General features: G+C 45.6%; 1 protein-coding gene and 1 long non-coding RNA gene across 2 annotated transcripts; one reads left to right on the forward strand and one right to left on the reverse strand.

Annotated features, from left to right (window-relative positions):
* Window positions 1-30,920: 30,920 nt before the first annotated feature.
* RHOU (ras homolog family member U) lies at window positions 30,921-41,914 on the reverse strand. The gene is made up of 3 exons (XM_045536983.1): window positions 41,407-41,914; window positions 39,689-39,747; window positions 30,921-34,352 (listed from the first exon to the last, which is right to left on the reverse strand). The coding sequence occupies exons 1-3, from the start codon at window positions 41,666-41,668 to the stop codon at window positions 33,897-33,899; spliced, it is 777 nt and encodes a 258-aa protein (XP_045392939.1). The 5' UTR covers window positions 41,669-41,914; the 3' UTR covers window positions 30,921-33,896.
* Window positions 41,054-54,860, forward strand: LOC123627434. Its single transcript, XR_006731287.1, has 4 exons — window positions 41,054-41,165; window positions 42,834-43,111; window positions 44,408-44,531; window positions 54,781-54,860. It is a non-coding gene; the product is annotated as an uncharacterized LOC123627434 (long non-coding RNA).
* Window positions 54,861-72,089: the final 17,229 nt, after the last annotated feature.

Raw genomic sequence — 72,089 nt, forward strand, 5'->3', positions numbered from 1 at the left:
GGCCTCGCCCCATGCCCACTCGCCGGTACAGAGCGCGACCTCCCGGCCACCCACCCGCCAGGGGTTGATCTGACTGTGTCAGAATGGGGATAACTTTAAAAAAGATTTATTTCCCCAGTACTGATTGCCTTTCCTTCCACTGCCATCCCCTGTCCCTCACCCCTGGAGGAAGGGGGGAATGTCTTCGTGTGGTGCCCTGAGAGGACAAGCAGTGCGGCGTGGTGTCTGCGCGCCTGTGTGCGGGAGCGGGAACCGCCCATTGCACCCTCCAAGGGGGGGGGGCGCAGGCAAAGACCTGAAGCCCCCGTGCCCTCCCCGGGGACCGCTGACGCCGTTACATGGGACACTGTCTGGGTTAGGGCTCGGAGGAAGTGCCGTGTCTGTACTGGTCTGTCATCCTCTGGATGTCATTCAGTCCCTGCCTGCCCTTCCAACCTACACCTGGTTAAAGGAGAAATCAGATAGCAATTTTCAACTCTGCTTTGATTTCCTAGTACAGACATTGTTCTAGAACTGAGATGCTGGTGGGTGAAATATAACCAGACTCCTCCACAATTAGGCTCAATTATTATTTGTTCTTATGGTTTTTACTGACAGCAGTTAAAAATTATCTTTGGACTTATTGAGAAAATTCTTGGGAGTTTCATCATAGGAATAAAATTAATTCCCAAGACTAACTGAAATTAATTCCTTATTTCAATACTTTACATGTTTTTATGCTGGGGGATATGAAATTATTGTTATTTGACCATTTCTGGCCTACAAAATGAATATTTCATGTGGTTCGAACTAGTATTTCGAAGCACTCATGGAACTCCTATTTATGCGGGCAGGGTAGAGGAAGTGAGTTATTTGCTGTCTAAGGTGACAATAGAATTCCTCTTGCGGAGGGAACTATTTTTTTCTTTAGGGAAACATCTTAATGGGCATTTGGATTTTGCAGAAGATTAAGATGAGAGAAAACTAAAGAAAGGGAGCTGAAATTTCTCTGCTCGATCAATAATAAAGCACTCATGGGTTTTTGTTTTGTTTTTTGGTGAGGAGAGGCCGAACAGTGACACGGGCGTGGCGTGACGAAGGCACGGAGGTGGCACCAGGCCGGGAAACCCCAGAACGGCAGCGGCCCCCACACACTTGATTTGGAGCTGAGTTGTGCCCTCCGCCGTTTCCACACACACCCAGCTTTGCTTGCTGAACTTGTATTCGTTGTGTCTGGCAGGTGTTAGTGCCAGAGCACTGTCCACGCTGGAGCCAGGAGAAAGGGCCCCTCCCTGGACAGGGGACCAGAGGGGAGGCTGGAGAAGCAGAGGTTCACACTCAAATGCACCTGGTACTTGGGCCCTCTCAGAAATATTGGCTGACTAGGCGATCATTGGCCGTCCTGTAGCTCCAAGGATGGTTCTAGGAGTCTCGAGGATCTAGGGGCACCTGGAATGGATCATTCTGCAAACTCAAATCATCTGCACCCTCAATGCCTACTACAATATCTACATTAATATGACTTTGCTCCTACGGGAAACTTGTCCAGGAAAATTAAAGCTGCAAATAACTTTGTTTCACTAATTTTCCAGAAAAATCCATTCAAATGAAAGTTAAACTATTAGACTTTTCAATAAATAGCATCAACGACTATTCATATCCCTAGGCCCTTTTAACCCCTTGCCTAAAACCCCCACATTGCTCTGTCTGCCAATCCTAATGATACCATGAGCCGCACCCAGTCCTAACTAAATCCCCCACCCCTGCAGCATTGAATGACCTCCAAATCCCAACCCCAAAGCCTCGTAAGTACCCCAACTTGGACGACCCCTCTGAGATGCTGCCATTCGGACTGTCAGGGCAGGGCTCTCCCGACCACATGGTAATCAATAAACGGCTTTGGCTTATCGACAGCTTGTGGGGGGTATTTTCAGGGAGCTAGATTCTGCTCTCAGTAGGTATTGCCAGTGCCTGGGACACACAGGTGAACAGAACCAAGTCCCTGACTTTGTGGAGCTGATCTTACGATGCAACAGGCATGCATGAAATCACTCATCACCAGGAAGGTTTTCAATAACTGATTTAATTATTTCAACACGATTGTGTATGTGCTACACAAAACAAAAAGGACAGAGCCCCAGGGCAGTGCAGCCCTGCCTGGTGCAGCGGGAGGCAGGGGCTTAGGGAGGCGCACCAGGGCCTGGAGCTGGACTCGAGGCTCGGCCCCGTGGGGCGGCAGGGGGGCCTTAGGCTTACCACAGGGGCTCCTGAGTTTCTAACGTGGGAAGGGCACTGCCCCAGCACACAGGGAGGGGACTGCAAAATCTGGACTGTGCACCGGAGTGCCTCGAACGGGAGTGTGGTGTGCAGACGCGGAATGGCTGGGGGACGAGGCTGACGCGGCCGCCACTGAAGGACTCAGCAGAGGTGAGCCGTTAAGTGCTTACCTGGTCAGGGGGGCTAGATGGCTGGGGGGGTGGTTCTGGGGCCAAGTGAGTGGGGGGAAGACTCTTGGAGGGAATGTAGAACAATCACCACATGGTGCCCTGGGAGGTGGCGGGAGGGAGGGTGTGGTTTTAAGTAGCCTGAAGTCACGTCTGGATTCTAGACTTGAGGAGATCATAAAGGCAGCGCCTGGTGCCCTGGGATACGAGAGAATATGGCCAGTTCCTGCCGAGCGTGCAAGATTGGTCTCAGAAATGCAGGGACAGCCCATGAGTGGCACTGGACTGTCCGGGCTCAGCTAACTTGGATACAGCAAGGGCGAAAACCCTGTGCCGAAGGTGGGTTCATTTATGGGGTAGTTAGAGTTGAGGGGGGAAATGTGCTGGGGCTGGAGAAATTTCCTACACTAGCAACAGGAAACTGATACAGGAGGCATCGGTGGCCGTCACGTAATACTGACTGGTTTCGGACTCCCACAGGGAGCCATCTGTAGGGACCTACCTTCCTGCTTAGCCTTTGGTTCATCTGCAGCCCGACTTGCGCTTGAGAAGCGCTTTGCATGTGAGCAGCCGTGCCGGGTACTGGCTTGGAAACTGCACCGCAGGCCTGGCTTTTCCTCAGTAACGGGAGCGTGGGGGGCGCTGCGGGCCCCTCGCTTCTTGGCTGCGTCACACTCAGTGCCAGGACTCTGGCTTCATCCAGCTCCCCTGGCTTCGCTGGCACGGGACGATGGGTGACCCCACTGGCTGGTGGTGGGGTGCAGGGGGGGTGCACACAGAAGACAGGTGGGCCAGAGGCTCTTAGTTCTCCAAGACCCCCAGCGCCTGGGGGGGCAGGGTCCTCCCATCCCACATGCCTCCGTCACAGGTTGTTGTGAGGAAATGAAAATAAATAAGTTATGTGAACAGTCTCTCTCTCTGTCTCTCTCTCTCCCTCTCTCTCTCTCTCTCTCTCTCTCTCTCTCTCTCTCTCTCTCTCGTGTGTGTGTGTGTGTGTGTGTGTGTGTGTGGTTATTCCCTTTTTATTCATTTGTTTAACTTTTTTATTGAAGTGTGAACTATTTACAAAAAAAATACACAACTTGTAATGACCTAATTCAAAGTGAACAGACCCAGGATAAGAAAGAGAACAGTGCCAGCACCTCAAGTGTCCCCTTTGTGCCCCCTTATCGTAGCCCCAAATATAACCACTCTCTGGTCTTCTAACACCATAGATTAATTTTGCCTATTTTTAATTTAAGTAATAATTATATAAATAGAAAAATATAGTATATAATCTGTTGGGTCTAGATTCTTTTGCTCAACATTGTATTTGTGAGATTCATCCATGTTGTCTATAGCTGTCATTCTGAATGTTTTAAAACTATAAAACAGTAAATAAAATTAAGTTTTAGCTGTACAGTTCAAATGCCATTTACAGCTATCATTTCTTCTACTTAAAAGCTACCAGCAGGAGCAAGGAATTATTTGTATGTTAAACATATTCATGTAATGGGTCTAAAATCTCTCCTTTATGCAAAAGAAATGGCAAGGGAACCATGATTTGTCTATATCATCCCAGCCTGTCAAATGCTCCAGGTGCCTAATGGGTTTTGTTGGAATGTCTCTTGCCTGCTGCACCCCCTCAAATCCTGGGAGCCCTCGGTGGAGGCAGCCCCTCCCCACAAAGGAACATCCTCTAACTGCCCTAAGAACAGACAAGAGACAGGACAAGATCCAATCTTAGATGCTGTTTTTTGCCTATATTTATGTGTCTGCGTGAATTAGCAGGGCCATGCTGTCCATCTCCAGGGGAAACAAAGATTAAACTGAATGAGATCAGTGGTAACTACCCGCTCACACCAGAGTCTACCACCCAGTATAATTATGAGGTCACTAAAATTAATGAAACTTTTATTGAGCTAATGAAATAGCCTGCGGCAGATCAAATACCAACAAAATTCATTAACTTCTAATCTCGGGAGCAGGAGAAACAGATCGAATTTTATGTGCTAATGTTTTCGGAAAGAAAGCAAAATGAAACCACAGCAAAAGGAAGGAGAGATATTTGGAAATTCATCAGCAGGTGGCCGATATTTCCTTTGTCTTTACCCTCGCATCGTGTGCTGTTTCTGGCTCTGTACACAGTCATGTTCTCTGTTGGCAAAGGGCCCCCACAGACGTGACAGAAATCTCTGTTTGGAGTGAGTGCCTGGAGCAGTGATATGGTTATTACCTAGACGGCAATTGATGGAAATGGCAGACAGTTTTCAGCAGAGCAGATTGATGACAGCTTGGATGAGCACAGTGCACGGGTTCTGTGTTGGGGTACCCAGGAGGGGAACAGAGGCAGCCACCACTGCCCCTAAGCACTGGTTACTTTATTACCCAATTTCTACTTGCCCTTAAACACATTTGCTCTAGAAGTCAATGTGCTCTTATGGCAATGAAGCCAACTCAATGGCTTTCTTTCACAAAACAAAACTTCCCGTCAGGGGCAGTATGTGAGGAAATGAGAACGTAACAACACGGATTGCAGACCCGGTGCAGAGAGCACAGGACTCCCTCCCGGGGGCAGAGCGAGTGCCTGCTGGGGCGCCGGCCCCACAACCGGTAATTCAGCCCGGCAGAGGCAACAAGGCCATTGTCAACACCAAATTGCATGATCTTGGCTCCCAGCCCAGTCACTGATTTGTCAAAGGCAGAAGTGACCCCGTGAGCCATTCAAAGGTGCAGGTTACTTTGAGAGGAGAAGAAGTGGAAATAAAACCTATAAAGTGCTCCAGAAAAAAATCAGCTGAGAAAGAAAGAAAATCAATATCCTGTAGCGGTTTATTTATAAACAAAACATCTCCCCCAATGCCTCTGGGGACTCGCTTTCTCACTCGTCTCCACAGCAGACAGTGGACAGCAGATGAGTGCAGTTTAGAGTTGAAACTGACAACTTCCATCTTACGCCTTTGAACTTCTTTTTATTGTTTTCCATTCCAGAATGTTCAAGGTAATTTGAATGAATGTGAGTTACATTATTCAGATTACAATTTCTAACCAGTCTACCATGATCCTTCCTGAGCTCTGTTATCAGATTCCACTACCAAGAACGAAGAGCCCTGTGCCCAACACTTCCTCATGGACTCACTCCACACAGCAAAGTGCAAGCTCCTCTGCTGAGCACACGGGGCCCTTCGCGATCCGACACCCCATCTCCCGCTCCTGTACCGGCCCAGTGCTTTCCAAAGCGAGCCCTCCAGTCCAGCCAGCCAGGCCCTTCCGTGTCCCCTACAGGCCATGCTTGGTCCCAGGTTTATTCAGCTCTGCTCCCCCCACCTGCCTCAATTCTGTTGAATTCTGATGACCTTCCTGTTGCATCTCAGAAGTTATTATCTCCGTCCAGTGCACTCCTGGAGCCAGGAAGATGTGGCAGAAACACAATACATGAAAAGGGACTTTGTGTTCTGGGGTGTCCCAGGGACCAGACTGGACCAAGGGAAAAGTTCACCCAGGGGCAGAAAAGGAAATCCAAATGCAGCCAACGAGGAGCACAAGATCGTAGGAGCCTGGGGAGTGTCTCTAAGCTTCTGGTCCAGAGGGTGGATGAGGGCACCGTGACAAATAGCCTGGACCCATGTTGGAACGTGCTGGTTAGGTGTGGCCACAAGCCAATGAGATGAGAGTGGAAGTGATCATCCTGAATAAGTATTATTTCTCTCTACTGTTTTGCTTTGTTTGACAGAACATTGGCATAAACTATTTCACTTGATTTCCTTTCTCTCTCTAATTGCAGTTGGTCAATTTATTTTGTATTTGGTCACCGTGGCCACAAGCTATCACAAGTGAAATACAGACTTATTTTTGTAATCTTGTAATGAGATTGAGTGACAGTACATGGGAGGCAGAGTCTGGCGGGGGCCAGCAGCTCTGGGTTCTTGGGTCACTCATTTGGTGAGTGAAGTGGCACGCGCCTCTTTTTTTTTTTTTTTTTTTGAGACAGAGTCTCACTCTGTTGCCCAGGCTAGAGTACCGTGGTGTCAGCCTCGCTCACAGCAACCTCAAACCCATGGGTTCAAGCGATCCTTCTGCCTCCACCTCCCGAGTAGCTGGGACTACAGGCATGCGCCACCATGCCTGGCTAATTTTTTTCTCTATATATTTTTAGCTGTCCAGATCATTTCTTTCTATTTTTAGTAGAGATGGGGTCTCGCTCTGGCTCAGGCTGGTCTCAAACTCCTGACCTCGAGCGATCCTCCCGCCTCGGCCTCCCAGAGTGCTAGGATTACAGGCATGAGCCACCACACCCGGCCATCTCTTTTTTTTTTTCTTAAGAATATTTTCGACTTACGGAGAAGTTTCAAGGACAGTACATAGAGTTCCCACACACCCCTTTCCCAGTCCCTCTGCGGTCACATCTTACATTACCAGGCTACCTTTGTCATACTTAAGGGACCAACCTAACTTAACATCACTATTAACTAAATTCCACACGGTATCTGAATGATTTCACTAGTTTTCACTTTATGTCCTTTTTCTGTCCAGGATTCCACAGAGTCCCTTGCGTATCACATTTGGCTGTCATCTCTTCTTAGCCTCCTCTGTTCTGTGACAGTTTCTCAGGCTTTCCTTGTTTTGGTGACCTACGCAGCTTTGAGGCGTCCCGGGCGAGCACGTTGTAGAACGTGCTCAGTCTGATGTCCCCGTGAGTAGACGAAGGCTGCGGGTCTGTGGGGGAGACCACAGAGGTCAGACGCCCTTCTCGTCATGGCCTCTCGGGTCACACTCCCAACATAGCTGATCACTGACGCCTTCGCCTTGATCACCGGGTCAGTGTAGCATGTGCCAGGGTTCTCTGCTGCAGAGGGCTTCCATGCTCCTGGGAAGGAACACGGGAAGGGCATAGCAACTGTGAGGGCTGGGAGGTCAAGGCCGCCTCCTCACATGCACCGTCTGGACTGCGTCCACACAGGCAGGTGCCTCTTTCCCCTTGGGCCTCTCTGGGACGGAAGTTTGAAGTGCCCCGGAGGCTTTGCCAAGCTTTCTCTTCCCTGTGCCGTGATGACTGTGAACAGTGGCTCTGTGGCCAGGACCCAGAGGAAGGACAATGATGACATGGACATGTCATGTGAACAAGAAATGAAGCGTCGTTGTTTTGAGCCACTGAGATTTGGGGGTGTTTGTTACTGCACCATTACAGAGCCTATTCTTTCTCAGGGAAAGGATCGTTGTAAGAAGAGATGACAGCCAAATGTGGTATGTGGGAACTCAAGGGCAGGAGTCAGCAGGGTTGGGGCCACGGAAGGCCCAGCGTGTCCATTAGTGGTTTACAACTCAGCCTGGGACACAGCCAGACATGGGAGGTCTGCTCTGATGTGATGTGGTCTCCGTGGCTTGGCGGGGGAGGGGGGGCAGATACCATTAAGTCCCCCTGTCACAGGGTGAAGCTCTCCCTTCTAGATCTCTCCTAATCACTGCAACACACGCTGATTTTGTCATACATCTCATCTCAAATCAAATCATCACCTCCCCTCAACCATAGCCAAGACCTGCTCCTGACTTTGTATTTCTGATCCTGGTATAGTCCTCTTCTCTTTACCAACTCGGAATCTTAGTATTATTTTTGGACACAGCTTCTGCTGTGGTCAATCCCTTGTAGAGGTTCTACCCACAATGTTACACTGACTTTCAACTTTTCAATCCTATGGCTCCCTGTCCACTTCAGAGCCTCCTCCCCTTCTGTCTGCACCATTGTGACAGATGCGAGTTAACTTCCTGCTCTCGCTTCACCCTTCCCTTCCTCCCTTCCTGGTGTCTGTCTCTAATCTAAAGACCTGATCAATTCTTTCTACTATGTGAACTCCCTTCGTGGTCGACCATTGGTCTTCCACAGTCCGGTTTCAATCTACCTGCCCAACTCATCTCCCGTTAGCCCTGCACCTCAAACTCACAGCCCAGACAGCCTGCTGGGCCCGTTTTCCAAGTGCGTGTGGTTCTTTGTGAAAAGGTCACTCTTCCTCTTATGCTTTAACCTCTTTTCTCCTTCTCCAAGTGACAGATTCTGGTAACCCCTCAAGACTTGCCTCAAACGTCATCTCTTCTGTGAAATCTTGATTCTTTTCCTATTCTGGACAGAATTAATCATTCTCTCTTCCTTTTCCAGTTTGGAAAAATCATATTTGCTCTCTGGTATTTGACTCAAGAATTGCCTCTTATTTTCCTTCTTTCTGTATTAGTTTACTAGAGCTGCCATAACCAATATCATGGACCAAATGGATTAAACAACAGAAATTTATTGTATCACAGTACTGGAGGCTAGAAGTTTGAGATCAAGGTGTTAGCAGGCTTGGTTTCTTCTGAGGTCTGTCTGTTGCCTTGGCTTGTAGGTGTCCATCTTCCCTGTGTCTTCACATGGTCATCCCTCTGTGTGTGTCTGTGTCCGTCTGTGTTCTGATTGCCTTTTCCTCTTAGGACATCAGTCATATTGGATTAGGGCCCACCTTTGTGACCTCTTTCATCTTAATCACCTCTTTAAGGATTCTGTTCCCAAATAGAGTCACATTCTGAGATACCTGGGGTTAGGACTTCAACATATGAATTTTGGGAAGACACAATTTAGCAAATAATGTCCTTCCTTCCTTCCTTCTTTTCTACTTCTCTCTCTCTTTCTCCCTCTGTCTCTTTCTTTCTTTTCTATTAAAAAGATAAGTTGAGCCCTGCACTTTCAGTAGGAATAAAAAGCAATGAATACAGGGTCCTTGTCCTCAAGCAGTATCTAGTCTCTTAAAGGGGACAGACATGTAACCAAATAAGACCAAGCTCCCTTCAAAAGGAATCATCAGCCTCCTCTGGGGCTCTGTCAGAACTCTGTATACCAGGCTTCAGCTACAGAACTCCCCACTTTGTTCTAGAATGCCTTGTCTAGCTTCCCATCTCAGGAAGAAATAGTGAACTTCTTAAGGACAGGGACACTTCAGTCATCTCTGAATTTACAGAGCCCAGAATTGTGCCTAATACATAATAAATGATCAACAAGTACTGGGTGAATTGAACCTAAATAAATTGATGTTATATTTTTATTCTTGAAGGGTTTCTTGCTATGGATGAACTTTTTCAAGACTTAAAAAAGGGACAAGCTTCCTGGTTAAAGTCATGTCAAAGGTGGGCAATTGCATCATATTTTGCTTTCAAACTGATAAAAATATGGATTCATATCTAAAAGAAGCAATGTTTCTACAACATGGGAGGGACGACCTCAGAGTTTTCTTCCATTTAGAAATCTCTCAGGTCTTTTCCATTGCAATGAGTTATGTATCTAAAAATGACAAGGGCAATGACAAATTAATATTAGCTACCTTTCGACATGAACCAAAAATAAAAATAAGCCTCATGCCCTGTGAAAATGACCAAGAAGTTAATCAGAATCTTACAACAACTTAAAAGCATTTTGAGGAAATAAAAAAGTACAAAATTAGAAATGTCTGATTTAATTATTAAATAACTAAGCTTAAACAACTAATTTATTGCTTGAACAGTCGGTTCTGGTTTAAAGTTACTGGTGACAGTGTTTGTAACCGGCGGTTGCGATGGATCGAGGGCACACCATGATTGCCCGACACAGAGTCGCACTCTCTGTTTTCATTTAGAGACTGATGGTGATTTCCCCTCAGTCTCATCTCCGTCATCTGCCCAGGAGGCAGCTTCTGTGGGAGAATCCCGTGTGGCCGTCTGGGGCTATTTGCACCCCGTCGCACCCTGGCAGTGGAGCTGCCGAGGGCCCCACTGCGCGGGCAGCCGGGCCTGGCAGAGGGGCAGAAACTCGAGAGCCGGGCAGGCCACGCCTCTGAAGCTCCTGCTTGGTCACAGCCTTTTCAGCAGTGTCCTGCTCTTACTTTTCCATCTTTTCGGGGTCTCTGGAAAAGTAGACCAGATGTGACTTCCCACAGGGATGGGGGTAGTCACAGCCAATACATACCACCCCTGCGAAGGGAAAGGCTGGGGGTGGCCGTGCTGTTGGCAAGTGCAGCTCAGCCACTGCTGGAGGAGTGACGCTTGACCCGCTGGAACTAGAATTGTGATGTGACAAGATGTCATCGAAGTAGAACAATGGCAACAACAATAATACCAGCAGGCACTTACATAGCAGTTGCTATAAGCCAGGCAGTGTTCCGCCACTTTTATATATGTGAACACACTGCACGTTATTTTTTGTTTAATATCACAAACACATAATATGCAAAAGACTATTAACTCCTATGCATTTCTGGCAAGATGCCATTTCCCATTAAGTCTCTTAACAGATGACCAAAAAAAATAAAAACAGCAAGGCTTACATTATGAGAGGCTATCAGGGACTGCCCAGCAAACCTTTTTAAAAAGCTACTTATGCCATGTAATTGAGCTCATAGAATTTTCTTTTAAGTATCGAATAGATTGTGTGACCAAAATCCAAAGTGATTCTTATGAACAAACAGCACATAGCTAAACTGGAAAATTATTCTGGGACCTCACACTGTTACAAAGTTTTCCCTTCCACAGAAGCAGAATCTTCTTCCCCAGAACATCCTTCTTTATTCCTTATGAGATCTCTTAGTGCAGCTCAAAGCATGCTTGGTCCTCGGAGAAATCTCTGAGTAAACACAGCAGTCATTTGTCTTGGGTAGTAGCTTTCTTCCTTGCTAAACCTAATCAATCCTTTTAGCTCTTCTTTATGTGAGATGTAGATAATGCATATGTGCGTATAAAAGATACATTTACAAAAATGTGTGCACCGTGTGGTTTAGCAGTGGATGCTGTTTGCATGGCTACGCGAGTACATGATGCGTTGATAAATCATGCACACGAGTCCTTGTGGGGCGGGCCCTGGTCAGTGCAACGGGAACACACTGCGTAGCTGACCAGTGCAACACAAGCAGCCTGAACAGTACAAGTTTGAACCGTGTGGCTTCACTTCTACACAGATTCTTCTCAACAAAAGTTACCCTGACTCCTGCCTCTTCTTCCACCTCCACCTCTTCCACAGTAAATATATTTTCTCTTCCTTACGATTTTCTTAGTAACATTTTTTTTTTTGTAGAAATGGGTTCTTGCTCTTGTTGCCCAGGCTGGAGTGCAGTGGCACAGTCGTAGCTCACTGTAACCTCCGAACCCCTCCGCTCAAGCGATCCTCCCGCCTCAGTCTCCTGAGTAGCTGGGACCACAGGTGCACAACACTGCACCAGGCTCTGACTTTCTTAATAATATTTTCTTTTCTCTAGCTTACTTTATTGTAAGAATACAGTATATAATGCATATAGCATACAAAATATGTGTTAATTGACTGTTTATGTCATTGGTAAGGCTTCCAGGCAACAGTAGGCTACTAGTAGTTAAATTCTGGGAGAGTCAAAAGTTATACGTGGACTTTCAACTGTGTGGTGTCAGAACCCCTAACCCCCATGTTGTTAAAGGGTCCACTGTACTGACACTGCCGGCCTCTCTTTTCCTTGGTGCGCAGTCAGCATGCATGTCAATTGCAGTTTTACTTTCTTTCTTTCTTTCTTTCTTTTTTGTTGCAGACAGAGTCTCACTCTCTCACTCTGGGTAAAGTGCAGTGGCATCATCACAGCTCACTGCAACCTCAAACTCTTGGGCTCAAGCCATCCTCCTCTCTGAGCCTCCCGAGTAGCTGGGGACTACAGGCACATGCCACCATGCCTGTCTAATGTTTTCTATTTTGGGTAAAGATGGGGTCTCGAACTCCTGACCTCAAGTGATCCTCCCATCTGGGCCTCCCAGAGTGCTAGGATTACAGGTATGAGCTACCACTCCTGGCCTGTAGTTTTACTTTCTCCTAAGCGTATTTCGTTGCTTCAGTGTTTTTGTCTTTGGATCGAATTTATTTATTCTTTTGGTCAGAATTTATGGACAATCTGTAAAGCAGTAGCCATCGGAGGGATTGTCATGCTCACATTAGTCAGGGTCCCAGCTGGAAAGAGATGATGCAATCAAAGGGGTCACTGAAAAGACTTAAGTTGACACACTATCTAGAGAACCCAGAATAGGATTAAGGAGACCAACAAGCCATAGCAAAACCTTGGGGATCAGCAACAAGCAGAGGCCCTTGTCACCCCTAAGCCTGTTGGGGACCGAGAGACGGGGACACTTACTGGAACTCAGGGCTCTGGCTGTGGAGAAGGGCTGCCAACAGAACCTGAGGCTCTAGAGGGGGAGCGAATGTCTCTGAGAGAGTGCACAGGCAGGAAAGCCCAGCCTCTCTCCACCCTGCTATGGACCAAACCCAGTGAAAAGCAGAGATCCCAGAAGATGACAGGGGAAGAGGTTGGTCTTCCGGGCCACATAACAGGGTTGGTGAGCTCTAGAGGGACAAAGGAAAACTCCAGCCCTACACAGAAGGCAGGAAGAGAATGACAGGTGCCTGGAAGGCGGGGACTATGCACACGGCATCTTTCCATGATCACGTCCAGTGTCTCGTGCAGGGCTTGACACACACGTGCTCAACCAGGGTCTTAATGAACCCGTGAATAGCTTAGAAGTCAGGTGCTCCTGAAATACAAGACATTGTAACTAATAGGAGAGTACTCATGAATTCTGGCTTTTTTAGACAACCAACATGCCACATATTACTATTATTTAAAACGTCCTCTTCTAAAACAATGTTTTTCTTTTATTAATCAGCAAATATTAAAGGAGAATCCAATAAGTCTGGTTTTTCGACTTGTCCCTAACCTGTGCACGGAGGAATTGTCTTCAGAAGGGAGTTTCTGATATTAAGCACCTAAAATTTTTATAAGTAAATAAAAGCGCAAAGCCATCCTAAAGAGAGAACCAAGACTGCAAGGCGCGGCAGCAGGAGGCAGACTACGGTTCAAACCCTCACTCCGCGGCTGGTGTTTCCAGGGGGTGAGTCACCTGCACTCCGAGTGCCTCAGTTTCTTCACTCATTCCATAGGAGTATTGACTGGCTTAAAAAATATACAAAATAAAATAAAAGTAGGAGTAATAATAGTACTTACCTCTTAGACACTCCTTTCTGGCAACTGTCCTACCTTCATCAAATGCCATCATATTGCACAGTGTATGATCCGATCAGTCAATATCTTCTATTGCTTCCGACAACTCAAAATCTCTTCCTTTAATCTGTCATTGTTTGTTCTCTCCAGCTGACCCCATGGCTTGGTTACTGGACTCTGCCTTACTGTCTAGCTCATACATTAATAAATGGGCACCTTAGCTCTGCTCCGCAGCTCTGGAGACTGTGCTTAGAGTAGGGCTGCCAGAGAAGATACAGACTTTTAAAATGTAAGTGAATACAGATGATGTATAGATAAAATGCAAAGTAAAAAATGAATTTCGGACAGACAACCAATATTTTTTTAGTATAAGTATGTCACAAAAATATTTGTATGACAACCCCAGATTGGAAGCCACCTTTCAAATCAACCTTGAGTCCCGAGGCGCTGAGAAGCACTGCTCAGCTCGTCCATTGTCACGTTGTCCCTCTTTCCCTGGGGGCTGAGCACTGTCAGGGGAGACCCTATCTCGCTCTGGGGAGGAGCGTGCAGTGCAGCGGGAGGAGCTCAGGGAGCAGACAGCTGCCGGGCAGCCACGCAAGCCCAGGCCACGCTCTTCCAGGCAGCCCCAGCCAGTCCAGCAACCCAGCTCTTCTGGGAAGGATGTTTAAACAAATACCCTCCACTGGGAAGAAAGAGATCGTGGTGTCTGTGGGTTCTCAGTACTGGGTGCGTAGGAAAAGCTGTATGAAATCGTGTGAAGAGATTAAAATTTTAATGACCACCCTTTGCACTCTAAGGATCTATCAAAATTCCGCCTTGAACTTCCCGAGAAACTTCCTTTCCCATCTCTTGTCAATAAACTTAAATGGGTTCTGTTTGCTTTGTAAATGTATGCAAAAAGGGCTGGTCTTTCAGTTCCTGGTTTGATAAGGACTGTTGAGAATCTGGAAGTCCTTGGCCAGGTTAATGAAATGGAATTCTGAAGACACTACCTGGAATCTTATCAAATTCAAAGTGAACTATAAATTTTTATCACTTTTTGAAACCCAAGTGCAAGCCCAACTAACCTGGAGGTAGAATTGGGCCTGTCCACCTGGATCGGGAATGGAGGCAGAGGCTGCAATGTGTCCCACGAGTCCGGTGGGGCAGATCCTGGCTGACATATGGAAACTCATTGTTTTCATCTTCATTATCCATAGAAATACGCCCCAACTGACTGCAGAAAGGTAACAGAACTGATCAGCAAATTTGTATTAAATAAGGCATCTGGAGACGATATTTTCTGACACTCAAAGTTGTTTTTAAAGTTTTAGGCTCTAATTCTTGTCATCTTATTTATTACTGTTAACTCTCAGGATGAGGGACTCCACCCCCACCTGTAGGCAGAGCAACTCCACCTCCAGGCATTATGACTCCTCCACCTGGTATTAGACCACCCATGGGCCCACCAACTGGGCTTCCCCCTGCTCGAGGGACGCCAACAGGTATGCCCCCTCCAGGAATGGGACCCCCCCACCAGGAATTAGAGGTCCACCTCCCCCAGGAGTGCGTCCGCCTAGACCCTAGGATAGTATTCATCTCAGTCACTTTTCTCCCTGCGATGTGTCTTGTGAAATTGTGTAGCGTGTTTGTGAGCTTTCTGTCCCCTTTCTGCATTAATAATAGCTAATAATAAATGCATAGAGCAATTAAAAAATTTTTACCAGTTTTATTTCAAAATGTAGTCCATCTTTTTTCTTTTAGAGCAATCGCTCTCACTCCCTCTCAATCATATACTTTTCCTCTGTGCTTACTTTCTGAATGTTAATACGAGTTGGACTGTTCAGGTCAACATTCTGGCGGCAGCGGCTATGAACTGTCCTTCTACAGCCAGACGTCGTCCTGACCTGTGTCACATATTCACGTGATTAGTCCAAAAGCCTGTCTCCCCCTTCTCCTCCTACCTGCTCCCCCACACTGTGACCAGGGCAAAATCCCTACATTCTCTAGGTAAGCTGAATGCGTGCCCTCTATTTTTGTAAGAATATAAGACAAGTTTCTACTCTACATGGACGATTGTTTCATTGCATACCTTCAAATCCCCTGGCTCTGCTATTTCTAGCCTTTGGTTGAACTTGGAAAAAGTAACTTAACCTCTTAAGTTTTCTCACCTTTCAAATGTAGAAAATAAAAATTATCTCTGAACTTGTCTTGAGGCTTAAAGAGAATCATTTTAAACACTGCCGAGCACGTGCTAGAGGCTGTGACACAGTCATGGTCTTCACTAAGGAGCTGTGAGCACGTGGAGCTCTCAGGTCTAAGACTTACTCAGCCAGGGGAGGAGCGTGCAGTGCGGCGGGACGAGCTCAGGGAGCGGACAGCTGCCGGGCAGCCACGCGAGCCGACGCCACGCTCGTCCAGGCAGCCCCAGCCAGTCACCGAGCAGGGCAGGGTACTCAGGCCTGGCTACTCCTGCCCACTGTAGGGCTGCCTTGAAGGGCAGCTGGGCTCTGGAGCTTCCCCTTGGATTGATAAAGAGTGTCCCGTATGTGTCACCACCTGCGGTCACCTTATCCAGACTACTGTCTCCCCTTTATCTTCCCCACACGTTACTCCCACCATAAACCTTCCATTCTCTTTACCCCATCTCGCTGTGTACTTCCTGGAGAACTGACGCAGCGAGGACAAGTCTCCCATACACACCATGCTCAAATACAAGTTCACACAGTGATGGCGCCTGGTACAGCTGGAAGGGAATAAAGATGGTAGGATTGGATCGGATTAATAGTTGACCCTTAAACAACACAGGTCTGAATTGCAAGGAACCACTCACATGCAGATTTCCTTCCACCTCTGCCACTGCTGAGACAGCAAGATTCACCTTCCTCTTCTTCCTCCTCAGCCTGCTCAGTGTGAAGCCATGAGGATGCAGACCTTAGGATGATCCACTCCCACTGAATGAATACTAAACATATTTTCTCCTCCTTATGATTTTGTTAATAATATTTTCTTTTCTCTAGCTTACTTAATTGTAAGAATACAGTATATAATACATATAACATACAAAATAGTTAATCACCTATCTTATCAGTAAGGCTTCTAGTTAACAGTAGGCTATCAGTCATTTTGGGGGCATCAAAAGTTACACATGAATTTCTGACTGTGGGGGGGGCGGGTGTTGGTGCCTCTAACCCTAGCATTGTTCAAGGGTCAACTGTACTATTAACAAGCAAAGGAAAGACCTCTATGTATGTGGGGAGAGAGAGAGAGAGGGAAGGAGACAGAGAGAAAGAGAGAGAGTGACCCCAGAAGGAAGCAATGCGGAGAAAAGGAGGTACCCCTGCTCCAGAATTCACCCCTTGAGCTCCTTACCAAAGAGCTCAGAGAGTCTCAGCCAAAGCAGTAGAACTTCACCTGTTGACTATATCCCATGCCTGGCTAGAACTCTAAAACTATGTTGAGCTGAACTCCTGATCCCATATCTTAGCCAGCCCTGGGCCTCTGAATTCCCAGTATCTGGCGGGTTTTCAGAAGTCTGGTAACCATAGCAACTATTAGCATGAGAGATTTTCTTATCTAGAACTCCTGCCTGGTTCCTTACTTTGTCTTATTCTCACAGTTGTCCTTTAAGGAAGGATTTTTTTTTTTTTCATTGAGGAAACTATAGCCTAGAGGAGTTGAGTAACCTGTCCTAGTTCTACGGCAATTAAGTAGCAGAGCCATGAGTTTGAGATTTTTCTGTCTGACCTCTGACAATTCTTACACTCTGTCCCTTTAGGGAGACTGTACTAGCAAAGGTATTTAGATCCTAACTAAATCTCTGATGCACAAAACAGTAGGAACAAGGTTTATCCTTTATAGTTAAACCCAAACCAGTCTGAAAGTGAGCAATTTCAATGCAAAACTTTCATAGTTTTAATCTTGTTGAGAAAGTCACAGGCTGTAGGTGGGCTATCATTTGGTGACTCTGCACCTGCTCCCCCCTTTGTCAGCTCTGCCCATCGTTGGCTGCGTCCTACGTGCCCCATCTATGGATTACACGGGCACAGAGTCTTCTGCTCTTGCAAACTTTTGGAGTCACAGATCTCCCAGCTCCCAAATCCCTCTCGAAAGTATCTGCAGATACAAGTCTAGACAGAATCATCTCATGATTAACAGGCCATTGGAGACTCTCTTTGCTGTTGCTCATGTAGCCTGTTCAGCAGATTGTGCTAAAGGGTCACGACCCACCTCCTGCTAGCTGCCCACTCTGCTGCCAACCCCCAACCGTCACAAAATGTTCTGCTTCTGACAGTCCATTTCTCCACGACCACAGGAAGCTCGAACTGAGCTGCGCCACAGTTGCATAATTAGTTCAGCTCTTGGAAAACTGTGCTTCCTGAATGTTTTGCCAGCTCTATATGGAACTGAAGCTGTGTTTTATTCTCAGCACAACCACAGCCTAATAGGTTACAGACCTTCAGGGTTTGCAAACGTATGGTCCCTCCATCCCAGTAAATGCATTCTCCCCTGCTCAGGGCCTCTGTGAAGCAGGGTCCAGAGAAAGCTTAGCCCCGTGAGATGGAGCCTCACAAAATCCACCTGCTTAAAGTTCATCCTGTCTATGCGGAAACTAGCCTTGACTTCAATTTTCTTATACTACTGGAAATAAGGAAATAGGGTCTGATAAAATGTCCTATGTTTGTCAATTGTCTGTACAATGCGATTGACACTTACCAGGGATAGACAGGCCATGGGGGACCTTGGTCCTGTGAGCCCTGGGGGCATTGGAGATGCGGAGGAGGGCTGGAAGGAGTTGCTTGTGACAAAGTCACTTCACGGAACGTGGAAAGGAAGTCACTTCTCCTCCAGGGATCCTGGCAAAATGTGGAGTGAAGAGGAGAGGCCAGAAAGCTGAGTAAAGGTCTTCCAGGAACAACCTCCAAGACCCAAGTGCAGATGCTGGAGCCTCCCCTTGGCCTGATGGCGTCTCCCGTGGCCACGGCCCACCTGCGCTAGGGCTCAGCGGGGTCTGGCTGTCTAGGGCCTCACCAACCCTGACTCTTCCCGGCTCCCCAAGACCTTGCACCAGACTGCAAGCCCAGGACATAGCCTTTTTGCTATAAAAGAAGGTTCTTAATTTCCAAAGAAAGCACTTGAGGAACAGAAGAGCAGGTTTCTCCCCTATATAAGCAGAATAACTTTAGAACGGCACAAAGAGGAAGAATTTGAGAGAGAACATGGCAGACAGTCAGCAGGTTTTGCCTCTAGAATAAATTCAAATGCCCTCATCTGTTTACCCGAGTACCTGGGACCGGCCGGTGGTGGGTGGGGCTGACTGGCTGGGTACATCCTTCCGGAGGGTCTTTCCATACAGGAGAGTCTGGAAGACTAAAAACTGCACTGCCTGGAGTCCCCTGCAGCTAGCACTCTCTAAGTTCCTGGGATTTGAGAGGCAGTTGAAGCGGAAGCAGCTTTAAGACTGTGTGTTCCAGTGTTAATTCTCCCACTTTGAGGAGTTGAGAGGCAGTTTGGGAGGTGGCAGGAAACTCCTGATTTGGGGATTAAAGTTCTGGCTCCAATGGCTGCCTAAGAATGAGTCCATTCTGTGAAGTGCTGAGAGTCATTCCTGGAACCCTGGGCTGACACTCACCCCTCCAAACCTCCTAACGATTGTGTGAGCGTGTAATTCCCTGTATTCAATCCCTTTCCGAGTAACAGACATAAAGTGGCTTCTGTTCCCTACTGATACAAATCTTTAGAGACCCAGCTGGTCCAAGCTTCATCTTTCCTTACTTATTCTATTCTTACTTCTCAAATTGCTTTTGAGGTTCTCTTCTTATCCAGCTTCACATTTTATTTACCCCTCTTTACCATATAACTGGGCAGCAGTAGGAATCTATTGGAAAAGGCATACATCTGAGAGTTCAATAGATCTTGTTTTAGAATCTCACTCTCCCACTGATAATCTGTGTCACCGTGGGTCAAGTTTTTAGTCTCCAGCTTCTGTTTTCTGGTCTCTAAAACATGCCCAGGAGCACCTTTCCTATCAGTCGGGGTGCAGCTCAGGAGAGAAGTCCTGGAGGCCCCTAGCAGGACAGAGGGTAGCACTAAACCGGTCCTTCCCACAGTGAGCTCCACGGTCATCAATTATCGTTTCCAGTGTTGGAGACGGTCACTCCCCAGACCAGGGATACACAGCCCAAGCCCCTCTTCAGTAGTTGGGGTGAAAGAGAAGCTCAGTGTAGGGTCCTTCCTGTCCCTGTGTCCACGGGCTGGATGGCACACATCTCAGCGCCTGAGTGATGTCCCCAGAGCTTCACGGTGAAACAGCGTCTGCTCAGTGCCCTGCAAAGATGTGAACTCCTCACCCCTGGGGATCTGGTCTCTCAGGCCTTATCTGAATCTTGCTGGAGTCCACATGTACATTGTCCAGTTCGTTTCTTTTTCTTTTTCTCTCCTTATATGTCTCTCTCTCCTTTGCTCCCTCTTTTTCCATTTCTGCATTTTTCCACTCCCCATGTCTGCTCATCGTTCTCTTTCTCCTACAGGGTGTCCGGCCCTCGCTCTGTTGCAGTGTCTGTCCCACTTCCTGTCATTTCTTCTTCCCAAGTTTGAATTGTCCGCTAACTCCGTGTGTTTCTGCCTCTCTCTCTTCCCTGTCTCTGTCCCCCTGTGCTTTCCCTGTCCCGGTCCCTCTTCCCCTGCTCTGCCATCCCCTGAACTCGGCCTCCCTCAGCCTGCTGAGCTCCTTGCCTGCTCTGGGTCCCCCTCTGCTCCTGTCACTCTTTAAGCCCCCACTCTCAGTCTGCAGCATCTCCCCTGCGCTGGACGACTTCTGCTTCTGGCCTCCGCCTCCATACCCCTCTCCCTATTCCCGCCCTTCCTCTCTGGACAGCTCCCTTTTCTCCGTTTTCTTTTCTCCTGCTTCTGGCACTGCACTGGGTCTCTCCTTCACTCCATTGTTTCTCCAAGTCCACCAGCTCTGTCCCCTGCTGTGTGTCGCATTCTTCTCCCTCACAGGCGTTCTAGTTATCCCTCCTTTACTCTGTTTCTGTCCCCCACCCAGCCCCAGCGCACATTCATGAGTGCAGATAAAAAAGATATTCATTGCCTGGAAGAATAGCTCAAGCACATAAACACACCACAGCGAGCACAGCCAGTGGGATATGATTTGTGCAAAAGAAACACAGAGGGTCGCCAGACAGGCGCAGGTCACTTCCGCCAGCACGAGAGCCGAGGGCCTGCCGCGGTGGCGAGTGCCCTGGGGAGAGCCAGGGAGGGCAGGGGTTGGCCCTAGAGGTCACAGGAGGGGGAAGCGGAGAGAGGGGTGGGGTCTGCAGAATTCCAGGGTCAGGGAGGAGCCACACACAACACTTGAACCCACCGACCTACCCACGTGGTTGTGGGGGGTGAGGGGGAGGAAGGGCGTCACCGAAGGGCGTTAAGCAGGAAAGTGACAACACAGCGGATGTCTACCTGGACCTACTGCAGACAAGCAGGGGTGGGGCGTCGGGGGTGGCTCTGACTCATCTCAGAATGATTTTAACCCAGGAGAAACGTGGATCTTAAGCAGAGCAAACAGGACTCAGAAAAATGCCACGTGACACCAGGGCCGAAGGGGTTTTAACACACGGGGCGGCTGCTGACCCCTGGTTGTGACTGACCGGGGGCCTGGGTGACCCGGAGATCACACAGCTGACGGCTCAGCTCCGCCCTTGCTCTGCCAGGTGCCTGCCACTCACCTCAGCCATGAACCTCTCCAGAGCAGGGACGATCGGAAACCTGCAATACTGTGTCCCCAAGCTTCCCAGGGTATCTGGGATATAGTAAGGCCGCAACATGAAATAAAGCCATCTCCCCCAGCTCCTTTCCCTGTGGACAGACACAGCCACTCGGAGCTTGTGGACCCTGGGGACTCCGAGCCACAGGCGCCTGCAGGCTCACTGCTCCCTCTGCGTCTTGTCTCCAGGACTGTGGCCCGACAGGGCTTTTCCATAGGCAGCTTCTCCATGTCCGGATCCTGCCCTGCAACACCCCCAGCATCTCCTCTCCACGCTGTCATCAGCGGGCGCTTTGAAGCAAAAATCACTTAAAATCATCAACTGACTTCCATCTTAGGAAATAACCAAAAATGTGGACAGAAATGACTACAGAACAGTGTTATATCCAATATTCAATGTCAAATTTTGTGCTTTATGGTTCTGAGATATAAACCCCCAGCTCGAGAAAATTTGTAGTACCTAGCTAACTTGTGTGAATATTGCTGGGGGTGGAGACAGGGAAGGAAAGATTACATAAGAGTTAATATGCTTTTGGCAGCAAGTAACAGGAAGTTTGTCTCAATAGGGCTTAAACGATAAAGGATTTTGTTGGCTCATGGAAGTGGAGATGCAGAAGTTTGGGCTTTGCGATTCTCGCACTCTGTCCTCCTCCTTTGGAGACCTTTATTCTTACAGATGCAGGGAGCTGCCAACTGAGACAATAGTCACGACAAGTGGGAGAGAAAGTCTCTTATCTAATTGTGAAATTAAACTCCCCTCTTCATTCTGATTGGAATCATTTAGTATATGTACTTGTCCCTGAACTAAGAACTGTCACCAGGGAAATGCCACACACTGATTGGCTTAAACCTGGGTTCCTCAAATAATTCCTAGCAGAGGAATGGAATTATCTGACTGGCTTAGGCTGGATCTGGAGTTAATTCCCAAAACCACATTGTTCCTGCTCTAAAGAGGAACGAGGAGACAGATGTTCACACACAAAGAGAACTGCAGAGAGGCATCTAGTCCCTCACTTGGATCAAAGTAGTGTGAAAGATTAAAAAACATTCACAAGACAAAAAGTTGAAACTGACATTTCAGTAGAAGTGAGAAGTCCACGCCAGAAATCATGAGGAGGTCCCTGAACTTCCCATCGGATGTAGGAAGAGGAGTTTTGAGTTGATTTTATCAAAGCCACAAAGAGCAGGACAGAGTGACCCAGCTTTATCTGGGTAACACACATAGAATAAGTAACAATGCCTTACAATAAGTAGGCAAGGAGGGGGGGACAGTGAGGAAGAGGTATAATTGCACAAAACCAAATGCTGGGGTGAAAATACTGAAATATAATAGTCTCTGCCATTGGATAAGGGAACTGTGATTGTTTTTCTCCTTTCTAGTTTTCCAGTTTTTCCAATATTCTTACAATGAGAATATATTAATTTTATGATTAGAAAGTATTAAAATAAATGGTTGTTAATGGTGGTTTCCAGATGTAACTTACTCTGAGCTGTGCCATTCCCATGACCCATTCTTTATTCGCCATCCACAAAAGCCAAATGCACAGTAATAAATTTTCTGATATTTGTTATGCACTGAATTAATTGTTAAGCTCTTGGGAGGCCTGGCAAGATAAAAGTCCCTAGTTAACAAGTACTCAAGGGCTGACACATCACGTGTTGAAACTGTGGCATATTTGTGGTTGAAGGCTATGCTTATGTTAAAAAGTTAATTGTTACTGAGTCAATAAGAGATAACTCTGGCTCCAGCAGAGAAACTGATTAAACTGGGAAGCGTTCACAGAGCTCCTGCTGCAAGGAGAAGCACATTCTTGTCTCTAGGCGACTTTCCACGAGCAGCAGGGTAAGTCCTCGGGAGGCAAGAATTCTGTGCAGTGACCATCACAGTGGCATGCACACACAGGGGCATAATAAAATCTTTTCTTGATACAGATAAAAACCAACAAACTCTCGTGGCACAAGCTCACTTTAATCAGCTTCATTATTTTCTCTATTTTGTACTATTTGAATCATCTTCATTTCTCTTTTCTTTTTTATTTCTTTTTCATTTTTCTTTTTTATTTCTTTTTCACATTAACGGGGTTTTGATTAGCAAGGATTTCACTCACTGAACTGCCCGTGTGTCAGGAAGTGAGAGGTTTTGTATCCTCCTGGAAACCCTTTATTTGCGAGGGACTTGCCTGCCACGCTCTTAGGCACCAGAGCTGCCTCTTCTTTCCTCGTCTCTGCGCGGACGCTGCTGATGGGCCACTGGCCAGGAGGACATGGGCTCGCCCAGGTCAGGCCTCCAGACTCATGCCCAGCCCGACAGTCTCAAGACATAACTTTCTCTACTTGGAGTTTGGTGAGAACTATGAATTTCTTAACCTCGTATGGATTTTGGTTAAAATAAAAAATCCTAAGCCTGTAAAGGTCAACCAACAGTGAAGAGAATTTTGATTATCTTAAAACTATAGAGAAGAGACAGTAGAGATTTCTTGGTTTCAGCTCCTGGTGAGGTTGAAAAAAATCAAAGCCAGAGAAATTAAACTCATCCTCTAAATGTACACAGTGGGTCCTGGCAAAGTCAGGGTGAGGATTCAGGGTTCCTGGGACCCTGGTGATACCGGGCAGTCCTCTCGGCTCTGTGCCATGCAGCCCCTTCTGGTGGCATTGCCAACACACGCTGCCCTAGAGCAACCACCGTCGTTGAAATCCCAGATGTGGGCATATCACAAATTGTATGCAAGAGAAAAGGAAATGTCTCAAAAGTATGGACAGACAGTGCAAGTCAGAAGAACAATGAAAGTCAAAATCAGAGAGTGTCTTATGGGATCCTAGGGCACAACTACCCACGAAAATGCCTTTGGGGAGGGAGAGGGACAGAGTGGGGAATGGAATCACATTCTGGGAACCCATTCTATGCTTTGGGAAGTGGCTCAGAGGAGCTGCAGTTCTGCTGGAACACCGCTACTGAGAGCCACGCTGATAATCGTAATAATTTCAACGCAAGGTTTTAAAAATGGCCTCCTGTACCCTGTGCTCTACATTGTTCCAATTGTCCAAATGCAGCCTGAATTCTGTTAATTTTGCTAGAAAAGGGAGCAGGTGGAAACAACATAAGTCTGCCATCAAAAAGGACATCCAGCCTCTAGCTCAGCCGGCTGCCTCTGTGCATGAGCAGGCACCATTCCCCTCAGTGTAAGCGCCCTCTCTCCCCAGCGCAGCAAGACCCAGCGGAGAGTCTAGGCAACATCTTGTCTCACCCTGTGCATAGTCAGACACTGGCAAAAATAGTATAGGTTACTGCCACTACTGTACATTTTACCACCAGAATCCCTGGCTGCTAAACCAGTTGTGTTCTCCACCTACACAATAGCGTACGTGCTCCACCTCTCTTTACCCAAAATAGACATGAGCAATGGACTGTGTCAGCCCTAACAGCCCCCGCCTCCGGGTCTCACATTAATCTAGTTGGCAGGCCCCAAGCAAACCACCTCCCCGTGCTCATGGACCTGTGCAATGCCTTCCCCCACCCACAAACATTGTCTCTGGGCTTGCTTTGCCCCACGGACATTACCAAGTGGGATGCAAACAGAGGCTTGGGAAGCCCTCGCACACCGGAGCTGTCTTCTCTTGGCACACTCCCCGGTGAGGTCTGGCTAGTCTCCACGCTGCAAGGAAAGTTAGTCTAGACTACTGAAGGTGAGGGTGCACAGGCACAGAGCTCCAGACAGAGGGACCTAAAGGTGGGAGCCTTCAAAGGGTCCCCCAGAGCCAGACTTCCCACTGCACATCCCTCAACCACACACGTACACATGGGGCAAAAGAACTGCCTGGCAGAGCCTGATCTACCCACAGGATCACAAGAAGGAATAAACAGCTGCTGCTCGAAGCCACTACATGTTGGGGTGGCTTGTTATTCAGAAATAGGCAACTGAACTTGCACTAATCCCCTGCTGGGGGATGTAAGAGGCCCTTCTGTATCCTCTCCATACAGGAGCAGAAAGGGTGAGGGGAAATTACGGCTGAAAAAATATCCTCAAGGAGTAATGGTTCTACCACCTCCTCAGGCAAAGTCCCTTAGCAAATTAGTCTCTTTGTTTCTCTCTCTACTATATAAGGATAATAGCAACCGATTCTTTTTTTTTTTTTTTTTTGAGACAGAGTCTCGCTCTGTTGCCCAGGTTGGAGTGAGTGCCATGGCGTCAGCCTAGCTCACAGCAACCTCAAACTCCTGGGCTTAAGCGATCCTACTGCCTCAGCCTCCCGAGTAGCTGGGACTACAGGCATGTGCCACCATGCCCGGCTAATTTTTTCTATATGTACTTTTAGTTGGCCAGATAATTTCTTTCTACTTTTAGTAGAGACGGGGTCTCACTCTTGCTCAGGCTGGTCTTGAACTGACCTCGAGCGATCCGCCTGCCTCGGCCTCCCAGAGTGCTAGGATTACAGGCGTGAGCCACCGCGCCCGGCCTAGCAACCGATTCTATACATGCCCAGCATGTGTCGTGTGGGGTTAGAAGGGATGATGCGTTTATTCATTCATTTATATCACAGCTTGGTCGAGAGAAGATTTAGGCAGGTCAGGGCAATAGATGAAATGTTTTTCATGCCCCGTAAGTGAAGGTGGTTCATAAATTTCAGATATTATAATATTTACCAAAATATTTTCTCTACCTATAAACTCTTTCCTTTCCCTAGTCTTCTCTACCAACATTTTTATAAGGAAAATTTGTATTGTTTGACCTAAATAATTATTAGCCTAATTAATGATTGAGCACCTTCAACTTTTTCCACTTTGAAATAGAAACACTTGGCTTTCAGCAGGACCTGATCAGTTTTGGGGGTGAAGGTCAGGCAAGTTAGACAAGGGGCAAGGGTAAAGAAAGGGGGGCTGAGTCGGAGATCTGGACCAATTAACCATGTGGCCAGGCCGCAGTGGACTGTCTAACTTCGGGTGGGCTCTCGGGCACACGGGGCCCACAATAAAAATTATTCAAGGCTGTCACAAGGGTAAGAACTACTCATATAATGACCCTGCTCTCATTCCCACCCCTTAGACTGAAATAAAGCGACAAAGAAGGTAGATTTTTTATTCATGAAAAGTTACGGGGTACATGAGAAATTTTGTGACATGTACATAACATGTAATAATCAAGTCAGAGTATTCAGGGTGTGTGTCATGCAAGGACAGTACATTTTTGTTGAGTATAGTCATCCTAATCTTCCATCAAACACTGAATTTATGCCTTCTATCTTACTGTACGTTAGTACCCTTTAACTCACTTCTCTTCATCCTTCCCCATCCCCCTCCAACGCTTGGAGTCTGTTATCTATTTTTCTACTCACTACCTCCATGTATTCAAAATTTTTATCTCCCACCTATAGGTGAGAACATGTAATATTTGTCTTTTTGTGCCTGGCTTATTTCACTTAAGATAATGACCTCCAGTTCCATCCATGTTGCTGCAAATGACACGATTTCCTTCTTTTTATGACTGAATAGTATTGTGTTGTGTAAACACACGCCACATTTTCTCCATCCATTCATTCACTGATGGACACTTAGGTTGGTTCCATGTCCTCGCTGTTGTGAATAGCGCTGCAATACGTGTGCGAGAGCAGGCGTCCCTGATACATTGGTTCCTTTTCCTGTGGGGAGGTACCCAGTAGTGAGATTGCTGGATCAAATGATAATTCTATTTTTAGTTTTTTGAGAAATCTCCCTTGTGCTTTCCATAGTGGCTGTACTACTTTACATTCCCTCCAACAGTGTATACGGGTTTCCTTTACAAGGAAGCAAACTGTGTAGATAAATTAAGTGCATTGAAAATCCACTTATCAGTGACTGTGTGTGGGTGTGTCTGGTTTTAGATCATTAATATGCAATAATAACCTGTGTGCAGGCCTCCTAACTTTGTGCTCTGGCCTGAGATTTCATTTCAGAATGAACATTGGGAACCCAAGAGGATCCAAGAGAGGGAAGCACACAGGGGAAGAGGATCAGAATGGGAGGAAGAAGTTTGGAGATTCTGGATGACTTAGGGGGGAGGCGGTTCTGTTTTTTGTTTGTTTGTTTTTGGTTTTTTTTACCAATAACTTTTGATAAATAAATGAGTCAAGCTAATCTAACTATTGCAGTTGTTATTGCTGTGATTGATGACATCTCGGACGTCACAGAGTTCTAAGTTCCTATTGAGCACCTCTTGAGACACGTGAGCAGATTCAAAATGGAACCCTGGACTGGCCAGCTGGGTTTTGTATAGTCTAAGTCCATGACAAATTGGAGAGCAAATAGCAGTCAGCCTTTCTGATTTTCATGGTAAGATGTCAGTTTTTCTGTTTGCTCCTGAAGCACCTGACTCTTTTCCACCAGCTCCATAACAATTTGGTTCTTGTCTTGAAGCCCAAACTGACTATTATCCAGCATCTGTCAAAGAGAGATTGATGCACGTGATATCTCCGAAAGTTTTGTACTAAGGGAAATACTAGAATTTCTAAGTTCTATTTGTGCTTTAAGTTGGGACTATAAGAACACACACCTTTAGGGGAATGCTTTTCATAGTGACAACCAGCGTACGCCGAATGGCTATTACACCTCTAGCTAATTGACAGGAAATGTTAAAAAAAAAAAGAAAAAAGCCACACGGAAAATGTTTCTCCATCTTGTGCAAAGCCAGGCGTTTTTGGTACCCAAATTCAAGGCAAGAAAACAGAATCCCCCCACAGAGATTCCAGAAAGCAACACAGCCCTGCTGACACTTTGATTTTAGTGCAGTGAGACCCATGTCAGATTTCTCATCTCCGGACTATAAAGCAATAAATCTGTGTTGTTTTCAGCTGCTATTGGTAGTAACTTGTTCCAGCAGCCTCAGGAAACTAATGCAGTGTTAAGTCTGAAGTAGCATGGGATATTCAGGGGGAGAGGACCAAAGGGAAATGGGATATTCTGCTCCAGAATGTGTTCTCTTTTCAAAGATAGATACCAGGTTCCCGACCACTTGCCTTTTTCATACGCACGCTGTGCCTCTTCGAGACTTGGTTTTATTGTTAGGATTGGACATTGTGCTGGACAACAAGGGAACCTGTGGTTGGGTGATGCAGGCTGTTAAAAAACCACTGGAAAAGAGTAAGAATGTGCTAGTCTGCGGCAAGAGATTCTTGCATGACAGGCTTCAAGGACCACTGAATATAGGGGGCTGGGGAACCCAGGAGATTCTCAACTTCCACGTGATGCCAGCACTGCTACCTTCCCACCAACTCCCTTTTTGTACACTGACTTCAGACGTGGCTGCTTCACCCCTGTAGGATCAGCTTGTGGGTGTTCAGAAGGCTGGCCTGCCCCACGGTCCCACCGGGCAGCAGCCGCTCTGCTCCACAGAGCCAGCCCATGCAACTACTCAAGTAATCTATATAATTTTGCTCTAATTTTATAAAAATGAGTGGGAATGAAGACATGAATGGGCTATTACCCGTAAAAAAGTGTAAGCCTCATAAAATTTAATAGAGATGAAGATGGAAACTATTAGAAGCCAATTGTCACCTCAGTGGGATGCTCTTGGGGACCTGAGCTGACCCACTGGGGATCCTGCTGTGAAGGAAATTAAAGAAGTCCCTGAGCCAGGCGGGTGGCTCACACCTGTAATCCTAACACTCTGGGAGGCCAAGGTGGATGGATGGCTTGAGGTCAGGAGTTCGAGACCAGCCTCAGCAAGAGTGAGACCCCCGTCTCTACTAAAAAAAAAAAAAAAAAATAGAAATTAGCCAGGCAACTAAAAAATAAAAACAAAAAAATAAAAAATAAAAAGAAATACATATATATAAAAAATGGAGTCCTTGACCAATCTATAAGAAGACCAAGCAGAGTGAGCACTGACTGAGCACTTACTGTATACTAGCACTTTCCATTCATAACCTCATTGGGTCCTGTCTTCAATCCACTGGGGCAGGTGTCATGCTTATCCCCTTCAGGGGTCAGAAAGCTTACATAGAAAGGAGTTAGAGGTTAAGTAGCTCAAGGAATCAAAACCAGCTAGTGGCAGAGCTGGGATTCAAGCCCAAACCTCCTGACTCCAGAGCCCAGCCTCCCCTGCCCTCCCTGCCACTGCCACCATCCCCTCCGCCCTGTCACGTTCTCCACATCCTCTTGCTTTTCCCTGCACCCCTGTCCTATCCAGACTGGCCTCCAGGACACAGCACATGCCCTCTGCCTCGGGGCCCTCAAACCTTCTTTCCTTTTAGAACGCTTTTCTCCCAGACACTTCTCAATCCCTCACTCCCTTGGGTCCTGTAAACACTCCAGTGAGCACAGGGACTGGACGCTCTGCTGATGTGTCCTGGGCAGGCCTGGCCGAGACATGGTGGGCAGATTGGGCCTGGGTGAGGGGAAGCCTCTGAGTCCCTCTGGGGTACAGCAGCTGCTCCATGGAAGCTGGGAAGCCAGCAGGCTGTCGCGCCTCCCGCCACATGTGGCGTTCGGCAGTCCAGTAGTTTTAGTTGCTACCGGCACAGTATTTCCACCCACTGTGGCTGAATGTCCAGTGGATGCTCATGAAAGTTGTAGCCTGGCCTCTGTTGGCGTAATAGGGAACAAAGTGGCTGGGTGAGAGCAGGAAGTCTTCCAGCCCCTCCGAATGGTCATCTCCCCTGGGTCCCATTCCCCGGAGTCCGTGACACAAAGTCTGCATGCTGGTCACCTAATAAGACTCACTTCAAGAACCTGAAGAAACCACATGGGGCTCCTGGTGCCTTTGACTCCTACCCCCATTCATGGTGATTTACAGATCTTGGATCGCTCAGGATTTGCACGGCCTGGGGAGAAAGGCAGAACTGTTTACACAGGGGGAACTGGGCTCAGATTTCTGGCCGTCTCAGTTTCTTTCATTTTTTAATTTTTTTGAGATAGAGTCTTACTGTCTCCCAGACTAGAGTGCAGTGGTGCGATCTTAGCTCACTGTAGCCTCAAATTCCTGGGCTCAAGTGATCCTCCTGCCTCAGCTTCCTGAGTAACTGGGACTACATGCGTGTGTCCCATGCCCAGCTAAGAGTTCTTATTTTTGGTAGAGACAGGAGTCTTGCTACAGTGTGACCAGGCCAGTCTCAAACTCCTCACCTCAAGCAATCCTCCCCCCTTGGCTTCCCAAGGTGCTAGGATTACAGGCGTGAGCCACCACACCTAGCCGGTCTGTTTCATTCCACACTAGTGCTTCTCTGAGCCTGAACTTCTGGCTCCAAGAACAGTGCTCCTTCCAACACATTGGGACACTAGCACATGATCTGTTAGGAATGCAGAGTCAGAAAATGGTTGTCATCAGACAGTGATCTTAGAATTTGCAAAAACTCATATTGAATAAGCATTTAATATTGGTTAGGGTCCAGGCGCAGTGGCTTATGCCTGTAATCCCAGCAGTTTGAGAGGCTGAGGTGGAAGGATCACTTGAAGCCAGGAGTTTGACGCCATCCTGGGCAACACAGTATGCCCTCCTCTGTACAAAAAAGTAAAAAAAATCAGCGGGGTGTGGTGGCACGTGCCTGTAGTCTTAGCTACTCAGGAGGCTGAAGCGGGAGGCTCGCTGGAGCCCAGGAGTGTGAGGCTGCAGTGAGCTCTGATCGTGCCTCTGCACTCCAGCCTGGGCGACAGAGCGAGGCCTTGTCTCAAGAAACAAAAGTTGCTTAGAGATGCATCCCCACAAGTCCTCTGAGGGCACACTAAGAGGCTTCCCAACTGGTGCTGCTTCAAGATGTGGTTGAACACTTCCAACAAAATTATCTGGTAGAAAAGGGAAAAGCAGCTACATCCACATGTCAGAATTTATTTCATACCATCTCATTTATAGCATTTTCAAGTACAGCATTCTGCTCAACAGCATTTACACAGGAAAACAGAAGAGCACAACTTGGTAAGGCACCAGGTTACCACTGTCTGGAGAGAAGACCTTGCTCTCATTTTGGCTCGTGTAATACCTGGGTAGTTTCTCTTAAGTCTGTCAAGCAGAGAACAAGGTTATGAAAGGTCCATTTATACATACATGGTAGTTTTGGAATATATGGTATTTTTTAAAATTATGACATTAGCCTAGACTGTAAGAGTTTAGCCAAAGTGGCATTCTCTAAACCAAAATTCTTACAAAATATTATCTGCAATACCAAGCTGCAAGTTGAACAATTTTTGAGCTTTGAAATGAACCAACTTTTTGTATTTAACTCAAATACATACAAAAAGATTTTCAGCCCCAAACTCTGTTTTCACAAAGAAAAATGGAAAATCTCAAATATAATCATACCTTTACTACTCTATAAAATACAGCAACATAGTTTTTAAAAACTGCTTCATTTAAATATCAACCCAGGAGAATTTTAGCACTAATGGCCAAAGACGTATCAAGCCTGGTTAAATTATGCTGCCTGCATAAAGCTTCCAGAACACGGCTACATGGGTGTCCACTAGCCACAGGCCACCAGTGGCTCAAGGCAGAGGGTGCTGCGGGCCCCTCCTGGGGCACCAAGTACAGCTCCAAATACTGTCACACGCATAAAACTTCTTGCAACTTTTGTGTTCTATCTTTAGAATTAATCTGCATTGCACTCCATGCCATTTGCTTTAATATAAAAATAATGTGTCAAATTATTTATCAGCGAAATAAGTCATCTTCCCCCCCAACCCACCCTTTGCACACCAGGGTGGGCAAAGCTCAGACCGGGAAGCCTAGCGTTCTACAAATAGGCGAGCCAGGCACAGCAGGATGAGATGTGTTTAATTAGGCCTATTTTTGGCATGTCCACAAATACTTTGATTCCCTCAGGTTGTAACTAAATGCTTCAGAAAACTATGACCAATATCAGTTTCGATGTGCTGAAAAATCAATAGTTAACAGTCTATATATTTTAGTGGTTTAAGGATTAACCTTTGTTAAACAAAGAAACTTACTCATTTTATTTATTAACAGGAATAAAAGAAGTCCCTAACCCAAAGTATAACCTTATCTTTTCACTTTTCCTATAGGAAAACACAAATTGGATTTTTTAAAATATAAAAAAGACAACACAAAACCTGCAGAAAGGTCAGACTCTTCCACCCACTGGCTTTACAGAGATTTCCGCAGTTAGTTATTGATGTGACTTTGGTGACTCTGATTCACCCACTGTAAGCCTGACATGACAATTCAAGGCGGCCTGAACACAATTCAAAGTGTTCAGGCTGCCTTGTGCCCTCTCAGAGCACCTACCGCAGAGTAAAAACGACTGTCCTGTCACGGTACATTTTTCTCCAGAAGATTCAGCCTAAAAACTGCCACCTTGAAGAATATATTTCACAAACGTGGTTTCCTACTGTCCCACAGCAAGGAAGAAGCCAAGCATGGGGCCGTGGTGCCAGCACGCACCTGGCTGGCCACCCCAGATGCGACCATGCCTGCTGCTGACCCTCGGACCCCTCAGAACACACAGTGCTGGCATGTGCTGTCCGTGCCCTGAAAGCCATCTGTGCATTTAACTGGCTGTTTTAACAGGTTTCAAGAAATGTTCACTGTATTTTTTGTTTTGTTTTAAAATGGTCTCAAAAATGTGTATATTAAGATATACTTAAAATCACATCTAGGGAAAAATCAATAAGATGTCTGTTCAAAAAAGCAGCGAGAAAAAGCAGCGAAGCTTCCTTAACATCTGTTGTGGGGCCATGCCTTTTCCCATTAGCTGTATCAAAGCCTGAATCAGCAGCAAGTACACCCATACACACACACATAAGTGTGTGCACGTGTGTGGTGCATATGGGTGTGGACGCACACAAGTGCACTTTGGCTGACGTGCCAAGAAAAAACAAGATACATTTTGTGTCCCACAAACATTTGCTGTCAGCCTTGCCAGAGCGCTCACTTCCCTGCAGACGGGACAACTCGCGCACGGGAGGTTAAAACATCTCAGAGAGGTGCTCCCGAGCACTCTAATTACCTGGGATCTAGGCAGCTCGGTGCACACGTTACAGTACCGAAAGCAAATAATCACATTCTGATCGCAACATGAATCACTCCCTGAAGAAAAATATCAGAACTATTGACCAGCACTTGCTTTCCTCTGCATGGCACTTTGGCTATGTTCACACAACTGGTCTAACAGAGAAAAACGCCACAAATAGGTTTTCTTTTCTGCCATATAGTCAGTGGGATGTTTCTGTTGGTTGTTTTAAGTCTTAAGCAACTGGGTGTTAGTAAATGACAAAAGTGACTGGTCTGAGGTTGTATAGGCAGAGATCTCTCATTTTTTTCTTAGATTTTTGCTCTTTAAGAAAAAAAGGTATGGTTTGCACGGAGTTTCAAAGCTAAGAATTGTTCTTACCACGGTTGACCATGTACATAATACACTGTGCATCAGGTAGCCCTTAATCAAGAGAGGGTTAACCACAGCATTCCCCCTTTTGTTCTTCTGTACATTATAATGTAGCAAAATTTCATTCTTGACATATCCAAATTTGAGGTGTCTTCTTCATATTAGATATAAATTAATCAAGAGGTCTAGAGCTCTAAATTTCCAGAGCTTTGAAAAATTTTTAACTTACTTCAAAAATATCTTGCATAAGTTTCTATCCCCAAGTTCAAACAAACAACAAAAAAATGAAAGGCAAGAAAGAATACATAAATGGACAGCTCCTCCTATATCACAAGTGCACACACATTCGCTACACGGGTTCTACACAGTAAAAGGAGTCATTTCAGCTAATATAGCTTCTCATATCTGTTTCACTGGAATATGGTCTTTCTGAGCATCTTGCCAGCATCATACGAAACAGCAGTACTTCTTCCACCAGGACTTGGAGAGGTTTTTCACTTTGTCTGGAGTCCTGCTTTTAGACTTCTTTGGCTGTTGCTGAGTGTCCGAGTATTGAATGCCAGCGACGATGGCTGCGTCAAAGACCTCTTTGAGGTTTTTTTGAGTCAAGGCCGAACACTCGATGTAGGAGGCAGCTTTGATTTCCTCGGCACACAGCTTAGCCGCCTCTTCAGGCACCGGCTTCTCTTTGCATTTGTCCAACTCAATAAGGACTTTGACATCTTCCCTGAGATCCGACTGCGTTCCAACTAGGATGATGGGGGCTTTGGGACAGTGGCACCGAATCTCCGGCACCCATTTCTCACTGACGTTCTGGAAGGACGAGGGGCTCACGACACTAAAGCACAGCAGGAAAATGTCTGTGCTGGTGTAGCAGAGAGGCCTCAGCTTGTCAAACTCATCCTGCAACCAAGCAAAGCACCCAAAAGTTACTTTTCAAATTAATTCTTATCAGTAAAGAGAACTTCTTTTTTTTTTTTTTTTTTTTTTTTTTTTGAGACAGAGTCTCACTTTGTTGCCCGGGCTAGAGTGAGTGCCGTGGCATCAGCCTAGCTCACAGCAACCTCAGACTCCTGGGCTTAAGCGATCCTACTGCCTCAGCCTCCCGAGTAGCTGGGACTACAGGCATGAGCCACCATGCCCGGCTAATTTTTTTGTATATATATTTTTAGTTGGCCAGATAATTTCTTTCTATTTTTAGTAGAGACGGGGTCTCACTCTTGCTCAGGCTGGTCTCGAACTCCTGACCTCGAGCGATCCACCCGCCTCGGCCTCCCAGAGCTAGGATTACAGGCGTGAGCCACCGCGCCCGGCCAAGAGAACTTCTTAATGTTTTTCATGAAAAGTTCTGGCAGGTACTAGAAGGCTCACTGGTCCTAGATGGAAAATCCAGCGTCTTGGAAACAATCCTGCTGTTTACCCAGGCAGGGCTGGCGCTCTGGGCAAAAGGGCAGCAGCCGTCTGCTTCCAGGGCCAGCAGCGGGGCCAGCGGGGCCAGACGTGTTCGACGTTTCCATCAATACTCACTACCTGCTTGCAACTTACCATAGAAAGAGTACTTCAAGCTCATAGGTTCTAGAAATAAAATTGACTTTATCTAGCCTTCAACCCGGTGTAACCCAGACTTACTCTCAACTGTTGGTACTTAGCTACTCCTCTAAAATTCAGACTGCAGCCCCACTGACCCCTTAAGACTCCAATCTGACCCCGATCTATTGACACAGATCCTCTCTCTGTGGATGCGGCCCTACCCTCCCCCACAACAGCTGGGATGCCAATTCCGTCCCTGCCCCCCACCCTGTGCACACACCCTGCCCACCCTGTGCACACTTAGTGCAGTGTAATGTTAATCAGACACAAGCATAGACCCAGAAATGGAATTGAGGACCTTTATCAGGCCACTTGTCAGCAACTCAGAAAGCTTGTGCCTCTCAACATCACTTACAGACACACATTAGCACATTCTCATTCTGGCTGTATCTTCTCTTTCTCTCTCCTTCCTTCATTTTCTCTCTCGTCCTTTCTCCTCTGTTTATCTCTGCCAATACCTACAGCCTCCACATAGTGTGCTCTGGATAGATAAAGAACCAGAGAATAGGCACACACCCCCTGCCCTTACAGTACAGAGCAATGGATCAAATAAGTTAGAATTGATTATAAATAAACCAACCCCCCTGCTATCTCTCTGGGTGCCAACCATCCTCAGGTATAAAAGCATTTATAATTTCCCAATGGCAAGAAAAAGTTAAACGCTATGCATGTTTTTCATTACTCAGTTGGCATACTCTGATTATTTACTAAGTACTATTTACATGTACATTATTCTCCATCCCTGGCTTTTTTCTCTAGATATAAAAGAAACTTGTATTTCTTTTATTTGAACATACTTTCTTCATTTGAGGCTCTGTGTTTCAATCATGGGGCAACAACCAACTAACCGTATTAAAGTTAACCAGCTAAAATACCGAGGAATGAACACAGCATTTCAGAATGTTGCTACCACTTGTGCGGCTTCTATAAGTGAACGTTGAAAAGGAATGACTTCAGTTTCTTAGTGCCTACTTTGTGCTGAATGAATGAGCACAGAAGCGCCCCCAGCTAGACCACAGCTTAGCTCTGATGCTATTTTAACAAAATGCTCGCTGTGTTCTCAGAGGGCCTCAAATGAAGAAGGACAAAACTGAGACCAGTATGGACAGCCCCTCTGGTAGCCGCACCCCACTGTTGGACGGCTGTCGCCCTTGGCCGTGCCCTGGAACCTGGGGTTGCATCACCGGGAGAAAGGCAAGCTCGAGGCCAAGCCTTCTGACTGGGCTTTGGGAACCTGGCTCCCCAGACCTCCTGCGATTCTGGCTAAGGAGCTTGGAAGCAAAACAGAAATTAAACACTCCCGCTCCGTGCCTGACCTGAAACCTTAGATATTGGCTGAAATAAGGCAATACCACGGGCAACGAGGCCAGGTGGAACGCACGCTCAGGGACACGCAGCCCAAGGCCGGGCCATTTGCACGTGCTTGCCAGGTCTGGGGAAGGGACACCGTGCAGGACCCGCTCGGGGAGGGAAGGGCAGAGACGAGCCCAGGTTAGAGCATCCGTCTGCTCTAGCCGCAACCTGATTGTTTTTCTTTTCAAGTATAAAGATTTTTTCAAAAACCCAGAAGAAAGAAATAAAAATAAAAAAGATTTTCCAAGTACCTCACGGGTCAAAAGGCTGAAGAGCTTTCAGCGCCTGCCGGCGATGCTGCGGGGACCTGCCCCTGTCGCAGCAGCGCTGCTGCCTCCTATGCCAAGGGTGTGTCATTTCCAGTCCACAGGCGGTCTCTGGGCTGCACTTGAGTGGCACTAGGAGTCTAGTGCTCAAAACCCCCTTTGACATCTTACAGACTCACCTACCCTCCCTAACAGGAAAAGCCAAAGGCGCAAGAAGTGATTTCTAGAACCTGATCCAGCCAGCAGAGCGGCCCTCTGCTCCGGCTCGTCAGCCTCCATGGGAACCCGCACTCCTGCCCGTGTCCTGGCCTGTCTGCGCTCACGGAGCTCAACGGAGCCACTTACCCCTGGAGGCTTTCAGGCCAACGGCCCACAGGAGGAATGTGCTCCTTCCTCCGTAAAAAAGCAAAACATGGCAGGTGTCCGAGCAAGTTGCAAAGGTGGTTTCTGAGATCAGGACCAAGAAGAATAGAAGAGCACTACTACCACCTTGCCCCGGGTGCTACAGTCAGGCAAGCGCTGATTCACACTGGGGGAGCAGGAGGGGCGACAAGAGCCTGACTTTGTTTGACCAGCGATGCATTTTCCACAAACAGTTTCTGAAGTTGGTTTTCTACAAACTTTTAGACGGTTGCCTTCATTGCTTAGTAGGGTACTCTCTAGGAATCAGTACATGAAAGTTAAAAACACAGTACCTCTCATGGAAAGCACTGCAGGGAGACCACAAGAATAACTTCCAGATAAACGGCAGCTTACCAGCGTAGCACCGAAACCTTTGTTTTTCCCTCATTGGAAACTTTTTTGTGTGAAAACATTTCTAAAATGACTCTTGTGCTTCCTTGACTTTTAAACAGTTAAGGAAAAAACATCTAACTCTTCCTCGATAATTCAGAGTCATTTTTACAAAGTTTTTCTGGTAAAAAAATCTATTCCTCTTCCAAAACTCGGCTTGGAGGTTTCCCCCCAGGCCCAGCCAGCTGGTGCCTCTGCACGGAGACTGTCCCCCTCTTCGCTCCTCTCCCTTCACTTACTCCTGCACCAGCTTCCAGAAACGGGTCTGTCCTCCCCGCAGACCATAAGTCTGTTGAGGGCCAGGTCTGCAACCGCAGAACCTAGAGCTCCACTCGTTCACCCACTCTAAAGCCATGAGCTTCAGCCCTGTCGCGTGCCGGGCAGCGGGCATAAAACCCAGCTCAGGACGCCGTGTCCCGCGTGGAGAGCCGGCACCGACCAGGAGCGCAGTGTGAGCAGCGTGCACGGGCTGGGGGGACACGGAGCTGCTGCTCCTCCCTGGAAGGGTCCCTGGTAACCCTGCTTTTAGACTTCACAGGTTTTCCTGTCTTTCTTCTCATTCTCGGGCTTTTACTTCAGCGTGGATGCCTACATTTACTAAGATACTCCTCTGTCTACGTTTCAAAAATCAGAAAACCTGACCCCTGGTAGCCAGAACATCCCTACTTTGTACAAAGCAATGAAGCTTGAATTATAAACACCAGCACGGCATTCAGAAAGATTAAGCACTAAAATATACTGTGTTCTTTGATTTCTATTTTCTGTTTTTTAGAGACAGGGCCTCACTCTGCCTCCCAGGCTGGAGTTCAGTGGCATCATCTAACTCACTGGAACCTCTAACTCCTGGGCTCAAGCAATCTTCCCACTTCAGCCCCCTGACTGGCTGGGACTACAGGCGTGCGCCACCATGCCCAGCTGATTTTTTTAATTTATTTTGTTAAGATGTTGCACGGGGGAGGCAGGTGGCAGGGGTATCACTAAGTTGCTCAGGCTGGTCTCGAACTCTTGGCCTCAAGGGATCCTCAGGCTTAGGGATCCCAAAGTGCTGGGATTACAGGTATGGGCCATGCAGGCAGGGTCTTGATTTTTATTTTCTATAGTTCTTGTTTTTTTCTTCTCACAGTAAAGGGGAAGCTGAGATGCTCCCAGGCTGGGCTATTACAACTCACGCTGCCATGGCCTCCACCAGACTGGTATTCCTCGGGGATCCAGCCTACCTAGTCTTGTGTCACCTTGAGATTTAAAAAAAATAAAATCTGTCCTTAGCTCTGGATTTGCTATCCCAGAGTAGGTGAGCAACTTGAAAGCTCTGGCTTAGAGGAGGCTCTGGGGACACTGGAAAGCCTACTTCATAAATGCAGATGGTGATGGGATGGCACCTCAGAAAGTGAAGTGGGCTCTTCACCTACCTACAAAGTGCCCCCAGCACTTTACTGAGCTCCAGAAAGTCCTGGAGAGAGAACAAGTCCGTTAACTGTTGCTTTGGCAAACTCAAGCACCCTGGGTACTCACAAGGCACAGCGTGACTTCACTGACCTGAGCGCCCACCATGGGGGGTTTAGTTGATGACAAGTTCTTCTGGGGAGCACCAAGGGGGATTCCCACACTTGTACCCTCTTTATCACTGCCTGGCTGTTTCCTCCAAGGCCCTGGCTGGCCAGTGAGCCAAGAGTAAATGCTCACGATCTGGAAAGAATAAGACCAGTTCATTTCATTCCTGTAGCTTAGGACTGCTCCAATGAATGTACCTCTGCTGCAAGGGATGGGGCTGGTCCTAGTGAGCCCACCCACAGCTCAGGAAGGGAAGGTTTAACACTTATGGACATGAGCACCATCTTTTTCTTGAGCAAATTTCTTAAATATCTGGCTTGCTGACTTTTAATAACATAATTATAAGCTTTGAGAAATGATTACAAAGTATCACTGAAACTTCTTATAAAAACCAGAAAGTAATATCAGAAAGTCCTACAAGGTAAGAGCTGTTGCTGACCCTGCTTCCTCCTTTCCTGGCCATACAGAGCTGGGCCAAACCCTGTTTTACTAGTTCGGAGTTATCTTCCTCTGTGTCCTCACTGGCCCTCCCCTGCCCCGGGGGCCAACAGCAGGGGTGGGTCTACTTCATGCCACTTTAGAATGACCCAGTTACTGCGGGAATCATTTGGAAACTCTCAAAGGTTGTTTGGAAACCTCTAAAAGCCTGTTTCCTTTCCCAGCGCTGGGCTGTAACGTGATACTGACCTGTCCCGCGGTGTCACAGAGCTGGAGTCTCACAGGCCGCCCATCCACAGACACCACAGCTTAAAAACAAGACCCAAATGACAATCAGGAGGTGGCTTTTAACCCCTTTCAGAAGACTGCTAGTTTCAGATTGCCCTGTGATTCTCACTCCAAACCCCTCAGCTCCCATTCTAAGTCCTCTGATGAATTAAAGACTTGCCTAAATCAGGCAAGGCCCTTGGAGGCATTTTTGTACACGAAACTTCCAGGGCCGGCAATTCACTCCTCTGCCACCAAAGAGGCAGCAAGTCCCTGGGCCCTTTGATGGCGTCCCTAGATGGGCTTGTGCTTTTCTCCCAGCCCTGGAAGATTTATTTTCCCATCACACTTCTTTCAAAGGACCTAAAAACAACACTGGGTTGGGGGGGAGGTAGGTGGGAACCAACCCTCCAGTTTGAAATCAGTGGAAAACCTCACAGATAATTCTGTCTTCCCTGGGGAAATGCTCCCCAACTTCAGGGTTTATCACAAAATGCTAGTTTGGTTAAGAACACGTGCACACACAGGCTGCCCACGCAGTCCTGTTTCACAGAGAGGCATTCCTTATCTCTCTGTCAGTTCAGAGAGGATTTCAAAAGAAAATAAAAAAGGGAAAGAAAGCTTGCCCACCTTCCTCCAGGATTTGGGTACTCAGGGAGGGGGAGAGGTCTGCAGCACCGAGAGTCATGGAAGTTTCTGTTTTAATTAAGCACTCAGTTTTATCTCTTTCTACACAACTCTCTAATTGTTTATAAATGTTTATACTAGCCAGCTGGGGGGCGGGGAAGAAAAGAAACAATACCCTGTGGTGGGAACCAACTAGAATAGCACCTTCTTATCTAGGGTACCTTTGAGATGAAAGAAAGGTCAGAGAAGCAATTTTTTTTTTTTTTTAAGGAGCAAGACAGTAAATGCCTCACACTGGCGTCTGGGAATTTTTACTTTTTCTTAAATTTCCAAAAGATCTGAAAAATCAAGATAAAGGCTCCCCTGTCTTTGTATCCACCAAACCACATGACACAGCACCCCACACATGAGAGCTTTAAGCAGCTTAAAGAGACACTGAAAAGACAGCGACAGTCAGAGACAGAGCCAGTGCGGGCCAGCGGGGACAGGGGCGGTGTGGGACGCAGAACAGAAAGAAATGCTGTTTTCTCCGCAGGTTTCATGCAAACCTGCGGCTTCACCAGGGCCGCTCAGGCTGCGTCGCTAAAGCAAGTAATTCCTGGCGTCTCTGCGGCTCTTTAAAGTGGAGACGCCCCTTGCGAGCTGAGCCACCTGAAAGGGAGGGACCGACACTCAGGGCCACAGGTGAAAGCACCTGCGCGTCGCCTTCCGATTGAAACTCGGCAGCGGCGCCAGCAACGTCGCCCTGGTGAAACTTCTCCATGCAGCCAAGCGACCCGGCGGCCTGAACTCCACCTGCTTGACTCCCGCTCGTCTGTCACTACGTGGCCAGGTCACTTTTTGTTCCCTCGGCTCTGCCTGCCGCTCCGCCCACCCTCCCCGGGCTCGAGTCCGGGCGCTCCGCGTTCCGCCGCGGTCCCTTCGAGTGGCTCCGTGCCTGCGCGTCCCCGAGGCCAGAAAACGTCCCGCAGTCCGCGATGGCCCGGCTCCGGCTGGAGCTGGGCCTTAGGAGCCCCCGGCGGGCGGCGGCCACGCGCCCCCAGCCCTGCCCCCGGCGCGCGAGCCCCGCTCACCCGAGAAGTTGTCGAAGGCCGTGGGGATGTACTCGGTGGGGTAGCCGTTGGTGGTGTAGCTCACCACCAGGCTCGTCTTGCCCACGGCGCCGTCGCCGACCAGCACGCACTTGACGCCGCGCCCCTCGGCGCCGCCCGCGCGCCCCCTGCCCCCCGGCTCCCCGGACCCGCGCCCCCCGCGTCCCCCGCGCTCCCGGCGCGGCGGCACGGGAGGCGCCTCGCAGCGGCCGGGGAACGCGGGGTTCCCCTGCTGCGGGGGCATCGGTCCGCGCGCGCCCACGTGCAGGAGCGAGCGAGCGGGGCCCCGCCCGACCGCCCCTCCGCCACCGAGGGCTGCGGGAGGGAGGAGCTGTCACCGATCGCCGCGGGCGCGTCCCCCGCCCCCGTAGGCCGCCGTTCCAGGCCGCACGCCTCGCAGACAAAGGCGGCCGGGGAGGGTCGCGCCTCCGCGTTGCAGCGGCGCCAGCCGGCTCTGCCCCGCGCGACGGGAGGACCGCGGCGCGAGCGCTCTGTCTCCGCCCGGCTTCCCCGCGACACGACGCGTGGGGGGCGGGCGGGCGGGGAGGGGAAAGAGGCGGGTCCGGCCGGGCGGATCGGCCCGCAGCGAGGCCACAGCGCCACCGGTCTGCGCGCCGCGGCCCTGCACCGGCTCCCGGGCAGGCGGGGCTGCGGACAGGGGCGCCAGGGGACCTGGAACGCACGTTCTGGGCGGCTTCCTCCCCAGCTCCGGAGACGGCGACCACCGCTCGACTGGCCGCGCGGTTGCGCTCTCTGGCGCCCATGGAGCCGGGAAACCTGAGCTGCTTCCTTTCCCCTCGGTGCGGCCGCCCGCCCGCCACGGCGCTCCACCCAAGGGGGACAATGAAGTGTCCTGGCGGCACGTCCTGTAAATGAGACTGAATTAACAGACAACTTTTTTTTTTTAAAGTCTAACTACTGCCGGTCGTGTGATTTTTTTCATATTGAAGCAAAAGGATGCCAGCCCCACTGTTAATGCTCATTGGACTTTTCCTTTTGGCATGCCGTGCTCCTCTAAGCGTGGATGGCCCAGCGGATTTCCTTATGGCCCCCATTCCTTCATTTACTTAAGTGTAATTTGGAGACGTTAATATTATCTGAAAAAAATATTCGGTTTATCTTTGACTCCTCTCTCTCTCTCTGCTTTCCTCCTACATATAGCCAACAGTCCATTCAAAAAATGAGATGTCTCTTCTAGGCCTAGACAGGATACAAAGACTGCTGGGGATTTACACTGTGGTGTGAGGAAAGCCACATACTATTAATATGGGTGCAATACTATTACTGGTAGCAGTAAAAATAACAATAGGTAATAAATATTGAGCTTTTATAATGTGCCAGATACTGTTGTAAGCCCTCTGCATGAACTAATTCCTTTAATCATAACATTCCTTATGCCTATTTTACAGATGAGAACACCTGAGGCACTGAGATATGAAGTAATGTATTTGGATTCCACAAGCTAGTAAGTGGCAATGCCAGGATCCAAACGCAAGGAGTCTAGCTCCACAGCCTGAGCTTCTAACCAAGATCCTGAAGGCGAAAATAAGCTGGTGTGGTAAAGTCAGACTTGGAAGTACTGCTGTGGCTGGAATGCAGAGATGGATTTATCAAGAAGCTAGAAGCTTGAATCCAGGGCCCCTGACTTACAGAAAGCATCTTCCAACGCCCTGGGAGACCTAGCAATGTGAGTACATGGTAATATATTTCTGTAAATTTTGCAAACAGACATATTTTAACCACCACAAGTTAAGTGCACAGTGCCTTTTTAGAGGGTAACTCTAATTTACCCTCACACTGAGTAGCTTTCAAGTAGCCACGTCCATTTCGGGGATCAAGCTAAGGAAAGTGAATTTGGGGAGACATTTTGTTTGGGTTAATAGGATATAGAGCCAGGATGAGGGTGAGGTAAGGGAAGTGTCCAGGGTGCAAATTTTCAGGGGACTCTTGCTCTCAGGATGAATGTTGCACTGCGTGAATCTGAGCTCCCTTAAGTTTTGAGCTGCAGGTGCCTGGCTCGCCTCGCCCGCTCCCTGGCCTTGCTGGGCTCCGTCTATGTGGTTTACAGTTCTGTGCAGCTGTGTCATTGCTAGCCATCCAGATACAGGAATGGCTCCCAGTGACACACCTGCTGCCCTCTCTGAGAGTCGCATTGGTGTCTACCTGAACTGTCCTACCCTCCCCAGCAGTGGAAGGGTTACAATAGCAAAGGACTAGCAGAGTTTTAGAGGAACAGAGCCAGAAGCTAGTCTGTGACAATTCTTTCCATCATAAAACACATAGCATTGTTAGAGAAGGTTTGGCTTTCTCAACTAAATCTGCTTAAAAGGGAAATTCTCTCCTGTAAGGAATATGCTTGTACTCTAAGTGCAGCAGATACAATTATAAATGCACCATACATTTTTGGAGGGGCTCACATGAAATAGAATTGATCTGAATTCTTCCTGTTTGTAAGCACACAAACCTGTCGTGGCACCACAAAGAGAAGTTCACCTGTGTATGAAATATCTTTCTACTCTTCCTACAGAAAATATGTTATAAAACTGAAGAAGTGATAAAAGGTATACAACAGAAAAATGTAGGCGAAAATAGTATGATAGAGGTGTTTCAAATAGTTCATTAACACATTTTTCTTACAGATTTTGTTGAAATTTATGCTATTAGCCTAATTTAAAAATTTGTAACTTGTGATGCATTTCTCACTTAAATACTTATTTTTGTACCTAATTTTCTGTTCTTAATTTTGTATTCTTTTTCTTAAGGAAGTCCCTAAAATTCGATAAGCCTCAGGCCCTACAAAACTTGGCTTTGCCCCCCTAGCTGGCGGTCAGTTTGAGCGTCCGATAGACTCCCACTCTTGTTTTACCTATTTTTGTGTCGAACTGCCCCATGTCCACTCATTCTGGCCCCTCTTTCTGGACTTAATCAGCTCCCTGCAACATTATCTCAAATGCCTGGAACTAACTCTTGCCCTATTCATAAGAATCTTCTGCAGACCACATAGGAAAGCAGACCCCACGTCAAGCAGTTTGGTGTTTATCCAAGTCCCAAAGTGGAGAGAAGACAGAATGCCCGCCCAGGTCACGGGCTGCAAGAATTCCTTCGAGGTGTGTGGCCCTAAATCATATGATATATTTTTTGTTTATTTGTTTGCCTGTCTCCCCTTACATGCTGCATGATATCAGGGACTTTTTTGTGTTCATGCCTATAATTTCACACTTAGAATCATGCAGAGCAAATAGTAGATGCTCAATAAATACTTATGGAAGGTGGGAGTAAACCATAGACTATTTTGTATTTTTTAATGCTGTTTTTATAAAATATTTTTAGAATGCATAAGTCAGCATAATTTTTTTTTGTTTTGTTTTTGGAGATGGGATCTTGTTCTGTTGCTTAGGCTAGAGTGCAGTGGCTCAGTCATAGCTCACTGCAGCCTCCAATCCCTGGGCTCAAACTATCCACCTGCCTCAGCCTCCTGAGTAGTTGAAACTGCAGATGCACACCACCACATCTGGCTGATTTTTCTTATTTTTTAAGAGATGAAGTCTCCTTATGTTTCCAGGCTGGTTTCAAACTCCTAGTTTCAAGTGACTCTCCTGCTCCTGCCTCAGCCTCCTGCATGAATCAAATTTGACCACTTCTTTCAGCTGTTAATATGAGACCATGTCTTAGCTCTGTTTTAAGACAAAAATGCATTACACCTCATGTATTCCCATTTGATTTCCACCAAGACTGTGCAGTGTCTTCACTGTGCCACGGGTCTAGTAAATTAGGGAAACCCTGGAGCATGACTGGGTACAGAATTTCTGTCCTTAAGATCTGGTCCCTGTGAGACTGGCCAGCCCAGCTGTGAACGTTCGCCCTACCTCGCCCTCTGCCCGCACCTCCTCCAGGCCTTCCAGCAACCGCAATGTGATAACCCATCTAAGCTCTCTTCTCCTTGAACTACGAGTCTGCGCTCCTTCCTTCCTCTTACCCTGCCTTGCTCCTGTTTACACACAGCTCTCTGCTTCGAGAGCTGGTGTTGCTGTACTTGTGCTTTTCCCTGTCACAGCTCTTACCCAGTAAGATAACCCGCTAATGTCCGGCTCCCGCCCTTGCACGTCATGTCCTAACAGGCAGGATCCCTGCTTCACCAAACTCTTCACACCAAGCATTTTACTAATACAGTTTTTAGGGTTTTTTTCATGAAGTTCTTGACCTATCCCATGAGCAAATAATTAACTATAATGAATTTATAGTGTTTTACTAATAAGGTAAATAGACTTTCCACTGTGTAGTTGTCATTTTTTGTATCTTTTTTTGTTTTTGAGACAGAGTTTCACTCTGTTGCCCCAGGTAGAGTGCCGTGGCATCATCATAGCTCACAGCAACCTCACCTCCTGGGCTCAAGCGATCCTCCTGCCTCAGCCTCCCGAGTAGCTGGGACAACAAGTGCATGCCACCATGTCCTGCCAATTTTTTCTGGTTTTGGTAGACACAGGTCTCAGTCTTGCTCAGGCTGGTCTGGAACTCCTGAGCTCAAACAATCCTCCCGCCTAGGCCTCCCAGAGTGCCAGGATTACAGGCGTGAGCCACCGTGCCCAGCCACTTTTGTATCTTATGACATATTTAAGAAATGTGTTAAAATAAATATTTAATTGCTTGATATATTCCTCACCAGGGTGTCATTGCCATCACCAAATTCAATATAAAGCTGTTTTTCCTACTATTTATGACTTTTTACTATTTATCCATCTTCCATAACTGAATAATAGCAGAGAATCAAATCAGAAGAGCATGGTTTCTGGATCTTTCATATACCCATGTGTGTTCATTCTTTAAACCATAACCCTTTGCCTTGGACAGATTACTCTTGTTTCTTTACTTCAGTGGAGCTCCAGTTCTCTAATGTCCTGTAAGAGGACATCAGTTAGAAAATTACTTTTCTTAAACTGCAGATTCTCACGTGGGGTGTCCATTGCCAACACGGCCTGACTGCTCTCCGAATTCCCTTCTCGGTGTGGTTCTGGGCTAAAGTTGTCCAATGAGACCTGCCCCCTCAGAATTGGGAAGCCTGATGGGAAGTAGTGGAGGGTCCTCTTGTCAAACGTGATAACGGACAGTGCAGAGGTGCCAGCATGTCCTCACTTACCTCTCGCATCTGCCTGCGGGCTCCGCTGGCTCAGAGCAGCCTCCAGCCCTTGTTCGGCCACTGGGCCCACAGAAGCTGCAGCTCCCACGCCCTGTGCCTCAAGCTCCCCTTTGGTGGATGGCTGGCAGCCACACTGATGTCGCTTACTGGCTTTTCTCCAAGCTCCAGCTGGTACCCTGCACAAGGGCTTCAGTTGGATGGGATTAGGCACTGATTCCCCCTGAACTTCCCTCTGAACTTTCCCCAGCGACTCCTGAACTCCTGGGAACTCTCCTTCCTTATCCCTGCCTGGGAGTTGCTCTGATTTCCTGACTGAGCCCTAACTGATAGTCTCCTTTTTTCCCCTCGGGGTGTCATCCTAGGAAAAAAATGACAAGGAAAATAGTCAACATTTTTCACTAGAGAAGATGGGAAAATCATATGTCACCAAACCACCAGCTGAGCCACTAGTGGGTCCTTGGCAGTAATCACAAACATCAGCTAGTGTCACGGTAAGGGCCCAGGGCACATCGTTTGACGTGTTGATACTGGTTTCCCTGCCTCCAGATGTCCCTTTATCACTTGCCATCACCTTGTTGGTAACTAGCATGAATAAATTAAGAGTTCTCATTGGCATCATGAAATTTGAAGGTGTGAAAATCAATCACAAATTTTGGTTATAAAAAATTTTCTGAAAATAAAATGTTTCTATTGCTTTTACTAGTCAGATTAGGTTACACTGTGCTGCAGTAATGAATAAAATCTCCATGTCTAAAACATAAGAGCTGATTGTTTGGTCATGCAAATCCACAGCAGATCAAGTGGCTCTCTAAGGCAGCTCCCTTCCAAGTGGTGACTCAAGGACCAGTCTGTTTGCATCTCGTAACTGTGCCACCTGGGACATGTGTCCGCACGCATTCCTCTGTGTGCACCTGCACATTTCTATACATGAACACACGTGTCTCTGTGTGTGTACCCATGCGTTTCTGTGAGGGAACACATGCATTTCTGTGTGTGTACAGACATGTGCAACGGCAATTTTACAGGAACTCAAAACTGAAAACCATCTAAATGTCTAAAACAGCAAAATGGATTAGTTAGTTTGGGAATTTATAATTCAATCAAGAAAATGAGCAACAACAAGAATGAATCTCCCAACTAAATGAGGAGTGAACGAAGCCGCACACAAAGGAGTATAAACTAAGTTGATAGTTTAGAAATAGAAAAAATTAAGCAGTGTTAAACGGCAGAGTGATTGAGGATAATTGTTCCATTCTGCAAGGAAAGGGGCCATGGGGAGCTTCTGATGTTCAGGTGATGTTCTATTTCTTTTATTGTATTTTATTTTATTGTATTGTATTGTATTTATTTTATTTTTTGAGACAGGATCTTGCTCTGTGGCCCAGGCTGGTGTACAATGTCATGGTCATAGCTTGTAACCTGAAACTCCAAGGCTCCAGTGATCCTCTTGCCTCAGCCTCCCAAGTAGCTAGGACTATAGACTATGTACCACTACTCTGGCTAATTTTTAAAATTTTTTTTTTGTAGAGACAGGGTCTCATTATGCTGCCCAGGCTGGTCTCAAACTCCTGGCCTTAAGCGATCCTCTTGCCTTGGCCTCCCAAAGCTCTGGGATTACAGAAGTGAGACACCTTGACCAGCCAATGTTCTTCTTAATCTGAGTGATGATTTCATAGGTGTTCACTTTATAGTAATTAATTATACCATACATTTGTTTTTTTCACTTTATGAATTGCATTATACTTCAATATTATAATGGCTAAAAATATTCAAACCTATAAATCATACTAAATAGAACTCATGGTCATTTGCATTCCAGAGAACTATTTGCTTTAGCCTAGCACAGTGCTAATCACATATTGTACACTTTTTAAATTAAATAACACTCTTATCATAAAATTTAAATGTGATTCAAGTGACCAAAACCCTATTTATACAAAGCTTTTCCAGGAACACTATCACAAAGTATTGCTGTACATTATTTACATCTCTAATATTTATTTTTAATATGGGTATCATCTTCCACAAGGGCTATTTACAAGTGTTTTAATATTTTTAACCAACTGGTTCTGCAGGATTATTACAAAAGAGATAAATGGCAATTTCCATGGAGAAGTTTCAGGAGAAAAATGAACGCATCGGGGAGAGCCCTTGGAGGGTCGGCAGGTAGATTCGCCTAGAGAGGAAAGGCTGGACTCATTGCCGATGTGGAAAACAGATGCTGTGCAAGGCAGGCTGAGCAACGCTGGTGGCACCTTTCCCCCTCAGTCTTGGCTTATGTTTCTTTTTAAAATCCCCTGCTCTGGGCATTCCCAGCTGCTGCAGCCCTGCCATTGCCCTTGATGGGAAGGCTAACCCCCTCGAGCTGTAGCATTCCCTCCCAGCTGACTAACCCTTCCCGTGGAAGAGCCTCCCTCCCAGGCCTTCCCAGCAACTGATCCTCTTCCAACTTCCCTCCCCAAACACACCACAGACACTCCCCAGGCCAAAATTTCCCAGCTGCCCAGTCCTCACAGATGGTAAGAACTCTTTAGAAACCCCTCTTAGCTATTGCCAAACTGTGACCTCCCCTAATTTTTCAGCCACCCTGAAGATAAGAACTAGGTATGTCATCATTTCCCAACAGCTAATCACCCTGGCCAGCGTTTCTTTCCCTCCAGAAACCACAGCCCTTTCTCTGCTCTAGCTCTTCCCAGCTGAGCTTCCACAGTCCTACACTGGGCAGAAGATGGTGTTTTCATATATTCCAGTAGTTCTCAAAATTCATCGCTGGATTTGCAATAACAGTGTAAGACTCAGAATGAATGTGTGGACATCCAAATCCGCCTAAGTCACTCTTTGAGAAGAAACGAGGGTCTACTGTACCAGGTGGCCTGCTTTTTCTGTCATATGCATCCTAGAAACAAATGTATTAGAAGGTAAACACTGCTTCTCCACACTGAAGTCATGAAAGGAATTTGATTTTAAGAGGATCAGGGGCATAGTCCTTGGCTACATTATTGGATGGATTCATCCAACTCATGAGCTTAGTATGACTATGTGTGAGCAGTAGTGATCAGCACGGATGTGCTTAGAGCATCAAGGAGTTTATAATCCTAGTAAGAGAAAAGATAGCTGTAAAATAACCGTAATGCAACACAGCATGTGGTGAAGGCAAGGGGATGCGCAATAGAAAGTCGGAAGATGCCTATGGACAGACTCTCAACTGGGAACGCAAACAACCTTGCTCTGACACAGTTGAGAAGATTGCTCGCTTCAACCTCCAGGTCCAAAAAGATCCTCTTCCCTGCATCTTCTGAGTGTTCGTAAATCTTGAACAAATTACAGCCCCGCCTATTAAGCTCATGATGTCCTAAGCATTTACATGCATTGTCATATTTAATACTCACAAACTCTAAACATGTGCTATTATTTCCCCGGTTTTATGGATTAGAAGGTGGCTGCTCAAAGGGATTGAGTTTCCCTTGTTTACCCAGCTAGTGACAGAATCAGGACTCAATCCCCAGAACCAGAGGTTTTACTACACTCTGTATGTAGCCTGTCCGTCAAACATCAGCCCTACTTAAGACAACAGAGCAAAGAAGCTATTTTAATAATAATAAGTTTTTTTTTAAACTCAGTACCACAGTCACAGGATAAAATTACGATGTTGTGCCCTTGCTCACTAATTCAGTCTGAGGTGTACAGTGTAGAGGAGTAAGCACTGACCAATAGGGAGAGACATAGGAAACAGGCTCCAAAGTCTTGCAGCATGTATTAATACTAGGAGAAGGGAGAAAAATATAAGTGTACATAAATAAGAAAAACTAAGAAGCAAGGAGAAAAAAGAGAGAGAGAACCCATAGTAATCTGGAAGTTTTAAAAAGGCTGAGGTGAAATTTGTCCTCTTACTAGTTATTTTTTGTATATTAGGATATTAAAAGAATTGAAGGCTGGGTGCAGTGGCTCACACCTGTAATCCTAGCACTCTGGGAGGCCGAGGTGGGCGGATTGTTTAAGCTCAGGAGTTCGAGACCAGCCTGAGCAAGAGCGAGACCCCGTCTCTACTAAAAATAGAAAGAAATTAGCTGGACAACTAAAAATATATAGAAAAAATTAGCCGGGCATGGTGGTGCATGCCTGCAGTCACAGCTACTCGGGAGGCTGAGGCAGGATGATCACTTGAGCCCAGGAGTTTGAGGTTGCTGTGAGCTAGGCTGACGCCACGGCACTCACTCTAGCCCGGGCAACAGAGTGAGACTCTGTCTCAAAAAAAAAAAAGAATTGTAGAGGGAATGTTTTAGGTAGCTAAGAAGTAGATTATCTATCATGCCCTATTGAAACATCATTTTATACATGTGCCTGCTAATTTGAAATAAATTTATCTGTTCATTAAGTTAATCCCATAAACATTGAGTCCCATTGTTAACTTAAGGACTTATTAAATGATCGACTACTTTATGTTTAAAATGTTTTTTTCTAAAATTTCTTTAATTCAGATATCTTTCTGATCAGGCAAAATATGAAAATTGTAAGTTGCATTAAAAATATTTTATAGGCTGGGCGCAGTGACTCACACTTGTAATCTTAGCACTTTGGAAGGCCAAGGTAGGAGGATCACTTGAGGCCAGGAGTTCAAGACCAGCCTGAGCAAGAGTAAGACCCCCATTTCTACAAAAAATAGAAAAATTAGCCAGGCATAGGGTGTGTGCGCACCAGCTACTGGGGAGGCTGAGACAGGAGAATCGCTTGATCCCAAGAGTTTGAGGTTGCTGTGAGCTATGATGACACCACTGTGCTCTAGCCTGGGTGACAGAGGGAGAACTTGTCTCAAAAAAAAAAAAAAGATATATATATGTATGCACACACACATTTTATAGAGTCGTGGCTGTCTAAGAGCCCTGTGCACAGTCTTTGCCTAATGCAATCTGGAGGGTGCCGCCATCATTCCCCCACAGCGCTCACCAGGCGGGGAAGGGCCCCGTCCCCCTTTGGCTCTCACAGCCCTTGGGCGGTGCCCTCGCTGCTGCTCTCGGGCTCGGTGGGCACAGAGGGTGAAGAGAGACACTCGGGGTTGCCCATCGCTAGTCCCTCCGGGAGGCCAGGGAAGCCCAGGGGAGGTCTCTGCAGCAAGGGCCCCTCGGATTGCAGCACCCATGTGGCCATGCGAGACCTGTACTGAACCCCAGACTTCTGTACCACCCAAGCCCCTCAGGAAACCCGATTTGGGAACCACTGGGTAAAAACACTCTTCTGGGCTATTTCTCCCTAGGAATATAGAGAAAGCCTGGTTGCTACTGAGCTCTAGTTTCTGTAAATTTGGAAACTCTGCCCTTTGGGACTCGAGAGTGCAGAGCGAATTCCTGCCGCATATTCCAGGGAAGCACCTTCAAATATTCAATCTGAAAATGACCCAGAAGATGAATATGAACAGCAGGAAGGATTTTACTAAACAAAAAAATATCAATTTTCTTTTCCTTTTATCCCTATAACCATAGTCTTTAGATAAAAATAAAATAAAATAAAATGCAAAGAAAGACTGCCAGGCCAGAAAGGACACAAGGGCAACGCACAAAAATGAGTGACTTTGCTCTGTTCTGGGGAAGGACATGAAGCCGATCAGCTCGATCTGGCTCCCTTCAGGCCGTATCAGTTGAATGCCTTCTGCATGGCAAGGGGAGTATTCAATGTCTAAAAGGATGGAGGTGCACATAAGAGGGAGAAAGAGGGACAGTACCTACGCCACACATGCTTAACATACAGAAAAGCTTTACCTTACCATAGGAGGGAACTTCAAAAACAACACCACTGCATACAAAGTTTCCAGGGTACAAAGTTTCAGTTAGGCAGGAAGAATACATTCTAGAGATCTATCAGACAGCTTAGTGACTATATAGTTAATAATAATGTATTGCATACTTAAAAATTGCTAAGAGAGTAGATCTTAAGTCTTCTCACCAAGAAAAAATAAATAAGTACGTGTGGTGATGGAAATGTTAATTAGCTTGATTGTGGTAATCATTTCACCTGTATACATGTATCGAACCATCACACTGTATGCCATAAATACATACAATTTTTTATTTGTCAATTATACCTTAATAAATCTGGATGAGTTGGGGGGAAACAAAGGGAAACTTTTTAAGCCACCATGGAGTTATCCTTTCTTCTCAGACAGTAACACCTTTCCATCTAAATAAGGGAAGTTGTGTAGGAAGAATTGCATTAATTCACTCATTCAACAAATATTTATAAAGCACCCACTACATGTGAGGCCTAGGGTAGTTGGGGATACATCAATGAGCACATAAACACAAACCACTCCTGTAGGCATCTGACGTTTTAATGCAACTTCTGAAATAACTAAATGATGTAACATGTTCAAGGATGAGTGAGTGTCACAGAGGAGAAAAAAGCAGGGCATGGGGTCAGGGAAGGCCTCACAAGGGACATACTTGAGCAAAGCCTTGGAAGGAAGCAAGGGACTAGGCCCTGCGGGTGTCTTAGCATTCCAGGCAAATAGACTAGCAAAGGCCTGTCTACGTATTGAGAAACAGCAAGGACCCCAGTGAATCTAGGAAAAAGTCAGCAAGCGGGAAGTGAGGCGTAGATGAAAGGAAAAAAGGCAAAAATGAATGTAGGTAACAGTGAAGATGGTGTCGATTCTGCATGAGCCCGGGAACTGCCGGAATGGAGCTGAGCAGGAGTGTCATCTGACTCAGGCTCACGGTGCTCTCAGGCTGCTGGATGAGAAGGGACTGTCAGGCACAAGGAGAGCCAGGAGAGGGGCTGGGACCAGGAGTGGCAGAGGCGATGGTGGGGAGACGCTGGGTTTTGGACATGCCTGGAAGGTACAGCCAGCATGAGCCACCTGGCACATTGGGTCTTGAGTTTGTGTGACAAGTGGAGGTGAGGACAACTCCAAGGATTTTGGCCTGACAAACTGAAGTCATCATTGACTAAGATAAGGAAGATTCCAGCAATTGGCAGGTGTGGGGAGAAAGATTAGGAATTTGGTTTGTACATACGAAGTTGTTTTGTTTTTAAGAGACATGGTCTTGCCATGTTGCCCAGGCTGGTCTTGAGCTCCTGGGCTCCACCTCCTGGGCTCAAGTGCTGCTCCTGCCTCAGCCTTCCCAGTAGCTGGGGTTACAGGTGGCCTCACCATGCATGTCTAGTACATAGGAAGGTAAAGTTGCCTATAAGATGTCCGAGAGGAAATACTGGGTAGATAATTGAACATACAAGTCTGGAGCTGAGAGAGTGGTGCTGGTGAGAGATGTAAGTGAGAGTTTCAGCAGCACCTGGATGAAGGATGAGAGGACCCAGGAAGGAGTAAAGAGCAAGAAAAGGAGAGGCCCAAGGACTGAACTTGGGGACTCCAATGTTAAATAAAAGGACAGACATTTTAAGGGTTAGAAAGTATTAAATAATGGCTGGGCATGGTGGCTCATGTCTGTAATTCTAGCACTTTGGGAGGCCGAGGCGGGAGGATCGCTTGAGCCAGGGAGTTCGAGGCTGCAGTGAACTATGGTCCCACAACTGCACTCCAGCCTGGATGACAGAATGAGACCTTGTCTCTAAAAAGAAAAGAGAGAGAAAAGAAAGAAACAAATTATTAAGTAAGGCCAAATATCAAATGACAGACTGGACACTGGGAAGGAAGAAATGGAAAAGATACCAAATGCCCTGCCTATGTAAGAGCTTACCTCCACAGGCACCTAGCCCCTGCCTGCACAGTTCAGCACTTGGCCCCATCTGAATTTGGAACAGTCCTTGTCTCCTTTGTGTACCGTGTGGTCAGTAATAAATCTGACATGGCACTGTGGCCACCCTATTTTAAGGGCACCAGGCCCTGCCTATTCGCCACCTGATGGCCCCATTTGTTTCTGCTGCTGGGGTGGATTTCCCAGAAAGAAGGCACAGCCGCCGTGGGGAACAAAACAGGCTGGGTAGTCGTGCGGGGGATGGGGGGGGGTGTCCTCAGCACACAGCCCCGAACCAAACTGTCCGGTTTTCTTTGTCTAGTGCACTCACTCCACCGGGACATTGATCTGGTTGTGTCGGTTAACACACTCGTCCGCAGTTAGTTTTGCCTGATAAAGCCCATTGTGTGTTCCTTCCAAGCTTACTAGAACTAAAGGGGCAGCCGTAGAGGTTTTAGGGCTTGGTTTTCACTGAGAATGTAACTCTAGTCAGCAATTTCCTTTAAAAAGTCTTAACATATCTTGTTTCTGCCTTAGGAAGAAAACTTCTCTCTTGGATCCTCTGAATATACGGCTCATATAGTTAACTGTTTTAAAAGACAAGATGACAAATTCTAAGCCAACAGTGGGAGTTCTGAGGCCAGACCTGACCAGGGAGCCACCTGCTCTTGCAGACCTAAAAAAGGCTGTGTAGACTTCGTTAAAGGAAAGCGGTAGTTAATATTTATTATTTCCCCAGAGCACGTTCTGGTGGGGGATGGGGGTGGAAGATGGCTTTGTGCTCAGAGGAGCCTACATTTGATCCTGATAGCTCTACCTGCCTGTGAAAATCATTTTATTTCTTTTTTTTTTCCTTTTTGATTTATTTTTTTTATTTCAGCGTATTATAGGGGTACAAAAGTTTAGCTTACGTCTACTGCCCTTGCCCGCCCCCCTAGTCCATCCGCTAGACGGTGCGCATCGCACTCATTTCTGACCTTGAATCTCCTCCTCTGTAAAATGTGCATATTACTTTGCTAGGGCTGCCATAACAAGGCCACACAGATCAGGTGGTTTAAACGACAGAAATTTATCTTCTCACAGTCTTAGAGACCAGAAGGACGAGATCGATCTGTTGATAGGGCTGGTTTCTCCTGAGGCCTCTCTCCTTGTAGATGCCATCTTCTCCCTGTGTCTTTGCAGTCTTCCCTCCGTGTGTGTCCATGTGCTAACGTCCTCTTTGTATACGGACAGCAGTCATATTGCATTAGGGCCTACCGTAACGACTTCATTTTAACTACTTTCTAAACACCCTGTTTCCAAATCAGGTCACATTCTGAGGCATTGGGGGTTAGGACTTCAACATGTGAACTTTGGGGAGACACAATTCAGCCTATAACCATGGGGATAATGCTACTTGTAGAGAGTATTGAGTTATGCTTATGCTATGTGAATACGTATTATACATACATAATTATATTATGTATTGAGAATTATACCTGATAATCAATTTTCTGTTCTGTTTCTAAATGTTTGTTGCTTGAACACAAAAACATTTTTACCTAAGTGCCCAGATCTAAGAGAACTTTGACTTTTTATGATTATACTGTGAGATCAAATATATGTTCTTTTATGTTCATAAAAGAATGCTTATATCTAAATTTTTTTGAGATATGGTGATATTTTAATGTAATTTTATTTGGGATTATTTCAGGTCTTCTTGGAAGCAATGAAAGTGTTCTCAAAAGAAGCAACGACATATTGGTCAGGAGAGAGAGCTACTGAATTCAGAAAATATAAGATAAATTATTTAAGGATTATGATCAAAAGGGCCAGTCCACCTGAATTCAGTTGTTAATTGTGTCATTTTGACCCTCAACAAATATTAGCTCCCTTTTCCTCGACCGGTGTGGTAACAAGCTCCAGGGACAGAATATTGCGCTAGTGATTTTTGGAAAATAGAAAATTTTATGAATTGAAAATTCAATAGTTGTGTTTTCTTTTCTCTAGAGAATCAAGGCACAAAGTAAATAATCAATAAACATTGGATAGATGAGTGCATCTCTGGGTAGATGGATTGATCGACCAGTGGATAAACAGATAAGCAAAATAATACAAAAACATATGAAGATTTTTTTTCCTTTCTTTTGTCTCACTTGATCTAACTCTGGCCAAATATCAACATGGCTGGTGAAGCCAAAAGGAGAGTTCACCCCTCCTCCTTCCGCTCTCACACACCTCTCCAAGACAGTTGCTGTGGAGTAGATGCTGCTTAGGTTATATTTCTGTCTTAAAGTTGTGCTGCCTTTCGACCCCTCAGCCGTGTAGCTGTGGCTGATTCAGACAGGCACTGCTACGAGATCTGGTGGGATCCTTACGCCCTCTCAAAACCTGCTTCCCACCTAGTAAAAGACACTATCCCTCCTACAGTGAGCAGCTAGAGTCCCCTGCAGTGGACACCCCGTCAGGTCCTGGCAGAGCTGTTCATAGGACTCTACAACCAACCTGATCCCCTGAGGTTTCAGGATGAGAAAGCCAGTTTTCTAACTTATCCCAAATAGTCTTCATCTGAGCTTTAAGCCACCTTGTACTTAATTTGCATATTCTTTCCTTCCCTTCTCTCCAAAAGTTTCCTAAGACTCTGGACCCCCAGATGTCCAATGCTTGTGCCAACCAATTTTTTTATCCAGTCGATAAGGCAGTTCTGGCCCCTAATGAAGCTCAGCTTTTCCTGCACTCTTCTAGTCTGGCACTGGGCAAACCTGATATGGTAGTTGACCTCCCAGACAGCCCCAGGGATCCCACCTCTTGGAATCCACGCCGTGTGTAGTCCCTGCCCACACTGAGTAAAGATGACCCAAGTAACCAGTAGGATGCTGCAGAAATCACAGAATGTGACTTTCCAGTCTTATGAAGGCAACTACCATGTCGAGAGAACATTCAAGCAGACTTGTGGAGAGGCACACATGGCAAAGAACTGAGGCCTCCTGCCAACAGCCATATGAGTGAGCCATCTTGAAGCCAAGCCTTCAGAAGACTGCAGCTCCAGCCAGCATCCTGACTGCAGTCTCATGAGTCAGAACCACCCAATTAAGCTGCTCCCTGGCCCGGTGGTGGTGGCTCATGCCTGTAATTCCAGTACTTTGGGAAGCCAAGGTGGGAGGATTGCTTGAGACCAGGAGTTTAAGACTAGCCTGGACAACACAGTGAGACCCTATCTCTTAAAAAAAAATTAGCTAAACTTGGCGGCACATGCCTGTAGTCCCAGCTACTGAGAGACTGAGACAAGAGGATCTCCTGAGCCCCAGAGTTTGAAGTTTCAGTGAGCTATAATCATGCCACTGCACTCCAGCCTGGGCAACAGAGCAAGACCCTGTCTTTAAACACATAACATAATAATAGTAATAATAAGCTGCTCCCTAATTCCTAACCCACAGAAATTGGGAGATAATAAATGTCTGTTGTTTTAAGCCACTAAATTCTGGGTGGATTTGTTAGGTGGCAACAGGTAACTAATATACTTCCCAAGCTGCCCAAACCTTAATGGTAGACATCATCTGTCCTTGAAACTTATCTGCATCATTCTGCAAATGGCTAGAAGAAAACTTCTTGACTGTTCCTGTTTCAAAGCTCTCTCCTTGCCCCTAAGACCACCCACTGGAAGCCAATGGATGGATAAGTCTTTTTTGCAGGGTGTGGGGGAGTTAGGGTGTCAGCTCTTCCTCTCGCTACCCCAGGTCCTCACTATGCTCTCTAATTCAAGTGTTCCCAAGAAAACGGTCTTCAGGAATCCCATTTGTTTAATACTGAGTTATCTCTCTTTACTATGTAGAATAAGAACAGACATAATTTTCACAAACGAAGTTAACTGAGATGTGTGTGTATGTCCTAACCTGACATGACACTATCCTGCCCTGGTCAAATGTGCTAATGAATGGCATGGAATTATCCTGAACCTTTTCTTGCATCTAGTTCTTCTGATCCTGAGAAAGTTTTTTGGTTTTGGGTCTTTTTTGTTTGTTTGTTTTGTTTATTTGTTTGTTTTTTTGAGACAGAGTATATTGATGGGCTAGAGTGCTCGGGTGACATCACAGCTCACTGCAGCCTCAAACACCTGGACTCAAGCGATTCTCCTACCTCAGCCTCCTGAGTACCTGGGACTACAGGCGCATACCACAGTGCCTGGGTGATTTTTCTATCTTTGATAGAGACAGGATATCACTCTTACTCAGGCTGGTCTTGAACCCCTGACCTCAGTCAATCCTCCTGCCTCAGCGTCCCAAGCCACCAGGATTACAGGTGTGAACCACTGCTTTTTAAATGACTGGTTGAATTTGTGGGTGCTGTGTTTAGTCCAAGAATGCAGAACTGGATTAGGCTGAGAAGAGACTAGGACGTTATACCCATTGACTGAGATGACTGGCCACCAATAAAGTATCTGTCTCCAATAAGATTGTTCCACTAAAGCTGATTCTCAACCTTTATCTACACAGAGATGCCAGAGGCCATGCCTACAACATAACTCTGTAGTAGTAGCTCAGCAGGTTCGGTGGTAACTGGTGGTTATGGCCTTCTTTTTCCCATCCTATCCATCTCCCTCCAGGGTACAACTAAACATATTTTAAAGTGATGTGTGTAGTTCCCAGGTGACTTTGATATTCTTCTCAACATCTGAGAATCTCTACAATCAAGTGATGCTAACATACCCTTGGGCCCCAGAGAACAAGACAGGTCATTTCAGTTCTAGGAAATCTGTTGCTTATGAATAGTTTGTGTTCTAAGAGCTTCTTGCTCTATCCTTGTAAAACTTTGTACCTCTTGGTAGCCCAGAGACTGACTGAGGCACAATGTTATTTCAGAAGCAAACAGAGCAATTCCAGGCATCTTTTCAAAGTAGATACAGCAAACAGGTACTTTTGATGGTTTTAAGGATCTAAAATTCTTTGTTCTTCTAAAATCCTCCTAAATTGAACAGGGAGAGGGAATGCTTGGGTTTCAATGGCCTGAAAAGGCTACCTTTTGGCTTCGGTTCCTCGGCACAGCCTTCCCGATCGACTCCTGCAGGAGTGCCGGCCGGCTGCAGGCTTTCTAATCCCTGGAGAGGAAAATAAAAATGAACTTCCTTTGTCAAAGGTGAAAATAAAGAAAACTAGAATGTGTGCCTGAATAGAAAATGAAGCCCACCCCATCTCTCAGTGACACGCCTTCGTGATGGATTTCAGACAGTACCTGAGTGAGAAAAAAATTCATGGTTAAACTGAAAATTTTTTTTTCTTTCTTTTGTCCCCATCCTCTGTGTATGTGATAGTTAAAAAATAAATAAATGTGGAATTGTAACCAGTTTCCACTAGTCTGGAATATAAATATATAAAAATACACATATAAAATATGTAAAATAATACAGACAGATCTAGATTCATTTAATACATATTTATTGAATGTCAACCATATGGTGCCCACATGTATTAAATGCTGGGAGTTGAACAGTACACAAAACAAGCATAGTCCTTTTTCTCATGAAGCATTCAGATGATAAGCAGACAGATAATATTAAACTACAACTTGCGTAAAATGTTAGGGAAGAAAAATAAAAGGTGATGGAGAGCTGCCTTGCTTTAGTTTTACAACTGCATTTTTAATGCCTGGAATAATGCCTGGCACATAGTAGGAACTTATGTGTATAGAATGATTCAATGAATATTTACTATGAGAAAGATAATAGAGAGACAACTTCAACTGCAGGAAGTCAGGGGAAGGTGTGACGTGTAAACCCCCCTGGGAAAGATAAGCAGGGTTTATTCACATGAAGGGAACAGAGTGAGAGAGAACATTCCAGGAAGAAACTAAAACCCATGCTTTTAAAAGTTAAAGGTCACAAATCACAGTGAAGCTATTTCTATCTTGAATCACATCAAATAATGCAAAGAAAAACCCCACCCTTAAAAAGTAATAACTACAAGAGATGCAAAAAGGCATAGATAAAAACACAATACTAAAGGGAAAGATTTTTTTTTCTAATTTTTTTTAAATTCAGCATATTACGGGGGTACAAATGTTTAGGTTACATATATTGCCCTTGCCACACCTGAGTCAGATCTTCAAGCATGTCTATCCCCCAGACGGTGCACACCGCACCCATTAGGTGTGTATATACCCATCCCCTCCTGCCCCCTCCCATCTAACCGACATCTGATGAATGTTATTACTATATGTGCACTTAAGTGTTGATCAGTTAACACCAATTTGATGGTGAGTACATGTGGTGTTTGTTTTTCCATTCTTGGGATGCTTACCAGAATGGGCTCCAGCTCTATCCAGGATAATACAAGAGGTGCTACATCACCATTGTTTTTTGTGGCTGAGTAGATAGAACTCCATGGTATACATACACCACATTTTACTAATCCACTCATGTATTGATGGGCACTTGGGTTGTCTCCACATCTTTGCAATTGTGAATTGTGCTGCTATAAACATTTGAGTGCAGATGTCTTTTTTATAGAATGTCTTTTGTTCTTTTGGGTAGATGCCCAATAATGGGATTGCTGGATCAAATGGTAGTTCTACTTGTATCTCTTTGAGGTATCTCTGTATTGCTTTCCTCAGAGGTTGCACTAGTTTGCAGTCCCACCAGCAGTGTATGAGTGTTCCTATCTCTCTGCATCCATGTCAACATTTACTTTTTTGGGACTTTTTGATAAAGGCCATTCTCACTGGGGATAAGTGATATCTCATTATGGTTTTGATTTGCATTTCTAAATGGAAAGATTTTAACACACCACTCAGCACAAGACAGCTAGTGAACCAAACATAAATGAAGATATAGATATACCAGAATTAAATGAAGATATAAACTACATAATCAATAACGTATACATTAAGGATATATATGAAACTTTTAGCCCAGATAATAGAAAACACAATTTCTTCTCAAGGTATAAGGATCATTCACAAAATTGATCATATATCAGGTCACAAAGAAAATATCAGTAAGTTCCATAAAGTAAAAATACTACAAACAGTAGTCTCTGCTCACAGTGTAATAAAATGAGAAATTATTAGCAACAAAAACAAAAGAACAAATGACTGTGATACCTGGAAATGTAAAAGCTTCCTCTAAGGACTCTTGGATGAAAGCAGAAATATAACTGAACTCACAAAATTTCAAAACCATAATGATAATGAAAATACAATGTATCAGAATATGTGAGATATAATTTAAAGCAATGATCACAGGAAAAACAAAGGACTTTAAATAAATGAATTAAATTCTCAGCTCAAAAAGCCAGGGGAAAAAAGAAGACCAAAAGAAAGCACAAGAAAGGAAAAATTAAAGATAAAAGCAGAAATTAGTGTGATAGGTAAAAGAGTAGATCTAACTAATAATCAAATTCCTGGTGTTTGAAATTAACAAAATAGACAAGTCATTAGCTAAGTTAATCAATAAAAAAAGGAGACGGAGCATGACCATATAAAATAAGAAACAGAGAGAAATGAAACACGAGAAACTTAATAAATCATAATAGGTTATTTTTTTATTTCAGCACATTATGGGAGTACAAAAGTTTAGGTTATGTATATTGCCCTTGCCTCCCCCCATCCCCCATCACATCTATCTGACACCTGATTAATGTTATTCCTAAATGTGCTCTTAGGTGATGATCAGTGAAACCAATTTGATGGTGAGTACATGTGGTGCTTATTTTTCCATTCTTGGGATATTTCACTTAGTAGAATGGGTTCCAGCTCTATCCAAGAAAACATAAGAGCTGCTATATCCCCATTATTTCTTATATCTGAGTAGTACTCCATGGTATACATATACCACATTTTACTAATCCACTCATGGATTGATGGGCACTTGGGTTGTTTCCACATCTTTGCAATTGTGAATGGTGCTGCTATAAACATTCGAGTGCAGATGTCTTTTTTATAGAATGTCTTTTGTTCTTTTGGGTAGATGCCCAATAATGGGATTGCTGAATCAAATGGTAGGTATACTTGTGTCTGTTTAAGGTATCTCCATATTGCTTTCCACAGAGGTTGCACTAGTTTGCAGTCCCACCAGCAGTGTATGAGTGTTCCTGTCTCTCTGCATCTACGCCAACATTTATTGTTTTGGGACTTTTTGATAAAGGCCATACTCACTAGAGATAAGTGATATCTCAATGTAGTTTTGATTTGCATTTCCCTGATGATTAGAGATGTTGAGCATTTTTTCATATGTTTGTTGGCCATTCTGTCTTCTTTGGAAAAGTTTCTGTTCACGTCCTTTGCCCACTTTTTGATACGGTTGTTTGATTTTTTCTTGCTGATTTTCCTAAATTCTAAATAGATTCTAGTTATCAGCCCTTTATCAGATGTGTAGCATGCAAATTTTTTTCCCCATTCTGTAGGTTGTCTGTTTGCTCTCGTGACAGTTTCTTTGGCTGTGCAGAAGCTTTTTAATTTGATCAGGTCCCATTTATTTATTTTTGTTGTTGCTGTGATTGCCTTTGGGGTCTTCTTCATAAATTGTTTGCCTAGGCCAATGTCTATAAGAGTTTTTTCCCACGTTTTCTTCTAGAATTCTAATAGTTTCACACTTTGGGTTTAAGTCTGTTATCCACCATGATTTGATTTTTGTGAGAGGTGAAAGGTGTGGGTCCTGTTTCAGTCTTCTACATGTGGCTATCCAGTTTTCCCAGCACCATTTATTGAATAAGGATTCTTTTCCCCAGAGTATGTTTTTGTCTGCTTTGTCAAAGATTAGGTGGCTATATGAGGATGGTTTTATATCTGGATTCTCAGTTCTGTTCCAGTGGTCTGTGTCTCTGTTCTTGTGCCAATACCAAGCTGTTTTAATAACCACAGCCTTGTAGTATAGTTTGAAGTCTGGTAAATTAATATCTCCCACTTTGTTCTTATTGCCTAAAATTGCTTTTGCTAAACAAGGTCTTCTCTGGTTCCATACAAAGCATAAAATTATTTTTTCTATATCTGTGAAAAATGATGTTGGTAATTTAATAGGGATTGCATTGTATATGTAGGCCACTTTGGGTAGTATAGACAGTTTAACAATGTTGATTCTTTCAATCCACGAGCATGGTATGGTTTTCCACCTGTTTACATGCTCTGCTATCATAAGAGGTTATTTTGAAGACCTCTGTGCAAATGAATTTGAAAATTAAATAAAATGAAATACACCAGGCCTAGATGGTTTCAGAGGGAAATTCTACCAAAACTTCAAAGATGAGGTAGTCTCTAAATTGTTCCAGAACAAATGAAGGAAATTTTCCTGATTCTTTTTATGAAGCAAGTATAACATTGGAAAATAAAACTACAAACCAATATCTCATATTAAAATTGAGGCAAAAATTCAAAATAAAATATTTATAAACAGAATTCAACACCACATTAGGAAAATAATACACCATGACCATGTGGGAATTATTCCAGCAATTCAAGGCACCATAAACAAAGTTAAAATACAATTGGCAAATGGGGAGAAAATATTATAGTATAGTATATGTCACAGCTAAAGGGCTAATCTTCCTCACATACAAAACACTATTTAAAAACTGAAGGAACAAAAGATCAAAAACCTGAAAAACAATAGGCAAATGACACAAGTTTAGCAATTTACACAAAGATATAAATATGGTCCTTAAATATACAAAAAGATGTTCAATCTCAGCCATCGTAAGAGAAATGCAAACCAAAACAATACTGAGATACATGTAAAGGACGGGAAAGATATACCTTAGAAACACCCATCAAACACTCACCAGAAGAAATCTAGGGTGGCTAAATTCACATCAGACGAAGTAGCCTTCGGAACTAAGAAAATTACCACAGACATAAAGGAACAATACATAATGATAAAAGTGTTCATTTGCCATAAAATATGCACCTAAGAAAACCACTGTAAAATACAAAAAGAAAAAAACTAATAGACTTGAAAGAAAAAAATTAAGTCCACAATTATACTTGGACACTTCAATATTTTTCTTTCAGCAATTGATAGAACAAGTAGATGGAAAATCAGCAAAGATGTAGAAAAACTGAATGATACCATCAACCAATTGGATCCAATTGACATTTATAGATCATGCCAACCAACAACAGTAGAATACATTTTTTTTCAAGTGCACATAAAATATTAACCAAGATAGACCATATTCTGGGCCATAAAATACAAGAATTGAAATCATACAAAGTGTGTTCATCCTCTGACCATAATAGATTTAAATTAAAAATCAGTATCTGGAAAATCTACCATTATTTGAAAATTAAACAGCTTACTTCTAAACAATCCATGAGTCAAAGTCTTTAAAAAAAATTAGAAAACATTTTTAAGTAAATGAAAATGAAAACACAACATATCAAAATCTGTAGTATACAGACTCAGCAACACACTGAGAGAAATTTACAGCATTTTTATAGAGAAATTTAGAGCACTGAACAACGATATTAGAAAACTAGTATTTCTAGCCAAGTAGGGAGACACAGTCCTGTAATCCCAGCTATTTGGGAGGCTGAGGTCAGAGGATTATTAGAGTCCAGGAGTTCAAGACCAGCCTGGGCAACATAGCAACACCTGGGCAAAAAAAAGAAAGAAAGAAAGAAAAGAAAATACTAACATTTCTAAGCTTCCACCTTAAGAAGCTAGAAAAAGAAGAGCCTAATATGACTTAGAGACCTTGTCCAACTTTTGTTTTCCTGAAAATCTTTGTATAATAGGGACAATGTCATTCTTTCCCTACGTAGCTGGGTTTGTGCTCTCAACTCAATAAAAATCATTTATTACTTAGGGCTCATACATGGTTGGTAAAGTTATATGGGAAAACAAGGGAATTATTAACAGAGAAGTCAGGATATATAGTAACCTCTTGAGAGGAATCTGTAAGGAACTTCTGAGTTGCTGGTAACCTTCACCATCTTAACCTGAATGTTGACAATGCACATGCTCATTTTACTGTTCTGTTCAAACTATACATTTACCTTTATATACTCTTGTATACAGAAGGAAATGTGTATAACTCTTAGATATAACTGTAAATGTGTACATTTACCTTTATATACTATGTAAAGGTAAATTATATACAAGATATATTTTCTTATTTTAAAATTTGAAAAAATACAAAATAAAATGTATTAAACACAGAATTTTTCTGGCTCAGTCTTTACTCATCTCAGAAACAACCTCCTATGACCACAAAACATACCCCCAAGAACTGTTTGAACTTCACAGTTCTTACTTCTAAGTAAGATAATATTTTTGATCAGATTATTTTTTCCTGTTACTTAAACAGAATGAAGAGGAAATGATTCTTCCACAAATAAGGGATCTAGCCATCTGGGTTTGCAGCCCATCTGGGGAGCACCATTGTTGCTCACCGGATGGACTCCAGAGTGATGTACTGATTTGTAAGTCACTATGCACCAGTTAAAAATGTGGCAGTGCCTTGGTCATGTGTCCATACTTAGGCTGTAGGGAAGGCTGGAAAAACAAATAACATTTTAAGTTTCTATAGGAGAGGAGATTTCTGCCTCAAAGATGGTGGATTCCACAAACTTAGGAAGAGAATACAGAACTGGGTGCAAAAAGTGTGAAAATAAAATGTCTACCATTGGCAAATTTTGTATGCCAAAGGTCATTGTGACATGGACCTGGATGAAATTAGCAAGGGGAGAAGATTGGGAGCTTTAGGACTAAGCACTGAGGAACCCCAACATATAATTGCCACATTGAAGACTGATCTGTGGAGGAGAATGACAAAGGACCCCTGGAATCTCAGGAAGCAAACCAGCAGGGCCAAGTGTGCTAAGAACAGTGGAAGAGAACGCTTCATGATGCAGGAGTGGCCAAGAGTGTGAGAGGCTGCTGAGAGGCCAACTAAGACAAGTGTGGGGACAAAAGTTTTTTGAAGGTTCATGTTCTGTTTGAAAAGTTCTACAACAATCCCATATGAGTATTCAGCTGTTAACTACAGTACTTTCCTATCTTTTTAACCCAGGCTGTAAAGCATGATGTCACCTGGGCAAAGAACCAGATGGCATTCCTTAGGACATCAAGATACCCCATTGCTCTGAAAGGCTATGCAAGGAGCTAAAGTGCTGATATGTGTCTACTCCTTGCAAATTGTCATGGACAAAGAACATTTTCTGGATAAACAGCTGCATGCCAGGTGCCAGAAGCTGTGCCGGTTGCTCCAGTAGAGATGCCACAATTACCATAACAGCACTTGCAGTTGGAACCACAACCTGATTATTGTAAATCCACAGTGATTTCCCCATAACTCAGCTACCTTCTTCACAGGCTATTTAGGCAACTGTCAGTGGGGCTGTGATCAGAATCAGCGCTTCTTCACTTTCCAAGTCACTGGTGGTGACTCGTCCCTTCAGGGCTGGGGAGTGGCTTTGGGTTCACTCACTTAATGAAGAAGTTTCTCCCAGGTTTGTCCAACCATAAAAGCCCTCACCCCACATGGCAGGAGCCAGTTGCTGAGGACATCTATTCCAATGACACATTTAGGAATGGGGGGAATAACCGCTAGCATGTCTGCAGACCTGTGAGCCCACTGTGAGGACTTGGGCCACAACTCCCGCAGTCCTCTAATAGCCAGAAGCCCCTACCTTAAGGGGGAGAAACAAAGGCATTTTGAGTATCCAAGTACCTGTGCTAACTCAAAATCCAGTATTAAGTAGCACACTGGAAGGATGAATATCTCCCCTTCTCCAGTGAATGTCTGTCTCTTCAGGGAAGACCTGGAAGAAAACTGCAGCATACACTTGAAGCCACGTCACAGGGAACTTCCTCAGGAGGATCTGGGATCCTCTGCAACCAACATACCTCAGGTCTGTGACTCAGCTTCATGAGAAACCACGATTCTCCACTGTAATGATTCGGTCGGGCAGACTGAGGATGGCCACCAATTCTTTGGCATTCCTCGACATTCCTCCACTTGGGAGGTAGCCCTCATGTCCCCTCCCCTTGAAACTGTGAAGACTTCTGAGAGCTTAACTAAGGAATACAGTGAAAATGACCTCATGCCAGATTCTAGGCCTAGATCTTAAGACACTGGCAACTTCCACCTCCTGTGTCTTGGACTACTCCCTTTGGGGAAGCCAGGAGCTATATAAAAAGTACAACTACCCTGAGGTCACTGTGCTGTAAGACAGAACTAGCCACATGGGGGGGCTGCATTCAGGGAGCACCACCCACCAGCCCCGGCTACTGCAGCCATCTCAGCCCAGCCACCATCTGACTACAGCTACCTGAGAGACTCTGAGCAAGAACTGCCCACATTCACACCCATTAACAAGCAAAAACCAGAAAATAACAAGTGCTGGTGAGCATGTAGAGAAGTTAGAACCTTGGTGCATTACTGGTGCGAATGTAAAATGGTGCAGCTGCTGTGGAAGACAGTATGGTGATTCCTCGAAAAATTAAACATAGAATTCCCATATGATTGAGCAATGCCACATCTGGATATATACTCAAAAGAATTGAAAGCAGGGACTTGAACAGATATGTGTACACTCATGTTCACAGCAGCATTAGTTGCAATAACCAAATGGTGAAACAACCCAAATGTCCATTGATGGATACATGGATTTATCCATTCAGCAAAATGTGGTATATGCATATAATGGAACATCATTCAGCCTATAAAGGAAAGAAATTCTGACACATGCTACATCACAGATGAATCTTGAAGACATTATGCTAAATGAAATAAGCCAGTCACAAAGAGACAAATATTATATTATTCCACTTATATGAGGTACCTAAAATAGGCAAATTCATAGACATAGAAAACAGAATGGTGGTTGCCAGAGCATAGGGGAGGGGGGATGGAAAGTTAGTGTTTAATGGGTATAGAGCTTTACTCTTGGAAAATGAAAAGAGTTCTGTAGATGGATTGTGCTGATGGTTGCACAACATTGTAAATGTCATTAATGCTACAGAACTGTACATTTAAATATGGTTAAAGTAGTCTATTTCATGTCTTATGTCTTTTACAAAAAAGAAAAAAAACACCCACAGAGCTGTTCAAGGTAATGATTGTTGTTTTAATCGACTAAGTTTTGAGGTGATTTGTTATACAAAAATAGATAACTGGAACAAGACCTAAATTACTGCTGTTAAATAGATCCAGCATAGACTACTCACCTGTTTCATTTCTAAGGCTACTGTGACCGATTAGCCTCTCCCAAATATCTTGTGGTTCAAAACACTTCGATTACTACTTAGTCCTAACTACCCATGAAAGTCATTGGCTGACGTGGTCTTTCACCCTCCTTGGGATCCCTTCCTCTGCACTGCCCTGGGGAAGTCCTGAAAACTTAGCCTCACTGATGGTGGGCCGCCACTGTGGGCCAGCCAACTGAGCCAGCAGCTGCTGAAGCGCGTCCTGGAAATCTTACCCACACGTCACGTCTGGATCCTGTGCCAGCTCCAGGCCAAGCCTTTGTCTGGGTTGCCATGCCTATCTCTTCGCAGAAAAGGAAACAAAAGGAAAGAATATTGAGTGCTTTTGTGCCTTGCACAAGATAAAATTTGATTATAGGACCTGCAACTTGCTAGTCCCGGGGGAGCTCTGAATCCTAAAGTAAATATGAAGATGTTGCCACATCTCTGTGTTTCAAGCAGCTGCCATGCCTTCTGAAAGGCAAGAACATAGAGTATTCAGCATGCAGAAGACTGTCAAAGGGTTTATTTTTATTATGTTGAACTGTGCTGTGTTTCCAGTGATCCCAGTGGCCTGGCAATGTGATCCAAGGAAGCCAGCTGGGACCACTATACCATCTGGTCAGATTTGGTGGGAACATGGATGCCAGAAATATGTAGAACTCAGAACCCAAACTTCACAGGGACTTATACTATCTTCTCTCTCTTTTTTTTTTTTTTTTGAGACAGTCCTCGCTTTGTTACCCCTGGCTAGAGTGCAGTGATGTCATGGTAGCTCACTGCAACCTCAAACCCCTGGGCTAAACCAACCCTCCTGCCTCAGTCTCCTTAGTAGCTGGTACTACAGGTGCATGGTATGATGCCTGGCTGATTTTTGTAGTTTTAGTAGAGATGGGGTCTCACTCTTGCTCAAGTTGATCTGGGACTCCTGAGCTCAAGCAATCCTCCTGCCTCAGCCTCTCAGAGTGCTAAGATTATAGGTATGAGCCACTGCATCCAGCCTACTATCTTCTCATTTCTTAAGATTTATTATTATTATTTTATTTTAGAAACAGGGTCTCACTGTGTTGTCTAGGCTGATCTCAAATTCCTGGCCTCAAGGGATCCTCCTAGCTCAACCTACCAAATAGCTGGGATTACAGGCATAAGCCATGGTGCCCAAATTTCAATATTTACTATTTCTTATATGCCAACTTTCTTTACTTATTAATCTCATGAAAAACGTCAGTCATTTCTTTTGGCATACTTCACAAATGATCAAAGATAAAACCTAAAAGCAGGTGGATTAGAGAATAAACTATTAAGAGGAGAAAGACAGGAAGTAAAGAAAACAAAGGAGAGAAACCAAAAGCAAGCCAAATCAAAATGAATTTAGATATAAACAAATAATGGATTACAAAGCACCTTCCTTCCAAGAAGAGAGAAAAGCAATAGAAATTTTATCAGTTATGTAAACCATCAAGATTCAGCTCTTCTGCTAATGAATAAGAAATGGCGGTCGGAGGAAGACACAGGATTCAATATTTGGAAATTTCTATTGAGTATAAGTTAATTTCCTTGATTTCTCCTTGGGTGTGAAGCGGCCTCAGAGTAAATGTTTCTAAGTGTGAACTAAAATAAAATTTTAAGGCTCACCCCCCAGTGGCTGACTGAATGGACCCCCTCATGGCCAAAGAAATATCCTAAAACTAAATTGCCTGCCAGGAGGGAGGTGAGACATGCCTCATCATGCCCCCTCGCTTCTTGGGGACATCCTTTGTAACCCATTGACAGGCCTAAGGGTATGCAAGACAAACCTGCAGTTCTTCAATTTACACAACAAATCTATGTCCAGTGGCTCATCTCTGATAAACAGCAACTATGTTAAAACATTCCAAGCCTTTAGACAAAGCTCCATGTCTTTTAAACCCACCTATAACCTGTAAGCCTCCCCTACTTCAAGATGGCCCACCTTTTCGGGCCAAACCAATGTATGCTTCCCACATATTGATTTATGACTTTACCTGTAACTCCTATGTCCCTGAAATGTATAAAACCAAACTGTGACCCAGCCACAGCGAGTCCACTTGCTCAAGCCATCTTGGGCATGGCTCCAGGTCATGGCCCTCAAATTTGGCTCAGAGTAAATCTCTTTAAAATTATTTTACAGAGTTTGCCTTTTTTTTTTTCCATTGACAAGATTGGTGCCCAGTCGTGGGGCTCAGAGAAGACTCAGGACCCCAGAAGGAGCAGCCCAAACTCGGCGCCAGGTACCGGCATGGCCGTTTTGGGCCCTCCCACTCTGAGCTTCTCCTTTGGCAGAACTGGTAAGTCCTCCTGAGCTCCAGACCTCCGGTTTTTTGGTTGATGGTCTTGGTTTACTCTGAGCTGATTCTTTTACTAAGAATTGTTGTTTGGGATCCTAGATAAGTGAGAGACTGAGATCCTCAGCTCCGAAGAGAAGCAGCATCTTAATCTCCTCCCAGCCCTGGCAGCCCTGGGTGACCGGGGTCCTGAGTGGGAGTTGCCTGGGGCGATTCCCGGAGACTCCAGTGGCCCTATAGGGAACCCCCCGCCAACAAATTAATTAAAAGAAGACTCCTCTAGGAAACGCAGCAACCTGGCGCCCGGCCTGCCCCGATGTGCGGCCCTCGGCACTCAGGCAGCCAGCCCAGTCAGTCCCTGGACGACCTGGCACGCACCACCGCGTGCCTCCTGCCGTCCTCCTCAGGAGCCCGGGCCGCTTCAAGACCTGCAGCGTGGCGGGCTCCTGGGTGTGCCCACGGCCCCTGGCACGCAGTGACTCTGAGAATGTCTACAAGGCCATCCTGAATGTACAAGGCCTGCAGCGGGAGGAGAGCCCGGAGCAGCAGGTACGCAGCTGGGCACGTGGGGAAGGGGGGGGCGGGTGGCAGCGCCTGCACGGAGCCGGGGTGCCAGGAGACCTGCTTGGCCTAGTGTCCCGCTCGACGCCCGCCACTGCCGACTTCAGAGGAGCTCACTTTCCCTAATCACAAAATGAGAGTGGTACAGGCTCACAGTCCCTTCTCTGCAATTCCCAAGTGCCAAAGCTCCCTGGAAGCCCAAAGGTTTTATGTAATTCACCCAGTGACAAAATTTCACATGAACCAATATGAGGATGTGGACAGTCTTTATTTATCACACTTGGCGTGAATATTCACGTTTTGCTGCAGAAATGCAAATACGCTTAATCGCAGGGTGCAGCCCAAGCCCTGCTGGGAGGTTATGTAGCCTCTGGCAGGTGTGTGCTGTCCTGCAGCCAATCTGTATTCCGAAGGGCACCTGGACGTGGGGTGGGGGCTTGTGGCCCTGCACTGGCTCCAGCGGCCTCGCCTCTCTCCCGGGAGCTTGGGGGGTCAGACGAGATGGATGTGAAAGTCAGCCGTCCATTTCCCTTTTGGGCTGTTTCCAACGTTTCAGTTTCTTTCTTTCTTTTTCTTTTCTTTTCTTTTTTTTTTGAAAAAACCAAAACCAAATCCTCTCGATGAGTTTGTTTCGGAAAGAAGGCCAGTTATGGTAAGGGGGGAGGTTCTATCTTCCGAGTCCAGCTGTGTTAATTTGGGAAATCAAAAACAGAGCACGTTTTGAAAACACTCTTACATCCTCAGAATCCTTCCGGGGGGGCCCTGACTTCTGGAACTTTAGCAACTTTTTAGGGAGGAGCGCCCTGAGGGCAAAGCAAGATGTGCAG

The sequence above is a fragment of the Lemur catta genome, chromosome 25 (assembly GCF_020740605.2).
Source record: "Lemur catta isolate mLemCat1 chromosome 25, mLemCat1.pri, whole genome shotgun sequence".
NCBI classification, from domain to species: Eukaryota; Metazoa; Chordata; class Mammalia; order Primates; family Lemuridae; genus Lemur; species Lemur catta.

Coding starts and splice junctions, on each gene's coding strand:
- RHOU (XM_045536983.1), bottom strand. CDS start 41,668: ATGCCCCCGCAGCAGGGGAACCCCGCGTTCCCCGGCCGCTGCGAGGCG. Junction 39,748..41,406: donor GGCCTTCGACAACTTCTCGG/GTGAGCGGGGCT, acceptor CTTGTTTTTAAG/CTGTGGTGTCTGTGGATGGG. Junction 34,353..39,688: donor TCTGTGACACCGCGGGACAG/GTCAGTATCACG, acceptor GCTTGGTTGCAG/GATGAGTTTGACAAGCTGAG.